The sequence below is a fragment of the Sinohyriopsis cumingii genome, chromosome 17 (genome assembly GCF_028554795.1).
Source record: "Sinohyriopsis cumingii isolate HCF-2022 chromosome 17, ASM2855479v2, whole genome shotgun sequence".
NCBI classification, from domain to species: domain Eukaryota; kingdom Metazoa; phylum Mollusca; class Bivalvia; order Unionida; family Unionidae; genus Sinohyriopsis; species Sinohyriopsis cumingii.
This window is the reverse complement of record NC_142977.1, coordinates 7698563-7758397: the sequence shown is the minus strand read 5'-3', so window position 1 is coordinate 7758397 and position 59835 is coordinate 7698563. Positions and strand designations below refer to the sequence as shown.

At 35.5% G+C, this 59835-nt stretch overlaps 1 protein-coding gene across 1 annotated transcript; it reads left to right on the top strand.

Annotated features, from left to right (window-relative positions):
* The first annotated feature begins 23287 nt into the window (after positions 1–23287).
* LOC149777702 (cytochrome P450 2U1-like) lies at positions 23288–54121 on the top strand. Its single transcript, XM_089938753.1, has 8 exons — positions 23288–23706; positions 36863–37065; positions 39487–39693; positions 42343–42481; positions 43586–43799; positions 50788–50839; positions 52170–52297; positions 52736–54121. Exons 1-8 carry the CDS (start codon positions 23421–23423, stop codon positions 52941–52943), a joined length of 1437 nt encoding a protein of 478 aa, XP_089794879.1. The 5' UTR covers positions 23288–23420; the 3' UTR covers positions 52944–54121.
* The last annotated feature ends 5714 nt before the right edge of the window (positions 54122–59835 follow it).

The window sequence follows — 59835 nt, the reverse complement described above, 5'->3', positions numbered from 1 at the left end:
AACAATGAATAAAAAGACAATACAGACAAATTGCAGAATGGACAAATATATGCATTTATAAACAAGTGAGAATAAGCAAGAGAATAACGAAGGATAATAAAATTTCGCTAAATGGGCATTTTTATATGAATGAAAATGTGATATGCATATTACGGGAACGAACGGAAGAATACATTTTGAAAGGGGGTATAATTTAATGCTGTCCTCTTAGTTAATAAACTACTAATCTAGCCAATTGAAAGGAATTAACGACTATAAAGCCATTACGTTTTGTTTTCTCTGCTAAATCTAGTTAATAGTTTATCTTCGAGTGCTGTTGGGTATAAATTGCTAAGAGCAGAGGAATACAGATTAGTTTAAACCGTATTTGGGAAACGTTGTCAAATTCAATTACAAGCATGTAATTTTGGCGGATTCAGTGGAAAGCATACGCTTATTAGCGTTGTCTCCCCTTCCCCAGTAACAACAAACGTAACATCAGTGATCTCGATACTGGTGCATATGGTTATACAGAAAATATGAATAAAATTACATACAAAGCATAAAAATGCTTTGTATGTACAAGAGATAGTTCACATAGTACAAGACATAGTTTACAGAGTACAAGACAGTTCATAGAGTATAAGACATAGTTCACAGAGTACAAGACATAGTTCACAGAGTACAAGACAGTTCACAGAGTATCAGACATAGTTCACAGAGTACAAGACATAGATTACAGAGTACAAGACACAGTTTACAGAGTACAAGACATAGTTCACAGAAGACCAGACATAGTTCATAGAGTACAAGACATAGTTCACAGAGTACAATACATAATTTACAGAGTACAAGACATAGTTTACAGAGTATAAGACATAGTTCACAGAGTACAAGACATAGTTCACAGAGTACAAGACATAGTTCACAGAGTATTACACATAGTTCACAGAGTACAAGACATAGATTACAGAGTACAAGACACAGTTTACAGAGTACAAGACATAGTTCACAGAAGACCAGACATAGTTCATAGAGTACAAGACATAGTTCACAGAGTACAATACATAATTTACAGAGTACAAGACATAGTTTACAGAGTATAAGACATAGTTCACAGAGTACAAGACATAGTTCACAGAGTACAAGACATAGTTCACAGAGTATCAGACATAGTTCACAGAGTACAAGACATAGATTACAGAGTACAAGACACAGTTTACAGAGTACAAGACATAGTTCACAGAAGACCAGACATAGTTCATAGAGTACAAGACATAGTTCACAGAGTACAATACATAATTTACAGAGTACAAGACATAGTTTACAGAGTATAAGACATAGTTCACAGAGTACAAGACATAGTTCACAGAGTACAAGACATACTTCACAGAGTATCAGACATAGTTCACAGAGTACAAGACATAGATTACAGAGTACAAGACACAGTTTACAGAGTACAAGACATAGTTCACAGAAGACCAGACATAGTTCATAGAGTACAAGACATAGTTCACAGAGTACAATACATAATTTACAGAGTACAAGACATAGTTCACAGAGTACCAGACAGTTTACAGAGTACAAGAAAGGTTCACAGTGTACAAGACACAGTTCACAGAGTACAACACATAGTTCACAGAGTACCAACACATAGTTCACAGAGTACAACACATAGTTTAGCGTAAGCATCACATCATGTAGATTCCAATTAATCTTCTTCTGTTTTTCCAAAGTAATATGGCGTTTTATGCCAGGTCTTGTGGGTAGAAAATACATTATATTATATTTATAACAATAAGGTGAATCCATAAACTGCCCTACCAGGGCTAAATCCACTCTTTAATGCCTGATTCGAGTTGTATATCCAGGGCCAAACACCACTCTTTAATGCCTGATTCAAGTTGTATATCCAGGGCCAAACACCACTCTTTAATGCTTTATTCGAGTTGTATATCCAGGGCCAAACACACTCTTTAATGCATGATTCGAGTTGTATATCCAGGGCCAAACACACTCTTTAATGCATGATTCGAGTTGTATATCCAGGGCCAAACACCACTCTTTAACGCCTGATTCGAGTTGTATATCCAGGGCCAAACAAAACTCCTAAAGCCTGAATCGAGTTGTATATCCAGGGCCAAACACACTCTTTAATGCCTGATTCGAGTTGTATATCCAGGGCCAAACACACTCTTTAATGCTTGATTGGAGTTGTATATCCAGGGCCAAACACCACTCTTTAATGCCTGATCCCAGTTGTATATCCAGGGCCAAACACAACTTTTTAATGCCTGATTCGAGTTGTATATCCAGGGCCAAACACCACTCTTTAATGCCTGATTCAAGTTGTATATCCAGGGCCAAACACCACTCTTTAATGCCTGATCCCAGTTGTATATCCAGAGCCAAACACAACTCTTTAATGCATGATTCGAGTTGTATATCCAGGGCCAAACACACTCTTTAATGCCTGATTCAAGCTGTATATCCAGGGCCAAACACCACTCTTTAATGCCTGATCCCAGTTGTATATACAGGGCCAAACAAAACTCTTAAATCCTGAATCGAGTTGTATATCCAGGGCCAAACACACTCTTTAATGCATGATTCGAGTTGTATATCCAGGGACAAACATCACTCTTTAATGCATGATTCAAGTTGTATATCCAGGGCCAAACACCACTCTTTAACGCCTGATTCGAGTTGTATATCCAGGGCCAAACACACTCTTTAATGCTTGATTGGAGTTGTTTATCCAGGGCCAAACACCACTCTTTAATGCCTGATTCCAGTTGTATATCCAGGGCCAAACACAACTCTTTAATGCCTGATTCGAGTTGTATATCGAGGGCCAAACACACTCTTTAATGCCTGATTCGAGTTGTATATCCAGGGCCAAACACCACTCTTTAATGCCTGATCCCAGTTGTATATACAGGGCCAAACAAAACTCTTAAAGCCTGATTCGAGTTGTATATCCAGGGCCAAACACACTCTTTAATGCATGATTCGAGTTGTATATCCAGGGACAAACATCACTCTTTAATGCATGATTCAAGTTGTATATCCAGGGCCAAACACCACTCTTTAATGCCTGATACGAGTTGTATATCCAGGGCCAAACAAAACTCGTAAAGCCTGATTCGAGTTGTATATCTAGGGCCAAACAACACTCTTTAATGCCTGATTCGAGTTGTATGTCCAGGGATAGCTTTTTATCCATTCATATATATAGAGCATATTTGTACATAACACCAAAAACAGCTGATTCTTTGATAATTATTAATTAGAATTCTTTATTTGTCATAAACAAAATAAATCAATCAAAGTATAGGGGAGAAGTCCAAATATTCTGGCACTATTTGCTGTTTATCGGTTATATGAAAAAATATGAATGTTCCAAACAACTCGGACTAATTTAAAGTACTAGAGTAATTGATGTTTAGGGAAACAGGGAGAACTCGCTCGTGCAATGATCAAAGCCGTAATAAGGCACTAACAATCAGCTATTTATGCAATCTACTACGACCTGTCTATGCGACTCCGCCCAATCTTTTTAAAATTACCTTGGCGCTCGTTGTTTTACGCAGACACTATACAAATTGAAAGTGGTCGATTGGAAAATGTACCAGTCAAGGAAAGAAATGTAATTACTGTGACAGTTATGGTACTGGAGACGAATACTACTCATTATTCATTAGTCCTCTCTTTCGAGACCAAAATGGACGACTTTAGAAGCTATTTTACTACCGTAGACGTAATATTCTAAAATGCTGTGAACTATTTTCTACACATAATTTCGTAATGTGTGTGTGTGTGTGTGTGTGTGTGATATTTGGATTTTTAACGTAGCTTGAAAACCTATTCAGTCATATAAAGATGTATGCAGTGTTGCAGTTTATAGTGATCTCTAGCACTGGGGCATCATGCTGCAGACATGTAGCAACATGTCCTACCCAGTCACATTATCCTGACATCAGGATGAGCCGTCCTAACACTAACCTCTTAATGTTGAGCACCTAGCCAGGCAGCTGTAAGTACCGATTTTAAAAGTCTTTGGTATGACTTGGCCGGGGTTCCAACCCGCGAGGCGGATTCTCTAACCACTAGGCCGCCTGAGCGGTCTCACTTTTAAAATGAAAACATTATCGTAGGTTTTCTTCATCTACGTATAGCTTTTTATTTACACGATAATTTATAAATGCATTTGAAAATAATTGTGCACACCTCACGAAAGATATTCTTATACGCTAAAATTCTTGTACAATAACCATCTCTTAATCGTCCCGAGAGTTATTTGTGTAAAGTGAAAATTATACAATCAAATGATGCTTTCGATATAAGTGTGTTTTGCAAGGCATCTAAAAATGATACCATGTTCTAATATAGTTAAAGGAAAGTGGATCTTAAAATCAGAAATAAATAGTGTGCTTTTAATAATTTTTCTGGAAGTACTTGGAGGTAAATAAACATGGTCACTCGGGAATTAGCTATTGTCTTGTATATGGAAATGTGTCTTCTATCCTTATTTATTTATTTATTTATTTATTTATTTAAACACCAATCAACGCTTTCTCATTACACTTCTTTCAAAAGGGAAAAGGTCATTACAGGTGGTCGGTTACATTGTTTCACTAACGTATTTATTAAAACCATTTGAGGACAATTATGGAGAATATTTTCAAAATGCAAGTTTGTTGTGTTTCTTGTAAAACATTCTGTGAAGATTGAAAAATCAGTTTCTCTTTGGAAAATTCACTAAAACCGAATTCCCAAAATTTGCAGTTAAAGTGAAAGCTGGACTGTGCAAAGGTACCACTCCATTACATCCATTTACTCAGTCTCCGTTCGCTATTGTGTGTAATGTCATTCTATAACCAGCGGAACCGCTATAATGGAGGTGGTTTTATTTCGATTTGATGGTTGTAATGCCATTTTTCACCACAAGAGAGGCCATACAAGGCGGCAAGTATATTTGGTGAAGGAAAAATCAGTGAAAAACCACCGATCGACAGGAAACCACTGACAAGCTTTCTTACATTCCCACGCTAGCCTAGTTGAGATTCAAACCAACACTGACCAAGGTGAAATGTGAGTGATCTGTTAATTCGCAAGACTTAGACCACTCAAGCACAGCGCTAATATTTCTATTTTCTAATTATTACAAATATATGTTCTTAAAATAAGTAATAAAAAGGAGTGACAAGCAACCAGCTTTGTAAAACTTCAACAAGTAATTTCTTTTCTTAGAATACCAAAATGAAAAATGTAAAAGGAGATTACGTTATTGCGAAATAAATCCCAAATAATCCTAGAGCTACTAACACAAGTCCTAATGAATAAAGTTCTAAAAAAAATTGTATAGATATTTCAAAATAATTTTCAATGCTGATAGTGTTGATGTGCCTGTGTCGATATGCCAACAGTCTTTTGTTGAATCATAGTATTACAATCCAAAAATATATCCTTATCTGAACTGCGCTATAAATCTAAGTCTTTATTTCCAAGAATGTTATTTTGGGGCAGTTTTTATTTCCAGAAAAGAAGAGCTTCAATTAAGTAATATGAATAAATAAAATGAATAAAAAAAATTCCAATCAAAAAGAAATACTGGGCACAAAAATGGTTCTGCTTCAAGAGCTGATAGCACAAAAAATGTATATTTCCAATAAACAAGTTTACGTAGTCCTCTACTTGACCTCACGTCACAATTAGCATTTTAAAAACACAAAAACAAACAAACCTAAACTATTACTTAATGAAAATTTCACTCTGGAAGGTTCCAAATGTTTTCAAGATAAAATCTTACTTATAATTAGAAATTCTGTTACCATCAATGTAATAAAGAACATGGTAAGCACAATGTCATTGACTCATGCCAAGATAATAATCTTAATAGTTAACCCTTACTCATAGATAAATATTTGATGTTTAATATACAAAATACAATTATTCATAGCATATAATGAATAGAACTAATAACAAACAATGCTAATTAACTATATATATATATATATATATATATATATATATATATATATATATATATATATATATATATATATATATATAACATAATTTCTAAATAAAGACGTGGAAGATCAGGATCTATCAAAAATAATACTTTGTTACAGTGGGAAGTAATATGATGACCTTTCTGATTAGGTCATAATCCTCGTGCATTTTTGTTTCGAAGTGTGTTACAAGCGATCGGATTATCACAGGGTCAGGCATGTATAAGCCGTAAGATTATCACAGGGCCTAGCGTATTACAAGCGATCAGACCATCACAGGGACAAGCATATTACAAGTGGTCAGACCATCACAAATTCAAGGATATTAAGAGCTACCAGACCATACAGGGACAAGCATATTACAAGCGATCCGATCATCACAGGGCCAAGCATATTACGAGCGATCAGACCATCACAGGGACAAGCATATTACAGGCGATCAGATCATCACAGGGACAAACATTTTACAAGCGATCAGATCATCACAGGGACAAGCATATTACGAGCGATCAGATCATCACAGGAACAAGCATTTTACTACCTATCAGATAATCACAGGAACAAGAATATTAGAAACGATCAGATCATCACAGGTCCAAGGATATTACGAGCTATCAGACCATCACATGGCCAAGCATATTACGAGCGATCAGACCATCACAGGGCCAAGCATATTACAAGCGTTCAGATCATCACAGGGACGATCATATTACAAGCGATCAGACCATCACAGGGCCAAGAATAGTACGAGTGATCAGATAATCACAGGGACAAGCATTTTACTACCTATCAGATCATCACAGGGACAAGCATATTACAAGTGATCAGACCATCACAGGACCAAGCATATTACAAGCGATCCGATCATCACAGGGCCAAGCATATTACGAGCGATCAGACCATCACAGGGCCAAGCATATTACTGGCGATCAGACCATGAAATGGACAAGCATTTTACAAGTGATCAGATCATCACAGAGACAAGCATATTACAAGCGATCAGATTATCGCAGGTTCTTATAAAAGTTGTAAAAGTGGAAATATACATACACCTTAGTTAGGCAGAAAAGGAGAGAGAGAGAGAGAGAGAGAGAGAATGGTAATGAAGAATATTGAAAATTAATTCGTGTTCATTCATTGGGCAAAACAATATGAACTGTAATTCTTATCTTCATTAAAAGTTTGATTGATTGACTAAAGAAGGAAACATTGGAACATGGTGAAATATGGTTAGAAATAATGGGTTATATGTTTGAAGAGTTATTGCAGATACAGTAAACTAAAAGGAAATAAATGAGGTATTTTTAAAATGTGTGAGGTATTTTAATGTGTGAGGTATTTTTAAAATGTGTGAGGTATTTTTAAAATGTGGCTTACAAAATGTAATATTTGGGAAACACGGCTAGTTCGTATTTCTGTGTTTCAATGCACAATATTTAAACTTTTCATAATTTTCCCAATACTTGTTATAATTTGCTGTGTTCTTCTCTTGATATCTATATATGACCATGATGATCACAGGTGTAGCGGTGGTCTCTTTGTTTTCTTTTCACATGATTAGCCATCATTTCATATGCTACCACAAACTCTGTACACCTTAATTTACATTAGCGATCTTTGTGGTTTTAGTGGTACGTCACTCCCGCATACAATCCCACATGTAATGCCTGTATCCCCATTCATTACTACCATGTTGTGGGAGGGTCATGCGGTTAAAACCAATAAATATTGTTCGTTGATGATGCAATATTAATTTATAGATAGTAACGACGAATATGAGGTTTTTTATGTGTTGAAGATCAAAACATAAATTAAGCTATAAACCTCTCTATTTGATCAATGACGACTGTATGGTTTTAAAATAATTAATAGAAATGAATGAGAAGCAACAAGCTTTGTAAAATTCAACAAATAATTTTTTACCTAATATACAAAGAGAACACTTAAAAATAGGAACTTACTGTATTGCGAATTAAATCCAAAATAATCATAGAATTGCAGACACAAGTCCTAATAATTACAATTCTGAATAAACTTTAGTGGAAATCCTCATTTCTATACTCAAAGAGGCAAAACCAATTAATTCTGTCCCTACTCTCCCTCCAGTGTTCTAGAAGCCTGTCTTGAAAACAAACTACCAATGAATTTATTTCAAAATTTACAAGTGACCTCGCAACGCTCTTCAAGATACGACAAAATTTGCAAGTGGCCTCGCAGTGATCTGGTACACCAACACGAGGTGTCAATGTTTAGTGATGTGCCACCTTTGGCGAATATAAAACGATTGACCTTGCATTTTTATAAACATAGCCAGGAAAGCGAGCATAATGAAGTTCGACAATCCGTACATGTGCTAGAAACCTCATTTTTGAAGCAACAAATGACAGAATTTATTTATGTACATGTGGCCTCTCAGTGTTCTCCTAATCCTGCATGAGGCAGTAATAATTTAAATTTATAGGTTGTCTCGCAGTAACCTCGTAGGTAGTGATGTGTAGCGACCATTCACCGTTTGTGAAAATAAATCAGAACCCTGTTTGATTAGTACTAAGGCTCATTGAATACAACTTTTGTTTGGTGAGGGTGTGATTTTTATCGGACTGTGACAGATTGGAAAAATGAGAACACTTGTACATCAGTGAAGCAAATAGAAACTAGCCAGTGATTTTTGCCAAGACAAGACTTGTTCTTTATTACACTCAGCTTACAATACTCAACATATGAGGAAAGTATTAGTATCTCATTTTGCATGCATGCACATCAGCCATGGACAATTTATTTTCTCTCGCAGTAAATGCAATAAACTCACACTGATAGCTCACAGTATATGCAATATAACTCACACTGATAACTCACAGAAACTACAATATAACTCACACTGATAGCTCACAGTAAATGCAATATGACTCACTGATAGCTCACAGTAAATGCAATATAACTCACACTGATAGCTCACAGTAAAAGCAATATAACTCACACTGATAGCTCACGGGAAATGCAATATAACTCACACTGATAGCTCACAGTAAATGCAAGAAAACTCACAGTGATAGCTCACGGTATATGCAATATAACTCACACTGATAACTCACAGAAACTACAATATAACTCACACTGATAACTGACAGAAACTGCAATATAAATCACACTGATAGGTCACAGTAAATGCAATATAACTCACACTGGTAGCTCCCAGTCAATGCAATATAACTCACACTGATAGGTCACAGTAAATGCAATATAACTCACACTGATAGCTCACTGTAAATGCAATATAACTCACACTGGTTGGTCACAGTAAATGCAATATAACTCACACTGATAGCTCACAGTAAATGCAATATAACTCACATTGATAGCTCATAGAAACTGCAGTATAGCTCACATTGATAGCTCACAGTAGATGCAATATAACTCACACTGATAGCTCACGATAAATGCAATATAACTCACACTGATAGCTCACGGTAAATGCAATATAACTCACACTGATAGCTCACGGTAAATGCAATATAACTCACACTGATAGGTCACAGTAAATGCAATATAGCTCACATTGATAGCTCACAGAAACTGCAATATAACCCACATTGATAGCTCACAGAAACTGCAAACGCTGGTAGTTCCTAGTCAATGCAATATAACTCACACTGATAGCTCACAGTAAATGCAGTATAACTCACACTGATAGCTCACGGGAAATGCAATATAACTCACACTGATAGCTCACAGTAAATGCAAGAAAACTCACAGTGATAGCTCACAGTAAATGCAATATAACTCACAGTGATAGCTCACAGTAAATGCAATATGCTCACACTTATAGCTCACAGTATATGCAATATAACTCACACTGATAACTGACAGAAACTGCAATATAAATCACACTGATAGGTCACAGTAAATGCAATATAACTCACACTGAGCAGCAGGGAAGATTAACAGACCATTGCGCGAATGCGCGAAAATTAGCTCTCGTGGAAAGCCGTAAAAGTGAAAATAGAGGTTTCCACGGAGAAAGTTCTCGTAGGAGCGTTTATTTTGCTTGGAAAAAATGGTCTGTTAATCTTCCCTGCTGCTCACACTGATAGGTCACAGTAAATGCAATATAACTCACATTGATAGCTCACAGTAAATGCAATATAACTCACATTGATAGCTCACAGTAGATGCAATATAACTCACACTGATAGCATGATTTCATTATTACAGTCATTACTTCAATGGAATATGATCATGTTGAAACTTAATTATATAGACGTTGGTACATTTGGGAAGACGGTTTATATATATGCTTGGGGTTCTCCTGGACAGTCTCACAGAATCCTGGGACACATTGCATGAAAAGTGTAGTTTAGGAAATACAGTTAAGGTTTCAGTCTAACGCCGTGACCTTTCACCATCAGACTGGGCAGTGATAGCTAAGAGTTTTGCACATAGCAGGATAGGACAAAGATACTTTCCAATTCGTTTGTCAAAGATCTTCATAGCATATTGACTTACAAAATGGACATTTTTGGATCAAACCAAGACAAAATGATTTATGCATACTTATAATCCTTTCAAAATTAAGAGAAGAAAGTTATGAAAAAATGACGAGAGGTCCGTTTCCTGAGGATGATGTCGTAGACGTGTTAAGCTGGCATGACTGTAGAGTTGTACCGTCTCTTTCATTGGAGAAATTGAACGTAAAGAATTGAATCAGGAGTCAAGTTTCATTAAATAATGTTGGCATGGAAGCTTGTAGGATGGTCATTTTCAACTTCAGGATGATTTGCAGAAACATTACGATAAACGTAAGCCTTTGTCCAATAAAGTACTGAATTATTTTGGATTTTCCAGAAAATATGACACCTTCAGAAGACAGAAATAACAAAATATCCGAAAAGGTATATCATGGAATTGGATGCATGGAAACTTGAAAACTTTCTTAGATTTGCTCTGTATCAAACACCATGTTGATGGATGGAACATATCATTCCTACCTAACGTTTCTGGTATGTGCCACATGGTCAAGGTTTCACGAAGGTCACATGTGGCAGACGTTTAGAACTTCGCAAGGAATACAAATACTATGTGGAGTTCAGAGATGGACTAACTGAACTGCTCAAGAGTGACATATGGGTTATGGCCCTTTTTTAAGTACTTCTCTTCCTTTATTAAGATATAACAGGTTTTCGCTTCTTTTTCTATTGGTTCCGTAACATTATGTATATATTACTTCAAAGTACAGATTACATTGTTTTTCTTCAAGTATAGCTTATTTTTCTTATGACCATGTGACTTTTTAAAGTTGATTTTAAATGCAATATGAAATATATCTATTTTGGAAAAATATCATTACTCATGTTCCTATGTTTTGGGATGGTGATGGATTCCAAAGTTACTAATGTTGACTTGTAACTATTTTCTTTATATTCTTTACCTATCGGGACGAGACGTTCTGCAATTTTATTATGTTCCTTTAGTCCACTGGATAATACATAAAGCTAATGCATTTTTAAACGTTACTTAAAATGATTATTTATCCTCCATGATGTTTTTTTTTGGTACATGATATAGAACATCATCTGATAACTAAACTTTTGCAAAGAAAATGTCTATTGTCGTTATGGTCAGGAGTTACGCAGCAAATTGGCTCATAGTTTGTTGTGACGTATCACTAAAATCGAGTCTGAGAAGGTTTACAGCATATACTTTCAGTTCTGTATCTTTTTCACCGCAAACACTTTCTTTATTTTCTAGCTCATGTATTTTCAAAACACAGCTGCTCGGATCATACTTAGAGTACCACGATCAGAGCACACCTCCCCGCTGCTCTGTACCCTACACTGGCTATCCATTCGATCCAGAATCAAACACAAAATTTGTTCTCTGTGCTACATTTCACTGTCGGACTCCAGTCCAACATACCTATCTGACCTCACTCATGTGTACACACCAGCAAGATACTTACACTCCTCTTCTGACAATCGTATACTCATTATTCCTACTATGAAAACAAAGTCATATGGACAGCGTTCTTTTTCATACCAGGGCCCAGCAACGTGGAATGAATTGCCCACTGAACTTAGACACAAAGACACAGAGATCACGTTCAAGAAGGCTCTCAAAACTCACTTATTTCGACTGCAAGAACAAACTTAAAGACCTAATAATGTTTCCTACCTGAAATATTCTCAGCATGTTTTTTTATTTTTTAATGTTTTTCTACTTTCATGATGTTTGTTTTTGTAATATTATTATGTTTCTTATCTTATAGGTGTTGTCTAATGTTGTAAAGCGCTTAGAGCTTTTAAAGATTAGGTGATATACAAAGTCCTCATTATTATTATTATTATTACATATTATTGAGATCTTTCGAATTCTACAGTAAAAAAATAACTGAAAAAAGCTACGATGTTTACGCTGACTGGCTACTCCGACCACTCATTCGTTTTATGGCCCCATTGTAGCGCGAAGTACATTTTTTATGATGCCTACCAGTCCGTCCGTCTCTTAATCATTTTCGATTTCGCACAAAATCTCGAGTTGAAAACCATCTTTAGTTGCCAAGCTCTGTGAATTGCTTGCATTTAAGGTAAAGAAAACGACGATAAATTTTGCGGTACAGAGGTCAGAGGATGAGCTTCTGTGTATTTTAATAAATATAAGAAATTACAGCCTTTTCTGTCTTTTTTGTCTAATACGGTCAGATGGTAGCACGTCAAATAGTATTCCAGCAATGACAGGTTCGATATCTGACCAGGAAACCCCAGGTTCTATGTACATTTGGGACAGGTAGTTTGCTCCTGATTGCTCAGCCGGATATAGGAAATAGTGTGTTAGAAGCAACATAAAAAATGTAATTTAGTGATGTAGTACGAATCCGTTAGATGATCTAATGGTACGAAAAAAATCAAGCCTAGATGATAACTTTTGTTGCATGTTACATTCAAGGAGTTTGTTTATCTTTTGAAAACCGAGATATTGATGTTCACTTTCAAATTGTGTATTACCGTTGTATTAATGATTTAATGATTCTATTAAAATACTATAAGTGTTCGAGAAATATGTATTTGTTTAATTACAACATGTATATTAGAAGGTTAGTTTCTTATTTTGAAGAACAAAATGGTAGCTAAAATGATTTTGATCTGTTCTTGGAAGTAAGATAAATGTACAATTAAACAAACAGCTCAGGTGGCCTAGTGGTTCGAGCGTCCGCCTCGGATGCGGGAGGTCGCGTGTTCTAACCGCAGCAGAGCCGTACCAGAGCCTTATGAAAACGTTACTAACAGTCGCCTCGCTATGTGTCAGGATAATGTGATTGGGTGGGAGATCATGCGACATGTCTGCGGCATGATGCCATAGTGCTAGACATCACTATAAACTGCCACACTGTATACATCGTAGTGGTATGACTGAGAAATTGTTAAAGCTGCGTTAAAAATCCAAATATCAAACACACACACACACACACACACACACACACATAATTAATCAAATAGACGGAAAGATGCATATGCACACACACACACACACACACACAGACACACACACTAATACTATATATATATCATATTATTCTGTGACACTTCATAACCATGGCTGCAGATCGAATATCATGATTATACCTTGTGGAGGCTGTATGTTACATTTTTACTTCCCTTATCACAAGTTAATGTCAGATTTATATATATATTTTATTTTTTATTAATTTTGCTTCTCAGTAATCGTATCCCTGCATCCGTCTGTGAGTCATTCATATTGGATATGTATATTTGACATGATAGGTACAAAGTCGATGACAGTACTTGCAACGGACTAGGATGGTTGAAAATTCAAATGGTCGCTTCTGCAAAAAGTTCATTCATTAGTGATGGCCTACATATATGAGCTAGTTTTATCAAAGGGGATGTAATTCTGTTTCAGTTTTACATGAAAGAATTGTAATTCTCTAACCTGAGAAAAATATTTCACTGTCAAATGTACTTGAATTCAAACATAAATTCAGATAGGCTATAATGTTCCTCTTCCATGGTGTCGGACTAACGGACGGACTCTCTGGATTTGATTTTCTTTCCTGCCTTTCTGGAAGTCCTGTGTGATTACATAATATTTACTAAAAGAGAACTTTTTTTCGTTCCTGCAACATGTTTAGTGCTGAAATATTATTGATTTGAGACGACCCATTGCTCAGCTTTTACAAACTTATTAGAATGTAAAATTGCTTTCAGCACGTTTGCAGATGATACAAATCGCGGCAATTGATGAATTCGTATTTCCTGACGTAGATCATTACACAAGTCTAATGTCTCACAGACACCCGATAGGAACGCCAACTGCATATTTTTTCCATAATTAATCAGTAATGGGTGTGAACAGTTCTCTCTCATGGAATGTTTTCTTTCATTATGGTTTCTGTTTCCATGTTCTCAGAGTTAGCTGCTTTCAATACCGCACTTAAAGAGTCAAGTGCTGATCGCAGCAATGAGTCTTCCACACTGAAGGCTGTAAAGGAACTGAAATTTTATCAATAATTCAATGTCAATATATTTCTTTCAGTTACAAGTAGGATAAGTTCTCAAAATAATCTTTTTTATTAAATTTTATCAACGAATTCCAGCCAACAGCCGAGCCGATATATACTCTGTTTTTATATCCAACAATTTCTAGACTGGTTTCCATATTTCCATATCTTTAGTACCGTGAGTACCATAGAGCGTCCACAGAGTAAAGATGTCTTCCTCGATTTAATAGTTCGATTATAACTCTGGGTTTTACAAAAGAGTCTAGTTCAGCCAAAACTAAAGAATTAGATACAAAATAAAGTAATAAAGGAAATAAAGCATGAAAGGATGGACAACAGAAGGAAGGGAGCAAAAAATATGTATCAAAACATACACAGTAACACAAAAGCCATGGGAAGTACAAAGGTACGTAGGCCAGTCAATAGCCAGGTGAGAGAAATGGCTTATCCTTGTCATATATCCTTTCTATCGCCATAATAGTACACAGCTTCCTTTGTGACTTAGGATATCACTTTCGCGATAGTTATGTTTAACGCACATAATAAATGATGTATCTATTTTATGCCCAAAATGTTACCTTGCATCGAATAACATCATCACTGCCAAATTTATGAGGGTACCAAAAACTAGTGCCAAGCTTCTTTTCGTAAGTTCAAAAGCCTTTACTGTTGTGTAGATGAAACGAACGTGTGACGGACGGAAAGACAAAAAGTAGAAACATAAATTTCATGTTGAAAGCTTTTGTTTAAAAATCGCTGGAAAATTAGGATTTTAACCATTTTGTTGACTGAAGTTGTAAAATATTCATCCAACGGATTATTGTATCCACAGTGAAAATGGTGGTTCCCATAAATAACTTAACGTGCCGAATCGATTGGTTTAAAAATTTGTCCATGCATGTAATCATTTACACCAATATTGCGTCTTTTTCCAATCATTAAGAAGAAAACCCCTGTGCAAAGTCTTCAAGGAATTGATAAATGTAGGTTATTTTGAATTTGTTTCAGCCAAAATGATATTGCTACACCTTTATTAAATTTAAATTGCAGTTTATATTTCAAACAGACTTTACAACTCTCATATTATTAAACAAATATGATTGGATAAATGCCGACAATTCGACAATTTATCCTCTCACTCCCATGCGCCTTTAGTAAACAAGCAATGAAATTTAGTGTAACGAATCCTAAATACGCCAGTGTTATATAGTATGTACACAACCAACGTATGTCACATTGGTACTAGTAATACAAGCCGCAATGGTAAAAGTAAAATATCCCCAATGCTACAAGTAAAATATGTCCTGTGCTACAAGTAAAGTATGTCCTGTGCTACAAGTAAAGTATGTCCTGTGCTACAAGTAAAATATGTCCAATTCTTCAAGTAAAATATGCCCAATTCTATAAATAAAAATCGCTCAATGATGAAAGGAAAATATGCCCAAAGCTACAAGTAATATATGTCCTGTGCTACAAGTAAAATGTGTCACAATACTACAAGTAAAACATGTCCAGTGCTACAAGTAAAATGTACCCATAGGCTACAAGTAATATTTGTCCACTGCCACAAGTAAAATATGTCTTAATACTACGAGTAAAACATGCTTTGTACTAGTGCTACAAGTAAAATATGCCACAGGGCTAGTGCTACAAGTAAACAATGTCACAATGCTAGTGCTACAAATGAAATATGTCACAGTGCTAGTGCTAAAGTAAACTAGGTCATAGTGCTAGTGCTACATGAAAAATATGCCCGGTGCTAGTGCTACAAGTAAAATATGTCAGTGATACAAGTAACATATGTTACAAGGCTACAAGTAAAATATGTCAGTGATACAAGTAACATATGTTACAAGGCTACAAGTAAAATATGTCAGTGATACAAGTAACATATGTTACAAGGCTACAAGTAAAATATGTGCAGTGATACAAGTAAAATATGCCCAGTGCTTGTGCTACAAGTAAAATATGTCACAGTACTACAAGTAAAATATGTCACAGTACTACAAGTAAAATATGTTACAGTACTAGAAGTAAAATATGTAACAATGCTACAAGTAAAATATGTCACAGTACTACAAGTCAAATATGTTACAATGCTACAAGTAAAATATGTCACAGTACTACAAGTAAAATATGTTACAATGCTACAAGTAAAATATGTCACAGTACTACAAGTAAAATATGTCACAGTACTACAAGTAAAATATGTTACAGTACTACAAGTAAAATGTGTTACAATGCTACAAGTAAAATATGTCACAGTACTATAAGTAAAATATGTCACAGTACTACAAGTAAAATATGTTACAGTACTACAAGTAAAATATGTTACAATGCTACAAGTAAAATATTTCACAGTACTACAAGTAAAATTAGTTACAATGCTACAAGTAAAATATGTTACAGTACTACAAGTAAAATATGTTACAATGCTACAAGTAAAATATGTCACAGTACTACAAGTAAAATATGTCACAGTACTACAAGTAAAATATGTTACAGTACTACAAGTAAAATATGTTACAATGCTACAAGTAAAATATGTCACAGTACAACAAGTAAAACATGTCACAGTACTACAAGTAAAATATGTTACAGTACTAGAAGTAAAATATGTAACAATGCTACAAGTAAAATATGTCACAGTACTACAAGTCAAATATGTTACAATGCTACAAGTAAAATATGTCACAGTACTACAAGTAAAATATGTTACAATGCTACAAGTAAAATATGTCACAGTACTACAAGTAAAATATGTCACAGTACTACAAGTAAAATATGTTACAGTACTACAAGTAAAATGTGTTACAATGCTACAAGTAAAATATGTCACAGTACTATAAGTAAAATATGTCACAGTACTACAAGTAAAATATGTTACAGTACTACAAGTAAAATATGTTACAATGCTACAAGTAAAATATTTCACAGTACTACAAGTAAAATTAGTTACAATGCTACAAGTAAAATATGTTACAGTACTACAAGTAAAATATGTTACAATGCTACAAGTAAAATATGTCACAGTACTACAAGTAAAATATGTCACAGTACTACAAGTAAAATATGTTACAGTACTACAAGTAAAATATGTTACAATGCTACAAGTAAAATATGTCACAGTACAACAAGTAAAACATGTCACAGTACTACAAGTAAAATATGTTACAGTACTACAAGTAAAATATGTTACAATGCTACAAGTAAAATATGTCACAGTACTACAAGTAAAATATATCACAGTACTACAAGTAAAATATTTCACAGTACTACAAGTAAAATATGTTACAGTACTACAAGTAAAATATGTTACAATGCTACAAGTAAAATATGTCACAGTACTACAAGTAAAATATATCACAGTACTACAAGTAAAATATGTCACAGTACTACAAGTAAAATATGTTACAGTACTACAAGTAAAATATGTTACAATGCTACAAGTAAAATATGTCACAGTACTACAAGTAAAATATATCACAGTACTACAAATAAAATATGTCACAGTACTACAAGTAAAATATGTTACAGTACTACAAGTAAAATATGTTACAATGCTACAAGTAAAATATGTCACAGTACTACAAGTAAAATATGTTACAGTACTACAAGTAAAATATGTTACAATGCTACAAGTAAAATATGTCACAGTACTACAAGTAAAATATATCACAGTACTACAAGTAAAATATGTCACAGTACTACAAGTAAAATATGTCACAGTACTACAAGTAAAATATATCACAGTACTACAAGCAAAATATGTCACAGTACTACAAGTAAAATATGTTACAGTACTACAAGTAAAATATGTCACAGTACTACAAGTAAAATATGTCTTGTGCTACAAGTAAAATATGTCACAGTACTACAAGTGAAACGACGACGACCAAAAAAGTAACAAAAAACTAACTTAACTAGAGAAACTCTTGGTCGGTTAGAGGCTTAGGTTTGACGTTATTTACCTTTTTACCGTTTTCGTTGGAGGCTTTAGTTTAAAAAAAAAAAGACCTTCTAAAAATTGATAGGTACGCCCTCTCTGCTGCTTTCTTTGCCCCAATTAAATAGACAGCGATTACTGCGTTATTATTGTTTGTATTCCATGCTTCCATCCATATCACATGTATAAAAAAAAAATCCATCCATACTTCCAGGAATAGTTGTTCCAAAATGTGTTAATTCATCTTATCAATCAGTATGTCAAATTGCGAGCAGTCCAAGAAAGAGATTGGCGTCTGTGAAGTTATTTTCTCAGTCTTGCTTGGAAACCTGATCGGTCCTCAATTCCTTGGAGCAATCGCACTGTTCTGTGTGTGTGAAACTAGTATCCCATTGCAGATACCTTTAGAAAGCATCGGTAAGTGTCCGTGTCATTTCCACGGCGATTCAATTCTTTCAACTTAATCATGGTGGCATCTAAAATTTCCAAAGAATGAATAAAGGTAGGATCTCTAAATGTCGAGCTGTTAAGTCGGGATATCAAATCGAAAGTTCTAGATACCAATCCGAAATGTCGAGCTGTTAACTCGAAATACCAAATCGAAAGTTCTAGATGCCAATCCGAAATGTCGATAAAATAACTCGATATTTCGAGGCGTTGGGCCTAAAATGTATAAACAAATTTAAGGACACATGTATGTATGTATGTATGTATGTGTGTATGTATGTATGTGTGTGTGTGCGTTTGCGTGCGTGGGTGCGTGCGTGTGTGCGTGTACGTATGTGTGCATGTGTCTATGTATGTGTGTTTGCATTTATATATATAAACGGTTACAATAAATATATATTTTGCACTCCCTCTCTCTGTCTCTCTGTCTCTCTCTCTCTTTAAATAACTGGACTGTTGACACATTTGTATCCCTCTTTCGTTTCTTCTCTCCAATCAAGAAGCCAAACTTAAATGCTTTATTTGGCTATAATTAAAATATAATGCTATTTACTAGTGCTAACTATTCAACCAGGCAATGAACTAGCGTTTGTAATGAATTGTGATGTAGTCGGCGGGATGGTTCCTCGACCCTCATTTACGAAGAATAATAATTATAATTTATTAAAGGATATATATGTTTCCTTTTAACCGGGGATATTTTTCCCATATCGTTACTTAACAATCTTTTGATTTTAAAAATGTTGAACGTCTGTTGAGAGAGGGAGGGACAGAGAAACAGAAACAGCGAAGAACTATCAAAATAGACTGGTTGGAGAGTAATCTGTAAACTCAGGTTCTATTTTTCGTTTAGACTGGTCACACTCAACCATGCTGAGGCTTAACATCCTCTTTCTATTGGTATTAAATATAGATGCAAAATAATTAATAAATACGTCTGATCTTTCATTTCAGGAAATAGTTAAAAATAGACGTGCGGGTTGCTTTCCCTATAAATGAGGTGCCTTTTGGAACGATGAATGATAGTATCTGTATCAATTAACGTTCATTTTGATTTTAAAAATATATGTGGTTTAATGTCGTCTGTATGAACAAGCATCTTATGATGATTCGTCGTCCGAGACAGAACGACTGGGTTCGCTCGATTCTTCGCTCCAGGCTAAGAAGTTAAGAATAAGTGATCTAAGTTGCGATATCTGCGCATGCTCCGTATAATTCATCGAAGCGAAACATTGTGGCTTGACATATACTTCATTGAGCCGGGCCTATTTGGAACAGCACTGCATTGAGTATTCTAGTTGGAACAGCATTGTATTGTGTATTCTAGTTCGAACAGCATTGCATTGAGTATCTAGTTGGAACAGCATTGTATTGTGTATTCTAGTTCGAACAGCATTGCATTGAGTATCTAGTTGGAACAGCATTGCATTGAGTATTCTAGTTCGAACAGCATTACATTGAGTATTCTAGTTCGAACAGCATTGTATTGAGTATTCTAGTTCGAACAGTATTTCACATTGCATTGAGCATTCTCGTTGGAACAGCATTGCATTGAGTATTCTAGTTGGAACAGTATTGCATTGAGTATTATCATGGTCGATGTCATATATCTCGATTAATGAAATCTGATATGGCATTTTCTACCTAAAGAATAAATTCTTTACAAAGGTGACGTCACAATGTTCGCAAAGATACCCTGATTTATACGAAACGTTCAACCAAAACTACTCACTAAAATAAACGAAGAAAAATGAGTCGAAATTGAATTCCCCCGCCCACTCACTCAAACGCATGAATTTGAATCGGAGCAAATCAGTAAGTCAAAGTACTTTTATGATACATACTATAGCAGATGCATATGTTTAAACTGAATTAATAAATGGTGGACTAACTGTGTGATTGACTAATTGTTAAGTTATTGACTGACTGACTGACCAAACTACGTATCTGAAGGAGATCCAGAAAGCAAAAACTGCTATTTATGTTTAGGTACACGCCGCTGCTTAAACAAATCAGTCCGAAAGCCTATAGCCTCTTTCCAAAACACACCCACTAACATTCTATAATAAAAGTACTTGCACTACTTCCGTAAACAAAGTTTTGTTTTCCAACATACCTGATCATATGTTCACTTCGCAAGACAATATAAATTCGTTGGGCATGCACATTGTCTGTTCCAGTACCTGATCAGATTGTTTCTGGATATCCATTGTTTTTGTGTTTCATCGCTCCAGTAACGTATTCAGCTATTACGCTGGGATTATAGACTGTATTCCATGAATTCCAATCAAATTATGCGTCAAGAGAATGCATCCATAACCCATGAATAGCTATTCCAAAATGCTTTTAAGTCATCGCATCCATCAATATGCCAAATTGATTTCGGTCCAGGAAATAGAAACTGACTTCGGTGAAGTCGTTATGCAATCTTTCCTGGCTACTATTGGCGTCCACTATTCTTTAGAGTAATCGCAGAATTTTCTGAGAAACAAGTTGCCCATTGTGGACACATTTAAAATTCACCCATCGGTATATGTGTGCTTGCCTTGACCTTTCCATTTCTTTCAAAAAATACATGCTGCCATCCAAAATGTCGTAAATTGTTTGCTCCTGTACAGTCGACACTTATACATGTGCTTGTCCAAGTTCGCATGCTAAGTGCAACTCTGTGTATAGTTGCAAAATATTTCTAGACTCTTAAAACCTAAGCGGAAACAAAACATTGTAAAGTTACTCGGACGAGTCCTCCATGTTGTGACCATTCCTTTTTAAAGTTTGTGTATCAGCCCAAAGTTCCACGATTCATTATCTTTAAATGATGACTTAGTATCTCGAAATTTCGAGACAATATAACGAAATTTCGAGATACTAAGTCAAATTTCGTGTTTTAAAGTCAAAGGTTATGTCTACTTAGTGGACATTTCAAGATAATGATTGCACATTTCCATACGCCAAAACCACACGTTCGATTTACTATGCATACAATTCGAGATACCGAGTCGAATTTGCAAGTTAGTGAGTCGAACTTTTGAGATCATAACTCGGAATATTGATGTACTAAGCCGACATTTGGAAATAATAACTCGAAATTTCAAGATTGTAAGTCGAAATGTCTTATTACTAAGCCGACATTTGGAAATAATAACTCGAAATTTCAAGATCGTAAGTCGAAATGTCCTAAGTCGAAATGTCTTATTACTAAGTTGACATTTCGATTTTCTTCAGTAAAAAAATTCAATTCATTTTTGTCACTATGCTTCTTCATATCTTTCCAAAGTCACAGCTTGTGACATATTTTTGACAATTTCATTTGTAATCCATAAACACAATTTTCAGTATGTTTTCAACCGTCCTTGACGCACGTGCTTGCTTCCATTACATCTGAAATTCAAAACTTCATGTAAGTAATGGTTGCCCTGAAATTTTGTTTTAGTGCTTGATTGCGGGTTTTATAGACAGTTTGATGAGTTACGCTCACTTGACATTTTTAGAAACAAACGCTATCTTTAAAGTAGTTATTACTCCTCGCGTACGACCCATTTTACTTAAAAATAATTATAACGTTCAGCCGATGAAAGCTTTGTTCAATACACATTTGGATATTCAAAGAGATAAGAGAATATTATATATATATATATATATATATATATATATATATATATATATATCGAACTCATTTTATATATATATATATATATATATATATATATATATATATATATATATATATATATATATATATATATATATATATCGAACTCATTATCTATGAAACAAAATGTTGAAAGTTTAAAACCGATGAAAAGAATAATAACTTTTACTTTGGAAATGGTCTTTTCCATTTTGGCAATTTACAGTTCATTGATTTGAAACATGTTGTAAGTCTGATGCGTGTGTGGGGGGGGGGAGAGAGAGAGAGCATACGTGCTGAAAGAAAAATGATCTGTCAATCCAAAAGCTTTCTTTTAAATGTAACACAGGCAGGCTGTCTACCTTGATGAGACTATACATCATATTGCGGTTTATGTAAATAAAAATATGTACGGATTCATTCTCTTTTTCAGGATATGGTTCAAAATATACGTGTATGTTGTTTGTACCTATATAAATAGACGTATATGTTTGTTGTACCTTATTATATATATATATATATATATATATATATATATATATATATATATATATATATATATATATATATATATTCGCCTTTGAAGCAACGAATGATATGTTCTGTATTGTTGATTTCAAAAATATGTCATGTTTTATGTCGTCTTATTAGAAATGCAGCCGATACTCATCAGAGTTAAAACTATTTGCTTTTCTTCCACGTCTTCGCCCCAGGCTAAGACGTTAAGAGTTACGGTTCAAAGGCGGCGGTATCTGCGCATGTTCATATATATATATTGCCACGGCTTGTTTACTGACCAACATATCACTTTGCTGTGTTTAATTTTGATAATATTCGATTGCTTTCTGTATTCAGAAAGAGTTATTTCTGCACAAAGGTGACGTAAAAATGTTATCAAGGGGAAAAAATCTTCCCGGCCCACTGGGATGGCCTATTCTGGGATGCCTCTTGGAAATTGATCCCAGCCGTTTCCACATCAGTTTTGATAAATGGGCCAAGCAATATGGACCCCTGATTTCGTGCAAAATAGCTACCAAAAATTTGGTTGTAATCAGCTGTCCCCGCTTGGTCAAGAAAGCCATGGCGGAGAAGGGTTGTGCTGATGTCTTAAATGACAGAACGGAAACAGCCTTTTCAAAATATGTCATGGATAATGCAAATGGTGTCGTATTTGGTGAGTATCGTTCTATTTCAATTACTCATCGTCTAATTCATCCATATTCTTTTTGCATTTGTGTGCTACTTTCTTGTTGTTTTCTAAATTTAAAGATTTGCAAAATAAGTCGAATAGAATATCCTGTCTACCGTTTTGTTACGAAGAGGAAGGTCACCGGTAATGTATTTAGGGTTTACACTGACTTGATTGTTTCCCTGTATATTATGTTAAGTTAATTTCCTTTATACTTTGTCAAATTCTTCAGGTACTTTTTTTATATTTCTATATGCGGGAGAAATTTCCCCAAACCAGATATATCGTCTAACGACGAAATGGCTGAACATAGATAAATATATAAATGCAGAAAAGAAAATGACAGCTCCATTATCTCTTTGTTGACAAGGATTTGTTTTATACACGAGTTACTTTATATTTTGAACAGGTTTTGTCATTCTGGACTTAAAAACCCTCTCTCAATCTGATATGCGCGCATGCGTCTTATCGCCACTACAGCTTTCCAAAACAATACAATATACTCTGAAACAATGTACATTTATTTTAACCCATATTGATGGAATCCACAAGTGCATGCCAACACTGGTAATTCCTGTTTGACATGTGGGATCATGAATTATATTTCTCCATGTATATTAGAGATCTGGCTTACGACCTCATCACCGTCCATCCAGTGTTTTTGGTTTGCACACAAGGATATATGGATACTAATGGAATGCACTTATTGTTCCACTACCTCCAAACCCCTCCTGCTTCACATAGTGCTCGAGATTTTAGTGTACTCCTGTTAAGACGGACGGAAAGAATGTTTAATTTACACATAAAATGGGTTAAAAAAATAGGATATAAAAAATGTACAGTAAAACAGTCAAAGCATTTATAGGTCCTTGAATGAAAATTCAAACATTTCATGGTATTATTGCAATGCATCACCTGTAAATATAACAATGACAGATATATGTAAGGGTTAGTTAGGCTGTTAGTTTTATTTGATTTTACCGAGCATTGGTCCATTAATGTTTTTCATTGTGTTGAGGACGGGTTGGTGAGTGCACAAATGGTCGTTGTTGTGATATATTGAGTTTCACTGAATGAAAAAACAAACTATTATAAGTGTACAATATATATAATGTGTGAACGCCACTAGTGATATAACTTGTGAATTAGTATAGTTGACTAGCCAAAGTTCAGAAAAAGGACAAAAATATAGATATCTGCCCTGGATGTAAACAGGACACTGATCTGGTGGTCATGGCAACGTGAGCGCATCAGTTACTTTCACCATTCTGATACCGAAAACACTCTAACGGCACTACTTTTTCCAAATTGCATGATATAATTTCTTAACTTCATTCTGCTGAAAAGACATAAATCAAGTTTTATGTTTGTACCTTGCTAGAACGTCCATGCATGTGTGCCATATATAGGTTTCTTCTGAGTTGCTGTCATAGCACAAGTAATAGCCTCCATTAATTCATGAAAATGGAGTCAAAGGTCAAAACATCTTCCTGCAATAATGACAATGTATTTGCTTGCTGAAGCATTTATTATAAACAATGTCTTTACACGTCGTCATCATTACATTTGTTGACTGAACAAACTGGATGCCCATGGCCTCGTTGGTACATATATCACATATAGTATATTTCAATATTTTGCTGTATGTCTTGGTGAAAAATATCTGACATCGTCACCAACATGGATTTCTGTTCCTGCTGTGTTTTCCAAATACAAACAAAGAACACCACCAGGTACTACATATTTAGAGACTCTCTACGTGTATGTACACATGCACGTTCTCTATATATTTGAGTCATTCTAGTATTCGAGAATTTAGTAGAACAGCACCACTAAAAGCCACCGGTGCTCAGTTGGAATGAGTTCCTAATGGCGTCCGTCTGTGACTTGTGTGACTGTGCCAAGAATAGCCTTATTCACACGGCTATAGTACATCTGTAGCTTTATGCAATCTGATCCTTTCAGCTATCGCACTGGTGCTTTTAAATGCATCTAAATTACCTGATCATTGAATTTGATCACCCATGCGCATTTAAGAGATGCCTGCCAAATTTCATGCGTCCACCTCAAGAAGCTTTTACGTGCCCGCGATAAAATTGTAATATTGTCCGACCATCCGTCTATAGGTTTTGTGATCATTTACAGTTTGTATCTAGTTTTCGTGAATGTTTTGCACTTGAAGTTTATAAGCAGAACCTTGTGTTCGAGATCTAAAAGTACACAGTCATCGTTTCTCGGACAAGATATAAATGGTTTCCTCACAGTAACATATGCTCTGCTCATCGGGCCGGAATCAGTCTTTGCGGAAGACTTCCGGGTTGTGTTTGAAAGAAAACTATTAATTTTGGAGAAAAAAGATAGAAGGATTAAATTCACTGTTAGTGAAGATGTCAATAGTTTTCCCATGATACATTTTTATTGTCTAAAATTTGTGGTGGGATCGTGCATCAAGTTTGGAAAAGGCCCATTGATTTGTAATCAAAAAGGTCAAAGGTCAGGGGCATTGTAGCGAAATAAAGACAAGTTTGAAAAATACATTCTTTTCTGAAGTAAGTTTATTGACTTTGGATGACTTGTACTTAACCAGAAATGCAAATTAAATCGTAGAACTTTGATTTAATTTATTTTTCTGGTTGAAGTGCATCATACGATTGGTTTATAACTAATAAATAATAAAGTTCAAATGTCACGGTTATGGTAAGTTGGATAAGGAACTAAAGAGTTATGCGCAGTACTTCGACTTCAAGATGGTCTGCATTCTCCAAAGGTCCAGGTTATTGGGACTGTTTGATCTATTCTATCCGGAGCAAACCATTTGCTACCAGTGCCTCAAGATAAGTGTATCCGACATTGGGTTGGCGGATAATATGCCAGAGAACATTATCGTTTATTTGACGTGAAAGAAAGTCAACGAAACATTGTTATATGACTGAATGATAAAATATTGAAGAACTAGTCACGTATACAATAATAACGACGACTGTTTACAGGAAAGGTCTTACACGGGCGGAGCCGAATCATCATTATCAATATGGCTGATGACTTTGGACAGAAATAATAGATCGATTGCACAATGCAGATATACATTTTGCTCTCTCTGCTTATCTGTCAGAAGCATTTATTCGTTAATCAATGTATATACTCTAAAATAGATATTTAGCATGGTTGTGTTTACACTTGATTTCAGTTTTAATCGCGTTGGCAAAAGGATTCATTTAATGCATAAAACAGGCATAACTTGGGACATAGACACATTTCTAGTGATTAAAATGGATTTTATTGTGCTTTTAATTTACTGATGATTGCAAAACACCACTACAAAACTTCTCTTAACTCTTGGTGACATGTCACAACAGAGACACCAATTGCAACGATCTGTTATATCTGGTGGACAATATCCTTCTCACTGGTCGACTGTTGTTGCCTCAACAAAGGATACAATCAGACTTCTTTCAGCAGGACTTCTTTCAGCAGGACTTCGGGTTCTTTAGAGTATATGCTTTCAACTTAAAAGTAAATTAGTGATTTTTATTTGGATATTGTTACACTGGTTCCTTGAAAAGCTCCATTTGCTCTTTATATCTGATGTAGACACCGGTCCCTTGGCAGTAAAATGTCCTAAGCCATATGATATAAATTTTCACAACGATCATTTTCATGAATTGGAGAAACATCAGGGATGAGGTGTGTTTGGATGAATGCCGATGGATGATAGAACAAACACGCAAGTTTTATGCAGAGTCCCTTTTAGGTCTCGATGCATTTTACAACATGGTTATACGTATGCGAAACGGATCGATGATTTTTGCACTGTTGTTCGCTTCGTCTGGCCTTCAAGCATGTAACAAGAAGAGACACCCATGGATATATCAAGCTGTTATACCTCTTGATCATGACTGATACTTGACAGCTAATGTTGTTTACTAGCCGTGATTGCTTATTTCTATTTCCTGTGGTTATTGATGTCTAAAGGATGATTGATAACGGCTTTGTAGCCAGGATCAAGCGAATGTTAAAAGGTGAAATTAATGAATGGGATAAATGGGGATCTGATTAGAGATGATGTGATGTGATGTGTTGTGATTTTTATTTTCAACGTAGCTTTAACAATTGTTCAGTCATATCGCTACGATGTCTGCAATGTGGCAGTTTATAGTGATGTCTAGCACTGGGGCATCATGCCGCAGACATGTAGCATGATGTCCCAACCAGTCACGTTGTCCTGACACAAGGCCGACCAGTCCTAACACTAACCTCTTAATGCTGAACGCCAAGCGAGGCAGCTGTTAGTGCCATTTTTTAAGTTTCTGGTATGACTCGGCCGGGGATCGAACCCACGACCTCCGCATCCGAGGCGGACGCTCTAACGATTAGAGATGAAGAATAAAACAGGATTCAAAAATTTATTTAATTAGATAAACAAAATAAACTTGTGCAAGACCTATTGTAGGATGCACTTCAACAATAAAATGTAATAAGCTCTAATTTATACAATGCAAGTAGGTAATAACGAAATTTTGTGAGCGTTTTGAACATAATTATCCGTCATGTCTGCCTAACCTAATATCTGGTTGCTAGTCACTCTCCAGAATCAACAAATCCAGTTGGTTCGGGTCGACTTGCACGGGAAACCTCTTGTTTTCTCTGACCCTCTCTTGTGTCACAGCCTTAGTGACCTTTCTCCGCGTCCAGTCTCTAAACGGTTCTCCACTCATATGTCCAAATGTAAGCTCTACCGGTCAGCCGTGAAACTTATTTTCTTGATAAAACAGTATAAATGTGGCCTAATACTGTGATCGTGTTTCCCACGTCCGGAACGGAACATCCCACTTTCCTTTACACTTCAGAACTCCAATAAAGTATTTCACAAGAGACCCTGCTGATAACCGGTTTAACGTCATAACCTTGTATCCAATACAAGCAATACCGTATGTGTCTAAATAGACTCCACCTTGCATCCAATAATAATACTAATAATAATAATGAGGACTTTGTATAGCGCCTAATCTTTAGAAGCTCTAAGCGCTTTACAACATTAGACAACACTTATAAGATAAGAAACATAATAATATTATTGCAAAAACAAACAACATGAAATTAGAAAAACATTTAAAAAAATTAAAAGAAACATGCTGAGAATATTTCAGGTAGGAAACATTATTAGGTCTTTAAGTTTGTTCTTGCTGTCGAAATAAGTGAGTTTTAAGAGCCCTCTTGAATGTGATCACTGTGTCTTTGTGTCTAAGTTCAGTGTGCAGTTCATTACACGTTGCTGGGCCCTGGTACGCAAATGAACGCTGTCCATATTACTTTGTTTTCATAGTGGGAATAATGAGTATACGATTGTCAGAAGAGGAGCGTATCTTGCTGGTGTGTACACATGGGTGCGGTCAGATAGGTATGTTGGACTGGAGCCCGACAGTGAAATGTAGCACAGAGAACAAATTTTGTGCTTGATTCTGGATCGAATGGATAGCCAGTGTAGGGTACAGAGCAGCGGGGAGGTGTGCTCTGATCGTGGTACTCTAAATACAAGCAATACCGTATGTGTCTACATAGACTCCACCTTGCATCCAATACAAGCAATACCGTAGGTTCTACATAGACTCCACCTTGCATCCAATACAAGCAATACCGTATGTGTCTACATAGACTCATTCTTACATCGAATACAAGCAATTATCGTATGTGTCTACATATACTCCAGCTTTCCTCTTTCCACAGACTATTAACAGTAGAGGAAAACGTAATTTTTTTCTCCAACATAACGAAATACCATTACTAATTGATTGATAGCTTAATTTTCTCCCGGTTAATGTCAATTATTCCCCTGCAGTGTGAACCATTAAATACTGTCTTGTCTATATCGCTGACACTTGCAAGCATACGGATTGTCATCAAATAACCGTATATCCCAAATAGCTGCAACAATTGTAATACAATCAATTTATAGGTTGAAATAACTCAAATCTTAGTTTAAAAAATATATGAAAGAAAAGTCACTTCTTACCTTAGCTACACTATTGATAGATAACAATTTATTGACACAAACGATTTTTATAATACATGATTTTGATAACATTTAAAGCAAATTAATCCACACGCGTATATTAAGACTTATATTGATATAAAAAATTTTAATCAATTAAGACACTGCACTTTATGCTTAGAGATTCGCTCTTTTCCTTTAGATGCACCGTCTCTTTACACCCCCTAGTTACGTGTCTCTCATAGACTCTCAACTACTCGCCCCTTTACAGCCTTTAGGCGGATTGTCCCCTTCCTCAGGAGTCAAGAACTCTAGCCTCAGGGAAAACACTTGGACTGCCTAATTTTGCGGTGTAAGCTATTTAAAAAACACAAGACTTCACTTGGGAAACATACCCAAAACCGTGAACTAACTGAATCAGAACTCGCTCCTCCGTGGTTGGAAAAGTTTACATTGTTCCGATTTCCCTTATAATACCAATCTCTGCAAAGTGTCAACATATGACAAATATTTCAGCAAGTACAAACGCTGTGTACGCAACTTTTCAACACTTGGCATTTGATAAACAAAACTCATTCTTCTCCTTTGTCAAGTTTCGCTTTAAATACTTATCAAACAGCTTCCTCAAACATGCCACCAATTTATTTCCGTGCAAAAATCACATTGATTAGTTTAAAATTGTTGTATTACAATAACATTAGCAAAATGCACTCTGTTGTGTGTCACAACGACGTCTGCAAAGTTCACAATGTTACACTATCATTTCACTTTTAACCGAAGTAGCTAATATGCAGTCCAAAACCATTGTTGTTCTTGACTTTGGAGGATTGTGTGCATATGCTTACCAAATAACTGGATATATTACGCCAAGGCAAGTGTGCCTCCATTTGATCTCAAATGTGGCCCAGTTTCTATAAGGAAGCATCCACTTTTATAACACTTGCTTCGTAAATATGTATACTTGTTGTGAATCACGCATTATATATATATAACTACTGTCTTATATGACATGACATGACAAAATGAATTACTTTGGTCATTCATGCACAAAAACTATATATATATATAACGTTGTCAGGCTTTTCTGAACTTATGAGGCTAACATCGCCAATATTGGCGCAAAACGCATACCAAATTTGACCGATTCTCGAAAATGAAATACTGCAATGCTTTGAAGGGTGTAATGTTAATGCTTCATGCTACGGAAATGAAATGCATTTCTTTGGACTCATTCTGTCAGCATGGCATCCACTAAACTGCAATATGTATTAGGCAAACTACACAGATCTTGTATTAAAATAGCAAAAGTTCAACATTGTAAAAATTAAGTTATGCTGAGGAGAAACAACATTGAATAGGACGTAATGTGTTCATAATGTCTTGTTCATTGAAAATAAAATAACTAAAGAAATTAGAAAAAAACTGTGAATCCTGTAATTATTCAGAAACCGTTCGAACGGCAATTAAACAAGTTGGGTAGCTGACGATACAGTAGGTGTGGGACAACTTGCAAAGTTAAGAAATTTGATTACAATGCCGTATTTTTCTAATGTCAATATTTATATCCTTTATTTAATGCATTTTATTTGCATGATTCTAAACGATAAATGTTAAGTTTTTCTGGGTTACAGTTTACTGAAAGTCACGGAGCTGGGCTTCATGTATGACATTTAAAAATCTCATTTTCATCTCAAATTAGAATATAAATGTAGGATATTTTGTACACTGTATAAATACCACTTTTTTTAATTAAAAGACGACCTTTGTTTCTTGATACAAACAGGATTTTAGACCAAAACCAAAACGTAATTTAATGTTTACAGAAATATGTATACATATTGACTGGGTACGTTATATTTGAGCAATGACATTTCTGATTAACAAATTAGATACAATTTGATCAAAGAGCAAAATGAGTGGTTTATTGAATTTTGAAGGTAAAACTACTTATCTTGCAATAATACATATACACGCGATCAATTCTGAATCATAAATTTATTGATATGATTCATCCTTTCTAGTGAAACTTGCTTTAGCAGCCGCCATTTCCAGATAGTTCCAAACCTAATCTTCACGCAGAAGTTCCAATTAAAATATGTTTCTGTATGGTTGTTTGAAACTTATGTCCCAGTTCTTTTGATGAATTCAATGATAATAATTATAATAATTGTAATTATACCCATGCCTTTTCAACCGGACATCTAAGCCTGACAGATGGACTGTCAGACAGTCATTCCAGGTCATGAATGTATCACTCTGATGGCAATCATTAGTTACGCTACACTGCTTGAGTGAATTCATTCGTGAATATACACAACAGTGTCTTGTCGTTTCAAATCCCACCAACACTTTCAAAGATAATAATTTTAATCTGACCATTAAGACATGCCACGATCGGCTCTCACACCTCCGTTTCTAAATATAGTTCTAAAGACCACCTGTGTATAAAGGCTCCATTTGTACATATATCGAATAATTTATCAGGTGATAACATTTTCGGTTGTACTTGATAAACGGATACATATTTTCGTATGGATGATTTATGATTGCATGTATATCCGATTTCGTCTGAAATTTTACATTGACCATAATTATTTCTGCTTAAATTAATATGTACATGAAGAAATGAAACATTAGAAGATGTGAACCTAGATTTACACGTAGAGTATTTCTTTCCTCACTAATACCTATCAGAGGTAACTGGTGGAAGGTTAACATAAGTGATGAATGTCGAAGATGGGAGGGGAAGGGGGATGAGCGATGGCAAAAGGGGGAGGGGAAGGGGGACACTGGGATGACAGATGGAAAATATGGGAGGGAAAGAGGATATTGGATTGACCGATGGCAATGATGGGAGGGGATGGTGGAACATTTTGATGACCGATGGCAGTGATACGAGGGAAATGGTGATATTGGGATGACCTCATCTATGGTTGAGAGAGGAAGGGGACACTGAAATGGAAGGACGGAGATTAGTCGAGTGCTTACAGATAGTTTCTGTACTATATCAGAACGAAGAAAAGAAGTTGTCTCTGATTCCACACGATGATATAAGAAGGCATGACGGATGGAATTCAACGGCAAGTTTAGATAATGACAAGCAGGCAGGAAGATGGTCGGAGGGACATAATTTTTGGAATACATTCGTAACCTCTCCAGCAAATTATCAATAATCATGATAAATAATACACAATTACCCCTACTATGCAGAAAAGCTGATGCAAAGAATGTATTCAGTTCCAAGAAAGAATGCACATTTTCTCATAGAAAATGTCTAATTTTATGGAGAAATTTTTTAATGCTTTTTCAAAGAAGGTATTCAATTCTAAGACAGGATGTATATTCTCTCAAAGAAGTTATTCAATTTAAGACAAAAAGTTTGTTGCCTCAAAGCCTTCGCATAATTGTTTACGAATATCCAATATATTTTCTTGTCTGTGAAAAGGTAGTAGCATGCGCAGGAAAATAAGAGTGTAATAATAATGGTTACAGCATCGGTTTATATGCCACCGTTGGACTTTTGTTTTGAGAAATAATAATAAAATACAATAGTCTCCTTATGCTTGAAATTGCTGAAACCATATTATTTTAATTTATGGATTAATTTTTACTATTCATTCCCAGTCATTATATTGTAAGGAGACTCACCTGAGTTAAAAACGAAATAAAATACATGCATGATTGCACCAAAATAGGGACCAATTACTAAATCATAACAGGATTTAGAACATTTGGATGAGGGTGGGGGTAATAAACAGCCTTTATCTCCAAACGCATATAGCATAGTGAGTACATAAAAAAAACGGAGCAGTTCGAGTCTCGGATTTGGCTATTGTGTGTATGTGAGAAACTTGCCAGTAGCTTCTCATGGGTCGGCGGTTCTTTCCGGGGTTTTCCCGGGTTCTTCATCCACCATTAATACTGGCCGCAATGTATAGCCTATCGTGTGCGGAAAAATGGCGTTAAACCCTACAACAACAACAACAAAACGGAGCCCACATACAATACCATAATTAGCATTTTTTTGCCCAACATTTGACTGCACACAGTAGCATTGTGTCACCTTTTTAAGACTATATTCTTTTACAGCTAACATAACGAAGGTCATTCAATTTTTGACATGTTTTCAGTATGATTCAAATAAATTACTAAATGTAATTGAACTGTTTTTTAACAGGTTACCAATGTCATCAACATTGTAAAAACGAAACATAACATGTACCTAAATGACAATTAAATTTGTACATGTTGCTGGTATTTCAAATTTTATTTCCGTCTTGTATATATTACCTTTCTTGAACAACGGACCGAATTTGCAAATAAAAATCTCTGTATCCAATAGGTCTAAAACCAACAAATATTGATTGACTGTTTTTCTGCTCGTTTAGAAATTTCTTAAGAAATAGAAACTTGAAGTCACAGGAATGATTTATATGTAAGAAGAAAGTACCAATCAAATGAAAGAAAAGACAAATAAGAAGATAAGAACTAAAGGAAACCACGAAATTTGGTTTCCACGTGCTAATATATGGTCGAAATTATTTTCTGTAACCTGTTAATACTAGACTAGGGCATGTGCATAACACTGATTGTATTGCTCGTCTTGACGTCTCATTCTTATTTAATATAGACATTATACCAATGTTTTCAAGAAAGAAAGATACAACTGATCGATGCACGGAAGTCAAAAAGCTGACAACCATACCGTGACTTTTTCGCACTTAACAAATTCACAATACTTCCAGTCTCTTGACTTATGTAGTAATCAACAGATGTTGGATTTGAAAGGAATATGACGCTATTACTCAGACAGCCATATATTTTTCCACAGATAGTATGTTTCGTAGATGTGATAGTAACGAGTAAGCACAGCATCAACGTGAGATATATTGGGCTGTATGTCTTAATTCTTAGCCCTCTCATTTCAAATTATAAATAAGAGCAGTGATGGACAACTGGGCATTTACTTTTCATCAGGTAAATATTTGAGATTGGTTTTGGTTTCAAGAACGACATTGGATACGCAGAGATTGCGATTAGAAGGGGAAACAATGTCGGAACGTCCTAATCAAAGGCTACAGGATGGCAAACACAGTTTGTATATTGATACACCTAATGTTCTTAAAATAACGAGGTGTGTTGCTTGGTCTCCCTATTTCGAGATTTCCGCATCCTGCATTACGTTCTGCTCTGACACATTTGCTACATAGTGTATGTATATATATATATATATATATATATATATATATATATATATATATATATATATATATATATATATGAGGGTGAGGGCCGAGAACAAGAAAATCGTCATTTGAAACATAACAAGAAATATGGCTTTGCGACCAAATATTTTTTGTGGACATGCATAGTATATTTACCACATGGCAGGTACCTCAGAAATGTATGTAATGAGACAAGTTGTTTCTACCATTAATTTCACGAACAGCTTCTTTTCATGTTTTACTGATAGCTAATATCAGTAAAACATGATGATAGTTTGGTGTTCATCTTAGGATTGTGAAAGTTTCAGCAAAAAAAAATTAAAATTTCATTATCGCTCAGGACTTTTATGGGGGAAAGGTTGCGTGTAGTTTAAAACTAGATAGAAGGGTTATCGACTGGAGTGGATATTCTGTGCCCATGTTAACATGCATGGAATCAAATCGGGAGTTGTTGTTGTTGTTGTAGGATTTAACGCCATTTTTCAGCACAAGATAGGCTATACATGGCGGCCAGTATTAATGGTGGAGGAAGAACCCGGGAAAACATCGGAAAGAACCACCGACCCTCGAGAAGCTACTGGCAAGCTTTCTCACATACCCACATTGGCTGAATCCGAGACTGGAACCTACGCAGACAGAGGTGAGATGGCAGTGATCCGTAACGGAGAGCGCTTTAGACCACTCGGCCACTCGGGGGCCCCCAAATCGGGAGTCGATTCGTTAGATACACAATCATTCTGAAAACACACTCCATACATGACTGCACTTATTGTCATTACAGACTGATGACTATCATAAATAAAGTTAATATAATGTTTACACATAAATTAAATAAATTAAATATGATGTTTACACACAACATAAATAAAGTAAATATGATGTTTACACATAAACTAAATAAAGTAAATATGATGTTTACACATAAAATAAATAAAGTAAACATGACGTTTACTCATAGAATCTGATCGAAGTTGGTTAATAAAGAACATCTATTTGTCACTATTTGCACTTTTCCAAGCACATTTATCTTTTTTAAGTTAAATTACTCAAATATAACCATTCGGACATAAGCGGTGTAGAGGTACATAAGCGGTGTAGAGGTACATATCATGTTCGTTTAACCCAGATTGCTATAAATCTCAACTAGACACAAAAGTAGACGAAACTTGTCAAAAGTGCGATGAAACTAATTGATTACCAGAATAAGTGTTAATCTAATTTTTTCTAAATAAACAACAACCTTTCTACCTTTTCTACTTTAGATGGACATACATATTATTGTTCTGCTTTCAACACAATAGTCAGGATTTACGTCTTACCAACGTGAAATGCTTTTTCACCATTTTTTGTATTTTCTTCAATGCAGTCCAATTAGTGATGTGGCTGTGACACAGGAGAGAGGTTTGGTTCCCCGTCCACCACTGCTGTATCCACCTTTATTTGTTCTATCAGCTTGTCAGTTCGCATAATAGAATTCCATCTTGGTACATATGACCTGGTACATGTCGATTTCAAATCCAATTTTATTTGTATCAGTGACGATTGTTATTGTCTGGAAAAATAAATCTGTTACAACATCATTTGTCATAAGGATCCTCCATGGTAAGTACTTAAGTGCCATTCTTTCCTGGTTTATCTCCCGAGTAATGTTGTCTCGCTGCTCTTTTCGTGGGAATAAAAACAATCATGAACGGCAGTGGCGAAATTAAACGGTCTTGGATGATTCCCCTTTAGATTCTGAAAGTGACTAATTTTTGGCCCCGTTTCATAAGCTGCATGCACCTAATCTTTCGCTTCGTGCTCTGGTTCATCTCATGTTTTATATTATAACAAGCAGTTTGATTTATAATTGTTCATTTCTCCTTTGCTAAACGTAGTCATCTCATGTTTTCAGTCTCATCCTGATTAGACAATTATTGTTTTGAAGGTAAATACAACCAGACTACGATCCAGTTAAAAAAGAACATGTGCAAAGGCCTGCAAATGCATGGCCAAGGCGTCCCGCAGTTTGAGACCATGGCACAGAAGGAACTGGATAAACTTCTAAAGAGTGTAGCAGATCAAAAAGATGGAGATTTTAACCCCAGGGAGTTTGTAGCCAAATATGTGGCCAACCTCGTCGCAATTCTGGTGATGCTCTCTCTCTCTCTCTCTCTCTCTCTCTCTCTCTGCTTCTCGGTCTTTATTGTACACAGGAGAATGCTTGCTAAAGACCCAGAGATTTCCAAGTTTCTAAGTTTGCATAATATTTACGAATTTTTTGTGACAATTCTGCATTGCGGGTTAGATTGGCTAAATTCCGAAAACATACATGTTGGATATTGTTTTGAACAGAGATTTTTACGTGGCCAGAGTTAGGAAGGATATCATTTCAGTACCAATATCTGAGACCTGTGCATTGTATGGCGAATCAATAAAGAAACAATAACAAGAGACCAAAGACTTTGATAATAGGTGAGACAAGAATGTAATGACGTTGACACGAAATATGGCTATAATTCGTTTGGTTTAAAGTCATTTGTAATACATGATAGGTTAGAGTTGGCGGCAGTATATTATGGGGGAGGAAGAATCCATAAACAAAAACGGAAGGACCGCCGATCGACGGGAAGCTAATGACTATCTTTCTTGCTTCCCCACATAGTTTAATCCATTACTCTGCATGTGATAAAAGGAAGACGCATCATTCTTGTACTAAAGTATGTTATTTTAAATGTTGCATTACTAGCTCTCAATTAGCAGCAATTGATGCCCGTCTAGTTTCAAAAATGATTGACACATGAATTCTTGAGGAACATGCATACATGTTTGCATCCCTGCAATTACATTCAATACATGTAAGAATGATTTTATCTGGCATCTCAAATAAATTTTATAAAATCCTTAAGAGTATGCCCGTTGACTAGGCTTGAACCTGCTATATACATAAGGTCTCGAGTATTCCAACTGATAGCCTTGCCTAGATCTATAGTGTTCAAACATGCAATGCGGTAGATAATAGTGACATATAAATGGTATATTCATAGTACATACTCTGTTTCCATAAACATTATTTTTCAACCTGAATCTTCTAGTTGCACTAAACTGTCATGATAGCATCGAAACAGATTGATTTTAAGTGAAACAGAGTTGTTTTTAAATAGAGGCCAAGCATGTTTTGAGTTTGAGGTCCAGGGTGTCGGCAAGGGTCTGATAACTAAGAGCCCAGAAATATAAATTGTTGGTCCAGGTAGGATGGAGACCCCCACTTATGTGAGGCTCTTTTATGCCATCCAACTGAATCATCACGATGTCAGGCACTCATTTTCAATGTAATATCCAACATCGCAAAAATTCACAGAAGACGAACTGATAATTAAACTTTTTCGTTCACAAAATCGAAAACTGGCCAACTGTTTATAGTAAAGTAACTACTTTTGTACTACCTTGGAAAATCTAGAACCTGTCTTGCATGGCTGTAGATAAGCTTCGTGGAGAATATTATAAAACGTTCATGTCTTGAATATTGTAGTAATAAAAAATCGCGTTTTTATTTCCTTAAGATTTTTGTAGCGGTTTCCGGTTCTATAAGAGACTGGTATCTTTCTATGCTGATACGTGCATTTATTATCTTCTTCACTATTAATAGTGAGAATTGTACCTGTCTGGAGCCTCGTTTGGACTAAACAAGCAGTCATCTGGCTTATCTTACGAACGGATTTTCACACAATCTTCGTTGAAACATTTAAGGTTCAGTTGTATTTGTTCACCTTTTAGTCTGTCTTCGTCCAGTGTAAAGTGGTTCGTACAATGTTTCAATGGTTCTTTCAATTGCTAGGATTAAAAACCTTGACAGACAAATGTCCATTTTAGAGCGTATTCAGCTTGCAATTTGTCCAAATGTAATTCAACATTTGTTCAAATTTATAAAAAATCTCTCAACAACTGTCTAACTAAATGTCAATGTAGCATGTTAAAAGTTTAACTGTATTCTTTAAATCTTGTGCCAATTATATATATATATATATATATATATATATATATATATATATATATATATATATATATATATATATATATATATATATATATATCCTTATGTGTATCTAAATATATAGGCATATACGTATATAGTCTTGGAAATATATCCAATACTTGGAACACTGGATGCTAGTATTAACATATACTACAGTGGAATGATTTGTTCTGAATACTTTATAAACTCTATGCTGCGTAGATATGCAACATTCGAGCCAAACATTTGAATTCATTTCCACCTTAGTTTTCCAGATTAAGCTCACTTTAAAGTTAAAAACTCGAACAAGGGTATTTCTGGTAAAAAGAACAGCGATATTTCTACCTGTCTGCCTAACGTTTATTCCAATTAAGGAATCCTTGTAGAAAATTTTATTTTCCGATTTAGAGGCAACTTTTAGAGTACAAAAGCATTTTGTTTTTTCCTTCTATCCAGTATTTCTAGCGTAATATATTTAGCGCGATCTTTCTATAATTACGTTCAATTTTGTGAGTGTAGTTTTATGTATTAGCAATATGACTGAACTGTGTACGCAGTATTCTGGCTCCGTGTTGGACGAGACCGATGCAAAAGTGATTTGGGAATACAACGACGCCATCAAGAGGTTACTGGATGCATCGACAGACACCATGCTTTTGACCTTTCCGTTTTTACGCTTTTTGCCTACGAACACGGGGTGGATCTACAGACGCATAGAGAAAACTAAAGAGGAGCTACTGAAAAAATTCTTCCAGTCACAGAAGGTGCGTACAATTTATTTAGTTCATCTGGCCAAAGGCCAAGCGAACATATTTATATGCTTTAGTCCGCCTTGCATCGCCCGTTGTCCGTCAAGCTGTAAACGTTTGTTTTCGAATAGTAGTTTCATGTGTGTTCAGATTCCGAGTAAATTTAGAATGCAAGCTTATATCATCAAAACTTCAGGTCAGTCCGATCTTGAGCAATAATCTTATATACTAATTAACGAATAATTTATGATTTAAATAATGGAGAGAATTTTTAAGAATAAATATTTTAACATTACCCATTTACAATGTGCCTTTGCATTCTTGGAATTCAACTGACGTTGGAAATTAGTGCACGGTAATAAGCTTGAACCAGCCAGATGATGTAGGAAGTTAGCTTCCTATTAGTCTTGGGTTTTCTCCCCTTGCTCATTTTTATGACGTTAGCTCTGCTGAACAGTGGAATTAAACTTAGGAACTGAACACAGTTTTTCTCCTCATTTGTCTACTATTAACTAAACATTGTACAAAATATTTAGTTCGTTATTTTAATCATAAATCGTTTCATGATTCAAAATGTTTTCCTCATGGAAGACCGTGCTAGACACATCAGCTCCTTGTTCTAGAAATTTCTTAAAACACGTGCGTCAACCCAGACTGATCAATTCCATCAGCCCATGCTGTAAAGAGCATTCTATTGAGTAGATCCATGGGAGAACTGTGAAGAAATAAAAATGTATACAAGCGCAACTGTTTCCTGTTAACTTCTTACAGTTAACTTTAAACCTCTGTCGGTATTTGACAATATTAGCTGTTTTGTATACTTAATTTGCATCGTTTCATTGAATATTGTCTTTTTGCATTATATGATATTGTAATGAAAGATTGGTTGTTTTGACTTAACCTAGTCAAAAATCTCGTCTATTTTCTACTTGACCTGAAATATGGATATATTTTATTGTGTACAAAACTAATACACAGCGTTACTATTATTTATTTGTCAGAGTTTAAAATTAGGATCATTATTAATTGAATGCAACTTTTTATTTGGGTCCGGGTCTAGATTATTTGAATCCCCTTACAATTTACATATTCCAGTTTATATATAATAAGTTTAATACTAGACGTTCTAATTATAACAAACATTTTAGTTTTTTAAACATTAAAAAGTTGCTAGAAGGTAAAATTCCATCAGGTAATAGTAACCATTTCTTCTCTGCAAATACAAAACGTCTCTGATAATATTATTGGAAACAGAGGCGATTTGAATTATACTGAAATTTCAAATAAGGATTTCTTCTTTTATTGTATTACTGTCTTTTCAACAATAAATGTCTGGCACATCAGCACCTTACGTGCCACCCACAGGCACGTGAACACCTTCAGCGATGGATTTAATTTGAAATTCCACAAAAGTTTTTTTTCAGAAGTTTTATTATTAGTACCTGTATCTGTAATTTTAGAATTAGTTGGGGATTAAATTCTCAAAACCGTAGGTTCTTTCTTTTCATTTTCATTTTGTATTCTCGGGAAAAAAGTTATTGTTGAATTTAACAACGCGTGTTGCTTTTTATGTCTTTCTGTTACTTTTTAAGAGCATAGACTCGTAACATAACATTTATAATTTTCATTCGTGCGTTGTTCGCATGACGAACCGCCTACCCTTTCCCCTCCAAGCGTAAAGGGTGTGGAATATCGTGGTAATAATAAGTAAGCACTAATCTTGTTTCTCGAAAGTTATCAAGTGACAGCAGTTTTTCAATAGGGGGGGTCCAGATGGTAATGTTTTTATTGTTTATTAATACAATATTGTGACCACGACACGGAATCTCATAACAGTTACTTCCTAATGGATTCTAGACCCCTTAAATGTTTTAGTACTATATCGTTAAACATTACGCCAACACAGCAATGATGGTCTTGAGTTTATTAGTCATAAACAAAATAATTGAATAAACTCGGACATTCGTGTTTACAACCACAAAAAACAGTAGAAATGAGATACGAGACTGACGCAACCTTCGATTATTTTATCATCTATTATTTCTTGGTTCGGAACTTTAATTTGTCACATGTCTGAAACAGTTGGTACGCCTGGGCATAGTCAAAGCACATGGAACTCTCACTTAATTAGTTTTTGTTGTGTACAAACGGTACACGAATGGACGTATGTTTTTAACATTGGTTCAATGATGATTAACATTCACTGAGAATTAAATTGCCTCAAAGAAACAAATTAACTTATAGTATGGGTTACAAGAAATTTTTCTATAATTGCGTAAGGATAATATAATAGAACACATTTCGCGTTAATCAAGAATCGAAATGTTCAGATTATATGCCTTTCATTGACCTTGTTAGACATCAGTGCTTGCCTTTAAAATCAAGCGATAAAAAGGCTATATTTTTTCTGTGTGGAAAACATATCACTCCAAAATAATCTGATCTTTTATATTAAAGTTTTATTTTGTAAATTATGTCTCATTTGAGATACACATGTACAATGCAAGAAAATATAAAAACAATAAAAGATAGAACTCCAACTTACGTTGTATTTTGTATTATTTTAATGCGTTCATAATCAGTACCCATTTCAAGTCACACTGCTAGGAGAATACCTGTTCATATCAATAAATACTCACATGTAATCTTTAAAATGTTTAACAGGAAACGTACCAACCCGGACAGGAGCGTGGATTGGTCGATTTTTTCTTCAAACTCCAATCGGAAGAAAGGAATGATGGAGAAATACAATGTCTGACTGATCCTCATATCAAGGCAATCATCCAGGATGTTATATTTGGTGGTAATTTTCTCAGCGTTAACCGTTCAACGCTTTGTTTTGGGAAGTCTAAATAGTGGTAGGATGAATTGGATTGATATTTGAATAAAACGCAAACAGGTCAACTCTTTTAGAAGCTCGGGGAAAGCTGTATCCCTGAGAGAATGAACTGTTTTAAAATCGAGAAATTCGCATATCAATCTCAATATTTTGGCTTTCTTTGTAAAAGGAGGTGAGCTCAATGAAAATACAGGAATACCACATACTCAATCACACTTGATTGGTACGTTCTGTTGGCGGAGTAGAGCCTGCTGACAATGCAAGTAAAGAACGGTGGTGTCATCTCATTTAAATACAGAACACCAACATCCCATGTGTAACTTGCAATTGGGTCCACTTGACATGCCGAGGAAATGTCATCTCGGTGCAAACATTTGGAAGTGCGTATCATTATGTAAAATATGTTGTAAGACCCGTCCGATTCATTGTAGGCACAAATTTGACCTTGAAATCACTAGAAATCGAAGGGGGCGTACTAAGTAATTAAATAATCAAGACATTGTTTGCGACACTGATTTGTTAGCACAGTGTTTGTGTGTTTGGATGTCATTGTCCTTTTGATAGGGTTACCGACTCATCATCTTAAAGTACTTAACTGTCGTAACCGCCGAGAGTATTGCTTTTATATTAGAGAGCTTTAAATAAAATGAACTGGAGCAAACATTCCAAAATATTTACAATACTTATATTTGCTTATTATGTATGTTGAGGGTTCAAGTAGCTGAGTTTGTAGAGCGTGGACGTATATTACTAGGTTTGCTGGTTCAATATTGGCCAAGGCCACACATAGTTGGGTGCTGGACCGTGTCCTTGGGAACGACCCTCACCTCCGTTTTCCCAACATGATAATGTGCTAAATGTGCTGCCTAATAATTACTGTCTTTATCTGTCCATACATACGTTTAGGTTATCGTAGATTGTCCCTCTTTCCCTCGATCTATATATTCACTTTTCCAGGTCCTTGATTTTGCATGGCTGCATGATTATTTGTTAATCCGTGATCACTAACGTCTTTGAACAAAGCAATGTTCATAAAATGCTCTATTCAGACAAGTCTCATCTTTTCAGGAATTAGTAGCGTCACAAATAGCACCCTCGGCATTCTCTTAGTCCTTCTTCATAACCACGAGTGTGTAGACAAGATATATCAAGAAATCGTCAAAGTGGTTGGCTTGGACAGATATCCCAGCCTTCAAGACAGACCTGCCATGTCGTACACAGAGGCAGTAATACTAGAGGCACTACGCTACATCACACCTGTGCCTATATCCGCTCCTCATCGGTATGTACTTTATTTTTCTCTAGCCACCCTCTTCATGAATAGCCTTATAAGACTTGCGAACATAAAGACATAGATTCGGTGATATTTGAGTATTTTGTCGTGTCATGGCAACACTTAAAATATTATATTTTATGGTCAACGGTAGATTAAAGTACCTTGCCCAAGGAAACCTAATGGCAGCCGCTCGAGACTGATCTGATGGTGGGAATCGAATCCGACTCATTCTGGCAAGGCGTCTAGTACCTTAACTTCAGCAGCTCGACGCGGGCTATTGTCATGTCAATAACAGATAGTCTGCCGTCTTGACAAAGGTATTTGACTTCGGATGCCTTAGCACGATGTTGTCTCTCAATCTAATCAATGAAATAGACATACACACATACATACAAACATACATACACACATCAATTCGTTTCTGTAGCGAAACTATAGGCCGAAATATGTTGGTAGTGATTAGGCCTATTAACACATGTATACACTCTAAAACTGACTAATTTGTCTATGATCTTGATACATGTGGTATGGGCGAGATATTATATAGTACAGCAAGAGAAATATGATGACACAGATCTCGTATGCAGGAAAGAGACCAATGTAAATGGATGGAAGATATTATATTGGATGTTAAATAGATACTGTTGGTACTGCTATGTATATAAGCGTAGAAGATTAACCAAATGATTGGTATCAGAGGACATCCGATCGTATAAAGCTACAATCAAGGGACAACCGACCCGTTGAGTATAATTGATTCCCACCAACTCAAGAATTTATTTTCCTTTTGTATATATAGTCTACTATGCTGTATGTTTGTAGGTTTAACAACAGTAATTCAATTACGATATCCCAAAACCAATATATATTCACAAATAAATGTATTATGAATAAAACCTTGCGTTTGTATCTTTCTAACAAGGTTCAGATCTATCCATGACGTAACTTCCGGTGAGATGAAATCAGTATGCTCTAAAATGGCTTTTCGGCATATATATATATGCATGAAGGGATCATTATCGAGTCCGAGATTCCAACATGCCACAAAAAGACACGAATCCGAAGTCTTTTAAGTATGAATAGCATGGTGCGTGGTGTTTAACGGCACGTCACCTTATTATTTTTGCTATATTGTGTCAGTTAAAAAAATAAGTTCTATGTATGTAACGGTTAAAATTGAAAACCAAATTAGGAAGATAAATCCTTTCAAATATACTTAGACACCATGTCATTCAAAATAAAATATTAAATTAATACATGTTGAAGTTGCTTAAAATTAAAAACAAATTAACAAAACAAAGAAAAGATATATAAGTCGAACAAAAGTCAAAATTTTTTATGTAATCTGCATTTGTATAGAAAGTGAAGTATTTCCATTAACCATGGCAAACAGAAGGTGGAAGTCTATTGACTGGACAACAATACATTCTACTGTCAGTGGACACTGGCAAAGTATGCATTTTAGTCGAAGTTCATCCTTGGAGGAATGAGTAGGTTGGATATATGTGTCCTAAAAGCGAGTTTCACAATACCACATCATCTCTTCGATTTTTGCGAGAATAAGGGGTGTCACTTTGCAATTAGATCTAATGTTCCAAAGACTTCGAGTCTCGGATTCGGCTAATGTGGGTATTTGAGAAAGCTTGCCAGTAGCTTCTCGTGGGTCAGTGGTTCTTTCCGGGGTTTTCCCGCGTTCTTCCTCCATCATTTATACTGGCCGCCATGTATAGCCTATCGTGTGCTGAAAAATGGCGTTAGACCCTACAACAATGACCAAAGACTTCTGTGAAGTTATGAATTTAAATAGTATTTCCAAGTTTACAGAACACGTACAGGTATATGCTATTTGCATCCAGCAAATATAATCTTCCAGTCAAGATCTTGTGATTGCAGGACACCTTTGACTGATTAATCTGCCCTTTCGATGCTCTCAATGATATTTTAATTAGGTACTCTACAGTGTAGCAGATACGTTTCAGATATAACAATATCATCCATGTTTCTATAAGATATGGAATATGAAAGGATTGTCAAGTTTTAGGTCTTCCAAAAGTTATTAGCGGGGAAATTGAAAAGAAAAGGATTTAATTAATGACAGGATTCGATGACGTCAGCATGACCGTCCTTTTCTTTGGGGTGTAGAAATGAAGGCTTTTCCTACGATCTGATTGAGTTGGTGCCATGGAATATTGCAACAACCTTCTGTCTTTCAACAGTCTTTCAAAAGCCTACATACAGGCCATGATTTAAATGAATTTGCGAAAAAATGATAAGTGGTAATGGCTAAGATAGAATATTATTTTGGAGGCTTTTACGATCTTGGAAATGGAGATTTTTTCAGTATTGGCAGAATTTGATTTCTAACTCTACTGACCATAGATCGTGTCGTCGACGTCTGTCATCCTGCTTTCGTTTGTTATCGCTGGTCCTCATGGAATACAGGGAATAATGCATCCTGATTCACAGATGCATTAAAATGTGTGCAAGGCCCAAACCAAAGACTCCAATATAGATGCCGTTAGTGGCAGTTTTGAAAATCTATTGACCTCTACAATTCATTTTATTGATGGTGGGAATGAAATGGAGTTTTCACCGAAAAACTTATTTATGAAGTCTGATTGGTTCTCAGTGAAAATGGTAACGATCCAGCATTCAATATTTCGAGCAGTTAAAATATTTGTATCGATACTCCTTTTGACACCAAGGTTATCTTAAGAAGAAATGATGTCCCCATCGGGTATCTAGCATTGCTTAAAAGACTGCTATCTCGTCTTATAAGCAATATTCCGTAAAGATGGCCATATAAGCCTGATGTTTTCTGTCAAACGCTGCTTATGAGATCCCTCTGGTCCTAAGTGAAAATGGCAGATTTAACATTCATTGTGGATATCACGGTGTCAATTTTGAAAGTCTTGTTAGTGTGTTCTTCCTAGACGAAAGGTTGTATCGACACTTGGTTTCAATTAACGACATTTGTGTCTACGTGATACACAATTAAATTTGTGCTAATCTGATCTCAAACCTAACGACCGAATCCTTTCTTAATTACTTATCCCATAGGTAAAGTAAGTTTATTAGAAGATTTGTAATTATATGTGACTTGTTCAGCATGAATCTGATTCCAATATCGCAACATGGTGGCCATCTTGCAAATCGTTTACCTTTTGTTCTAAAATGGATGGCCGTAGTTTCTTGTTTCGTTGGATAATGAGTTCATATACTGTGTTGTTTCATTGTATAAAGAGTTCATATACTATGTTGTTCCACTGTATAAAGAGTTCATATACTATGTTGTTCCATTGTATAAAGAGTTCATATACTATGTTGTTCCATTGATAAAGAGTTCATATACTATGTTGTTTCATTGTATAAAGAGTTCATATACTATGTTGTTCCATTGTATAAAGAGTTCATATACTATGTTGTTCCATTGATAAAGAGTTCATATACTATGTTGTTTCATTGTATAAAGAGTTCATATACTATGTTGTTCCATTGATAAAGAGTTCATATACTATGTTGTTCCATTGATAAAGAGTTCATATACTATGTTGTTTCATTGTATAAAGAGTTCATATACTATGTTGTTCCACTGTATAAAGAGTTCATATACTATGTTGTTCCATTGTATAAAGAGTTCATATACTATGTTGTTCCATTGTATAAAGAGTTCATATACTATGTTGTTCCATTGTATAAAGAGTTCGTATACTATGTTGTTCCATTGTATAAAGAGTTCATATACTAAGTTGTTTCATTGTATAAAGAGTTCATATACTATGTTGTTTCATTGTATAAAGAGTTCATATACTATGTTGTTCCATTGTATAAAGAGTTCATATACTGTTGTTTCATTGTATAAAGAGTTCATATACTATGTTGTTCCATTGTATAAAGAGTTCATATACTGTTGTTCCATTGTATAAAGAGTTCATATACTATGTTGTTCCATTGTATAAAGAGTTCATATACTATGTTGTTCCATTGTATAAAGAGTTCGTATACTATGCTGTTTCATTGTATAAAGAGTTCATATACTATGTTGTTTCATTGTATAAAGAGTTCATATACTAAGTTGTTCCATTGTATAAAGAGTTCATATACTATGTTGTTCCATTGTATAAAGAGTTCATATACTATGTTGTTCCATTGTATAAAGAGTTCATATACTATGTTGTTTCATTGTATAAAGAGTTCATATACTAAGTTGTTCCATTGTATAAAGAGTTCATATACTGTTGTTCCATTGTGTAAAGAGTTCATATACTATGTTGTTTCATTGTATAAAGAGTTCATATACTATGTTGTTCCATTGTATAAAGAGTTCATATACTATGTTGTTCCATTGATAAAGAGTTCATATACTATGTTGTTCCATTGTATAAAGAGTTCATATACTATGTTGTTCCATTGTATAAAGAGTTCATATACTATGTTGTTCCATTGTATAAAGAGTTCATATACTATGTTGTTCCATTGTATAAAGAATTTATATACTATGTTGTTCCATTGATAAAGAGTTCATATACTATGTTGTTCCATTGTATAAAGAGTTCATATACTATGTTGTTCCATTGATAAAGAGTTCATATACTATGTTGTTTCATTGTATAAAGAGTTCATATACTATGTTGTTCCATTGTATAAAGAGTTCATATACTAAGTTGTTTCATTGTATAAAGAGTTCATATACTATGTTGTTTCATTGTATAAAGAGTTCGTATACTATGTTGTTTCATTGTATAAAGAGTTCATATACTATGTTGTTTCATTATATAAAGAGTTCGTATACTATGTTGTTTCATTGTATAAAGAGTTCATATACTATGTTGTTCCATTGTATAAAGAGTTCATATACTATGTTGTTTCATTGTATAAAGAGTTCATATACTATGTTGTTCCACTGTATAAAGAGTTCATATACTGTGTTGTTCCATTGTATAAAGAGTTCATATACTATGTTGTTCCATTGTGTAAAGAATTTATATACTATGTTGCTGATCATGTATACAAATGATGGTGAGCAAGTCTCCAGCATGGCTGCGATGGCGGTCATCTTAACAACTTTTTTGCCGCTTCTTCCCCAATAATAATGTAATATTGCTATGGGTTTTCACTATATTACTTATAGCTTCTTCTTGCTATGGGATATTACTTATGATAATTATATAGTTGGTCCCAAATAAAAATGGTGTCGACAAGACAAGACCTAAAATATGGCTGCCTTAGAAGCCATATTGAAATTATGATCTAGCTATTTCTCCTTATCTGATGGGCATAGAGATATGGAGTATTAATTTAAGGCATCCTTGTATACCTAACTGGGCATCAGTCTAATTGGTGATGATAAGACCAACAGGCATCAGTCTAATTGGTGATGATAAGACCAACAGGCATCAGTCTAATTGCTGATGATAAGACCAACAGGCATCAGTCTAATTGGTAATGATAAGACCAACAGGCATCAGTCTAATTGGTGATGACAAGACTAACATGCGTTAGTGTAATTTGTGATGATAAGACCAACAGACATCAGTCTAATTGGTGATGATAAAACCAACAATTTTATGTCAACAGTGGCCAGATAAACAATATCTCTACCCGTTTGTGACGGCATGTCTTATTGCCAAAGAGTTTCATAACAGATGCTTGTCACGAGTGAATATCCAAACCAACGTTTGAAGAAAAAAAATATGGTACAATTTATAGTTACTTTGTATTAAAAATACCAAGTTTGGTACAAGTCGTCTTGATAACTATAAACATCTTTACATGGCCTTTTCTTCAGAAATGATGATTGTGATGAGGTTGAATTAAAAGACCGAAATAATGTCAATGTTACCTCCAACATAGTACCATTAAGGCCATTGAAAAAAAATCGTGTTGTCACCACACAAACGGAAACCGTTTCCTGAATGTGACACGTCACTAATGACACAAACTGAGAAGTAGTAAATAACTACAGATAGCGCGGCACAATATTCCAAGATTCCCAAGATTCTAAGGCAGATGTGTGTTAATCTAAATTCTAATCTTAAAAGTATAATGGGGTCTTTCTGAGAGTAAAAATGTGTCCTTTCCTGTTATTGTTGCTCCAGATGAGCATGAATGTGCTAATTTGAAGAATATTAGAAAGTGCCAGTGCGTTGTTAATTTTAGAGTTGTTTATTTAGGCTGCATGTGTGATGTTCTGGAAAAAATTCAAATTAAAATTCGTTTCAGTGGTTAAACATAGAATGTAATATGGTGATGCACACACACATGGTTTTGCAGCTCCCTCACTGTTAGCTGCACTGTATACTGTACTAGTAGTTTTTCAATTTTGATCTTTAAATCCCCGTACAAGGCAAACGAAATGCAGATGCACACAAACATGACTGTCTGGTTTAGTGTGCTTTAATCCGCTTTAACAATCCGAAATCTCTCATATCCTTACTACTACCTTCCATTGCACTGACCATTTAAGAGTTAACAGTCATGTCGGTCAGTGATACCAGTAGACCGTTTACTATACCCAATTCAATCCATTTGGTAGTCATTAGGCAATCATTTCTCTGCCGCATGTTTTTTTCTATCTAAAGTCTGACACCTGGAGGTATCTGCCTATAAGACATGCGCAAATTATACATTTCCCGTTATTTGACAAAATTAGCAAAAAATATAGATAATGCTCAGCAGGCAGCACTATTGCAAGGGATGCAAATTTTCACAAGATGATTCCTGAAATTGGTAGAGTGCATTGTACTACACCATGGTCAGAGTAAAGTTGATAGAGTTTACTATCACGATATACTGCCTTTCTCTATCCCCTCTTTGATTAAGGGCAATACTATATTATTGGTGCAATTTACCAAGATACCAGATGACAATTCTGTGTGCAAGGGCAATTAATAAATGCAAACAATGGACACATTGATATCGATAATAGCTACATGTAATATGCAATACGAGTTTAAGATTATGAAATTTACTTTTTCTTTCCTTTTGTTTCTAGTGCCATGGAAGAAGTGGAACTTGAAGGATACATCATACCCAAAGACTCATTGGTAAGACCTAGAATATTCTGATGAAAATATACTTGAGAATCTACAATTTGGAAAATTTTCTGAATTACGAGATAGTAAATGAACAAAAAAATAGCAATGTTCCGAAAAAATCTGAATTGAACAGTGCATTTATTGACATTCGTTACTAATGTCGTCATTTATGTTATATATATATATATATATATATATATATATATATATATATATATATATATATATATATATATGTAAACGTTATGTAATATTTGTTGTGCTGATTATGAAAACAAAGTTTAACTGACGTGAATTGGTCACTTGATAAATAGGCGTATTAGTCTAACATGAAATGCAAATCAATACAATATAGATTTTAATATATGTGTTTCCCTCTGCCACAGTCTAATTCCAACACAATGAGAAAAAATGACACACCAACTATTTATGTAGGAGGACCCCAGGCCGCCTAATGGTCTAAAGCGCTCGCCTTTACCGATCACTCCCATCTTACCTCTGTTCACGTAGGTTCGAGTCTCAAGTTCGACCAATGTGGGTATGTGAGACGCTGCCAATTGCTTTCCGTGGGTCGGTAGTTCTTGCCAAGTTTTTATTGGGTTCCTTCAACGCCAGGTATACTGACCGCCATGTATAGCCTATATTGCGCTGAGAAATGGCGTTCAACCCCAAAACAAGAACAATCTTTGAAGGTAGCTTATAAACTACAAAAGAAGCTTAGTTTGAATATGTTCACTGATTAGTTGTTAACTGAGACGGACAACTCAGAGAGACAGACAGACAGACAGACAGAGACAGAGACAGAGAGAGTTATGGTGCCGGCTAATGTACAGTTGATGGAAAATGGGTACATTGAATCCTGTTGGCCCTGTATGTAGTTATAACTACAATGACAAAACTAATGTTTAATACTGGTATTGAATCTTAATTAAATCTTAACAATATGCATCTGTGTACTAGACAACTGCATGTGACTCCCCTTATCTCTTTATCTTCGTAATGACTGGGATAAATGCGTCATACTCGACAGTATACATTACAAGGACTGAGATAAATGAGTCATACTCGACAATATACATTACAATGACTGGGATAAATGCGTCATACTCGACAGTATACGTTACAATGACTGGGTTAAATGCGCCATACTCGACAGTATACACTACAATGACTGGAATAAATGCGTCATACTCGACAGTATACACTACAATGACTGGGATAAATGCGTCATACTCGACAGCATACATTACAATGCAGTTAGCTTTGATTCAACTTTGTTTGCTTTTCCAGATCAAATTGGAGCATGCGTATTTGAGCATTTTGTGTTTTGTTTCTTCAGATAATGATGAACATCTGGACAATTCACCATGATCCTGCAATATGGGGTGACCCCTGGATTTTCAGACCAGAACGTTTCCTGGACGAGAATGGCGGACTACTGCCAGCAGAACATACTCTAAGACAATCGTAAGTGGAAGCAAATTGTCCATAGAAAAGACACAGCTTAAAATAATATCTACATACCTCTTTTCCACATTACCCTTTAGTAACTATTCTTCTTGAAAAGAACCAATGCCAAATATATAGTATTAGTTGCAGATATTTTCCACTGTAAGGCAACATAAATTAGTTCGTGGGATTTAAATATACACCACTTGGGCCTACCTACAAGGTGACTTTCACTTTCTGTCACAATCGTCTTATTTACACCTTTAAAACAGTTACATTGCAAAATTCATCTAGTCTCTTTTTATAACGATGGAGAAAGAAAAAAGAAATCGTAGAATAAACAAACCAAACAATGCTCTATTTAATCAGTCTGTTAAAAGTTTCCCTTAAATTTGAGATTATTTTGGCATTTACCAATTTCGAAACGACCTTAACTTTTGTGAATTCAACTTTTAGACTGGTGAATTTTGGGACCGGGCCAAGGAGTTGTGTCGGTGAAGTCTTGGCTAAGTCACGGATATTCCTCTGCCTGACAACACTTGTTCAAAAATTTGACTTACTTCCGCCGGATGAAGGTACTCTAATTTCTGATGACGCTCGGACATTCCTTCCCGGTGGGGTATTGAAACCTCCAGATTATAACATGCGAGCAGTTTCCAGATGAAATTCCTGGTTTTCAAAATAACTTTGTTCATTATGCCTGCGAAATCTTACGCTTTTACGTATATATATATATATATATATATATATATATATATATATATATATATATATATATATATATATATATATATATATACATGTGCTCATGTAACGGCCAACTACTATAATGTAACTCTGAGACAGAATCCTCAAAATTTGTTAACATTAGGTGCTGGCATTTAATCATCTGCAGGAAGACAATTCAGTTGTATTTTCAATAATTGTCTAAAAACAGAATATTTGTTACTTGGAAAATTTATAAATGCAAGAAATTGATTTTCTGTGTTAGGAGCTGATGTTTGCAAGTGGCTATGGAATCTTGTCAATTTAGACAATGCACGTAAAAAGGATGCAGCACACAATAAGTTCATAATGTGGCAATCTTTCAAGTTTCTTTTTTTTTTCTTGAAAAAAGATTGGCCTTGCATTGCGGTAACTGCTTTAAAATATACAATTACGGATCTTGTTATAAAAGTGTGTACAGCGCGCTAAAAATCTTGAATACAGTTTTAATATTTCCATTCTTTATAAAGGGTTTGATGAGTTTATCAATATTTGTCTGGTAAGGTACGCAAAACGAGTTTCAAAACAGAGATCTTTTTCTACCGATCAGAAACAAAAACTGTGAAAAATGCTGCGAATGATAACATTCAGAACCCGATGGATTTACTGCTGAATTTTAAAACGTTTTTGGCAGGATACCATTTCTTAAAACAGAACAATTCTCGTCCTCGAATAACCAAGTATCACGTACTCAGACAGAATTGACCATAACTTGCATTGCCAAAGGTTGCAGAATAAAATAAATTTCAAAGCATGGCGACTATATTTTCCTTGTAATATTTCTGATCATATTCCCTCTGCTTTGCATGCTATAATAAAACTAGACTGATAACGTTGTGTTTGCATAGGGCATTTATTGTCAAAAATATAATTGGTCAGTATGACCATTGTCTATACAAAGCAGCCCAGCAAAATCAGCCAATCGCTTTTGACAGGTTTACAATACTTGCTCTCTCTCTCTCTCTCTCTCTCTCTCTCTCTCTCTCACACACACACACACACACACACACACATTCAATGCATTCATTACGAGGATGCTTGCTATACAATGTAATAAACATAACTGATGTCTTTGTCGCTCTGCGTTCTAGTTTTTCCTACACTTAGCAATCATGGGTTCCTTTAATTTTTGCATGTCAATAGTTTTAGTGTCGGGACATTGCATTACGTCAATTCTGTCTAAAATTTTATCATATGAGGGAATTGCATGTATTGTGAAAATGCATCAGCATAAACGTTAGGTTCATATGATAATTTTTATGGTTAGACGGATTTAAAAAGGTGAGAGAGCGACCAAATATTTTTTGTAATTTAGAAAACCGAACTATCTTAGCAAACATCGATCTCAAGGCAATGCTTGATGACCGATATACAAAATCTCAATAGAAAACAGGATCTTGACTTTTAGGCAAGGCATCATGTTCCGAAACATTAAATGCTTTTATAGAGATGAAAAGTTGGAATAATCCACGTTCCAACGTTAAATGCTCTTAAAGGGATGAAATGTTGGAATACTCCACATCCCAACGTTAAATACTCTTACAGGAATGAAAAGTTGGAATAGTCCACTTTCCAACGTTAACTGCTCTTGTAGGGATGAAAAGTTGGAATAGTCCACGTTCCAACGTTAAATGCTCTTAAAGGGATGAAAAGTTGGAATAGTCCACGTTCCAACGTTAAATGCTCTTAAAGGGATGAAAAGTTGGAAAAGTCCACGTTCCAACGTTAAATGCTCTTAAAGGGATGAAATGTTGGAATACTCCACATCCCAACCTTAAATGCTCTTAAAGGGATGAAAAGTTGGAAAAGTCCACGTTCCAACGTTAAATGCTCTTATAGCGATGAAAAGTTGGAATAGTCCACGTTCCAACGTTAAATGCTCTTATAGCGATGAAAAGTTGGAATAGTCTTATAGGGATGAAAAGTTGGAATGGTCCACGTTCCAACGTTAAATGCTCTTATATGGATGAAAAGTTGGAATGGTCCACGTTCCAACGTTAAATGCTTTTATAGGGATGAAAAGTTGGAATGGTCCACGTTCCAACGTTAAATGCTCTTATAAGGATGAAAAGTTGGAATGGTCCACGTTCCAACGTTAAATGCTCTTATAGGGATGAAAAGTTGGAATAGTCCACGTTCCAACGTTAAATGCTCTTATAGGGATGAAAAGTTGGAATAGTCCACGTTCCAACGTTAAATGCTCTTATATGGATGAAAAGTTGGAAAAGTCCACGTTCCAAAGTTAAATGCTCTTAAAGGGATGAAATGTTGGAATACTCCACATCCCAACGTTAAATGGTCTTAAAGGGATGAAAAGTTGGAAAAGTCCACTTTCCAACGTTAACTGCTCTTGTAGGGATGAAAAGTTGGAATAGTCCACGTTCCAACGTTAAATGCTCTTATAGCGATGAAAAGTTGGAATAGTCTTATAGGTATGAAAAGTTGGAATGGTCCACGTACCAACGTTAAATGCTTTTATAGGGATGAAAAGTTGGAATGGTCCACGTTCCAACGTTAAATGCTCTTATATGGATGAAAAGTTGGAATAGTCCACGTTCAACGTTAAATGGTCTTATAGGGATGAAAAGTTGGAATAGTCCACGTTCCAACGTTAAATGCTCTTGTAGAGCTGAAAAGTTGGAATAGTCCATGTTCCAACGTTAAATGCTTTTATAGGGATGAAAAGTTGGAATAGTCCACGTTCCAACGTTAAATGCTCCTATAGAGATGAAAAGTTGGAATAGTCCACGTTCCAACGTTAAATGCTCCTACAGAGATGAAAAGTTGAAATAGTCCACGTTCCAATGTTAAATGCTCTTATAGGGATGAAAAGTTGGAATAGTCCACGTTCCAACGTTAAATGCTCTTATAGGGATGAAAAGTTGGAATAGTCCACGTTCCAACGTTAAATGCTCTTATAGGGATGAAAAGTTGGAATAGTCCACGTCCCAGCATTAAATGCTCTTATATGGATGAAAAGTTGGAATAGTCCACGTTCAACGTTAAATGGTCTTATATGGATGAAAAGTTGGAATAGTCCACGTTCCAACGTTAAATGCTCTTGTAGAGATGAAAAGTTGGAATAGTCCACATTCCAACGTTAAATGCTCTTGTAGAGATGAAAAGTTGGAATAGTCCACGTTCCAACATTAAATGCTCTTCTAGAGATGAAAAGTTGGAATAGTTCACGTTCCAACGTTAAATGCTCTTATAGGGATAAAAAGTTGGAATAGTCAACGTTCCAACGTTAAATGCTCTCATAGGGATGAAAAGTTGGAACAGTCAACGTTCCAACGGGTTCTCTAGTAGCCTATTCAAGACATGTTTTAATACAGCTTTATGATATCATCTCATTTCGTCAATTAACCATGGTTATGTAATAATTAGTGTCTCAGCAACTTCAAAAAAGTGGTATTACTTGTATTCCTAATGAGTAGAAAGTTGTGAATTTTCTTTTTATAGAATTGGAAAAAAAAAATAACTCTTAATACAACCTATAAAGTGGCCTCCACGTGTATTGCTAATAGGATTAAAAATTACCATAACTAATGACAATGAAACTGGTTCATGGATGGAAGATCCATTTGTGGGGATATAAGAACAATATACGATATCATGGTTTACAATAACAAAAAAACATTAGATATCACGTGTGCAACTACACATTGACTTCGATAAAGCTTTGAAACTGTTGAAAGGAGGTTTCTATTAAAAGTACTAAATTTTTTAACTTTTAACAATTCAATTATGAAATGGGATGAAAATTTTATCAATATATAAGATCTTATTTAACTTGTAATTGACATGGTAGTAGATAGAAAATGGGGGTTCTGGCTCACCTTTTATCACTGTGTGATAAGAGAGTGAGCACGTGTGTGCCCTTTTAAGTCTCGTATTGTGTTATGGATTTTCTGGCTCACTTTGATAGTGGCTCACTGTGTGGGCTACTTCCCTACTAGCTCACTTTTGCGGCTGACTGCGTGATATCACTGCATACGATAATGTCTATGTGCGAATGTGTGAATACCATCGGTGGAGTAGCGTTTATCGTCAAGTGAGCATATTCTTTTTTTGTTGATGACCATGGTGGAGAGATGATGTCGCTGTGATCGGGAGGGTCTCATGGAGTAGTAACATAGATGTCCCTGTAATGACTGCCTGTAATGATCGATGTTAGCAATGCGACCGATCACATTTAAAAATAACAAAAAATTCCTTTGGCGTTTTCCTGGTGGTATCATCGTCGAGCTTGATGCAATACATTTTGGACCTAAGTCCTTTTAATTATATGACGGGTATTCCGCAAGTTTCAACTTTGAACTTTCCATGTTTCTTTTTATTATCTTGGCTGTGGAACGGGTTTGTTTCTGGATAATCGCTGAGATCAAATAGATCTCGACCTTGATAGAGATCTGCGTGAACGTCGTCGGTGTGAATTTCATAGATGAGAGAATCTTTATCGGTCAGGAGCAGAGTGGCTTTATCTCATTGGTGTCGTTTGATGAAGTTGTAGTGAAACTTAAGCTTGAGCGTTTGGGAGAGGCCTAGAACTGCTGAACAGACATAGATGGGTTCATCTAGCATGAGAAGTGATTTTCTGGATTGGATGGCGACAAGCTCTTCGTCAAAGATTTTCATTCTGACGAAGTCATCGTTGGCCACGAGTTTATCTAGCCATCGTTGGTTGTTGTTGACGATATCCATTTTCTTTATGCGTTGCGTTTGATGTTTTCCATGTTTTTACCGGAGACGTTGTTCATGCGTTTAAAGAAAGTTTTCCCGACGTCCTTTGCAGGATATAGCGCGGAAAGGACAGCCAATATGAAAAAGTAGTCATCGTTGTTTTTTACACTGATGCAGACTTTGGTGGCCACGGTGGATTTGGGAAAAGGTACGTACTTCCTTCCATGAGGAGGTGTGAATTTGGAAGGCTGAAACGAGGTAAAATTGAGTCCAGCGAAGAATAATGCCAATCCTGACTTTTGACAAAATTCGTGGCGACGTTGGATAAATGACCAGGCTGTGTCAACGATGTGACTGAAATCATCGCTGCGATACATGATGTGACTGAAATCATCACGATCGAACTTTGCTCCTATGTCGACGAGCAATAACATGTCGAATGATACACTCTTTCCCTGGGTCAGATTCTATTGATATTGGATGAGATTTTTGTCTATCCTTGCGATGATAAATATGGTGTATAATATAGTCAAGTTTTCTATTTCTTTAATTGCTTCTTCATTGCAAAATAAATTAATCTATTATATACCACAGTGCCTCTGCGTGGCATTCGTAAGTTTGACTGGTTACCTCAAGGCAGCATACAAATCATGTATGAGAAAGTACTGCGTACAGAATCCTGTTCTTATAAAGCTTGGATGAAAGCCTGTTTTCAGAAACAGTGTTTGAGGTCAACTATTAAATATTACTACGAAAAAGCGAGAACTACATTGAAACCCTGAAAGACCAAAACCATTAAGCGTTGTTCAGAGATTAGCATTACGTGGAAAATGCATCCCGTGTTCAGTTGTTACGAAGCTGATGCTAACGGATAGGTGCGTAGCTTACTCACGAAGATAGGAATGTGGTGCGGTTTAGCACAACCAGTTACTCCATCGTTCCTGTTTTTGTCAATGGAGTTAGGGCTACCGTCATCGTTTTGTGTTTGAAGCTCATCGCGGAGTGGTTCCCATCGGATATTCCGTCTTTAATCTCAACGGAGATAAATAGGATAATTTTCTGGATAATTTAGACATAAGGCCAGACAGATAATATTTCAAAAACTATGTTTTAACAATTTGTTATGATCTGTACAACACCTTGAGGAGCTCTTCTAAAAGAATGCAAGAGATGAAATGCTTGAAACTGAGTTCTTTATCGTAGGTCTCTTTCTGCTGTGCAGCCTTGAGCAACACGTGATCGTTTCCTATTTCAATTACTTTGGTGATCTCGAAAGCTACGCTGATGTCTATGTTGAGATGGAACGCGTTCACTATGGCTTCCTCGAGATCTTTCCGATTTTCCACTATGACATATGTCAGATATTGCGTGTGATCAACAGAGTTGACACCACCCATGTCTCGATACTAAGATCATTTAAATATTTTTTGAGCGTTTTTGTTGCTGTGCTGCCTGATCAAATCCTCATAGTAATAGATCCTGACGATGATTTAGCGTGAGTAACGCCTGTCCACACGCTGCTCCTTGTGTTTTGGTCAGCGTCAGTTCGAGCATCACAGGAGCATTATTTCGTAATGCCATCGCGATGGCTTCATGGATAGTTTATGGTTTAAGCAAGATCACATCGGTGACAAAGACCGCCTCTTGAGACAATCTCTCTATATTTCTGATCGCGGATTTTTTCGAATCTGGTGAGCGACACGCACTGACTGCCTACCATGTCCACGATGAGATCCTCCATGGTTCTCATCTCGTTAATCAGCAATAGCAGGTGAAAAAGAGCTCTCATCTCAAATACAATCGGATCTTTTTGAGCATATTCTGACAGGACAGCATAGCCTTCTTAGTACTATATTTTTTGGCCTCTATCCTTGGCTCGATGCGTTTCATCATCGTCTGCATGGCCAATCCGGTTCCGGATAAAATCAATATCATCAGATTTGCCACCGCTATAGTGGAGATGACTCCCGTAGTCGTTACAGCGAGCGGAATCATCGAAATGACTCTGAGAATCCTCTTCTAACGTTGATAACCATGTTTGTACACGTAGGCTCTTTGATGGTAATAGCGATAATACGATTCTAGCCCCAGCCGTTGCTCCGTTGACA

What these genes read in the sequence shown, in the direction of transcription:
- LOC149777702 (XM_089938753.1), top strand. Translation starts at nt 23,421, where the DNA reads ATGTTATCAAGGGGAAAAAATCTTCCCGGCCCACTGGGATGGCCTATT. An exon ending in CCTATATCCGCTCCTCATCG is followed by an intron (nt 43,800 to 50,787) that starts GTATGTACTTTA and finishes TTTTGTTTCTAG; the next exon opens with TGCCATGGAAGAAGTGGAAC. An exon ending in TCATACCCAAAGACTCATTG is followed by an intron (nt 50,840 to 52,169) that starts GTAAGACCTAGA and finishes TTGTTTCTTCAG; the next exon opens with ATAATGATGAACATCTGGAC.